Raw genomic sequence first — 72,089 nt, 5'->3', positions numbered from 1 at the left:
TCCAATTGAACCACTTGTTTGAACCACATACTCAATTCCCAAAAATGTACACCTTGTTTTTGCCAAAAATATGCACCCTATTTTTGCTATTTTTTTCTTTTTCAAAAAAAAAAAAAAAAAAAAAAAAAAAAAAAAAAACCGTAAAGTCAAAGTTAATTTGAGTCAAGTCATTAAAACAAAAATGGTTTAATTTACAGCGCGTGGTCAAGAAAGGAAGGGCATTTGATCAAAGACAACCTTTTTATTCAAGTTCAACTTTTCGACAAACCGATCGCTCGTAAAAGGAAAGCTAAGACAATAATGGGCAACTCAAGAGGAAGTTAATGAACTCAGGAACCAATTGATTACTGTGACTGAGGCGTTAAAGGTTTTAACCTTCAAAATCGATGATCCTGTGAAGCAACAACTGTAGGGAATATTTCAAGCATTACCCCTAGCTTGAACCCCACTGTGATCATACACTAAAGTACGGTGGCGTCCAAAGGGAAAGAAGATAGAGCAAAAGAGTCTCCAACAAGTTTTAGGAACTTGTAAACCGTTCACAGGGTGAAGGTTACACCCCTTAACGATCCAGGAGATCGTCAACTCCAATAGGTCTTGAACCATGACTGGTAGTTCGGGGATGAAGGTACAAATCCAACCTAAAAGAGATTGAACCTGCCCTAATAATATGCCTCTACTTTATTCTAATCGTATTCATGTGCGCTTTCTGATTAACATGTAATCAATAGGTTTACCCTAATCCTGTTTATCTATGTTGGTTGAATATTAATGCATAAACAAAACTATTATTGGCGATCACTTGAATTATAATCAAATTAACCCTAATAAGATTATTAATTATCTTATATAAGCGTGATTACAAGTATCAATTCCCTTTAAACATGCATAAAAGGCGTGATCAAACAATAAAAATAAAATATAAAGCAACATATTAATAATAAAAAATAATAATCACCATAATCATAATAACAATAATAATCATGTTAAAGCATAATAATAGCAAGATCCTAGACATGATACTAACAAGTTTAATAACAAACCCTAGCATGTCACTAAACATCAAAGATCAAAGCTTTAGCCCTAACATGATACTAACATAAATATTAGGAAAGACAATAAAAGGCATCATAAAAATCATAATAAGCATATTATATTATAATCCTTACCCTAAACATGATACTAGGAACTTATTGTTGTCATGCTAAACATCAAATTAAGAAAAGCATCCTAACATGATACTAGGAATCAAAATAAGAACCTAGACATGATTTCTATATCATAATATCAATAAAACAATTAAAAGCACTTACTTGGATGCCTCGTATCTCTTTCTAATAACAAAATACACACGTTAGTAACTTTAAGGAAAATAATAATCAAAACAATTAAATTAAATAATAATTGAAATAGAGATTTGAGACCAAACCCTCATAAATTAAAACCTTTCACGTCTAGGGCGAAGACAACTTCGAACTTGGATAGGTGTTTCTAGATCTTGTGAATGCGGAATTTTGTATGCAAAAGCTAGTTTAGAAAAGAGAGAGAGAAAGAGAGTAATCAAGATATTCTTGATGAGATTTGGTGAATGAAAATGGAGTTTTTAGAAGGCTATTTATAGAGAAAATCAGCCAAAAAGATAGAAAATCGAAACAGAGTTCTGACGCGCAAAAACAAGGTTAGCGCCAGACGCTGACATTAGCGCCAGGCGCTAACGCTAGCGCCAGGCGCTAATGACTGGCGTTTGGCGCTGATTAAATTTCTAACGCGTTTTCTGAAATCAGATAGAAATTAACCGTACAGGAGGATAAAATCGTATTTTCCTCAAAAACATTCTTTTATTCTGATTAAAACTCTAAAAAGTCAACAAAAGTCAATTTATCAATGCTAATTGAATTAGGAATGAAAAGAACCTTCTAGAAGAATCTAGAAGACTAAAACCATTCCTAATTGCATTAGGAATGATAAATCCATATTAGGCCCTCCCCTAGATCATTGGGCCGCATATAAGGCTCAAACCAGGCCCAGTTTAGTAATTTGGCCATAACTTCCTCAATATTCATCGGAATTGGGCTTATAATATATCGTTGGAAAGCTCTTTGCAAGACGCACCCAAATACACTACTATTGGACCCATATCATGGACCAACCAAACTGGATTGGCTGTTTTCTTAAAATAGGTTTCAAAAACAGAGAGAAAAGAAAAGAAATTAAAACTATCCACAACACTAGACTTTCCACACTTTCACTTCATTCGATTACGATTCGACGTGAAAGGTACTAATCACCGGGTCTGGTTTTGGGGAGACACAAATGGGTGTCTACAATTTCGGTTCTAGTTGTGAAAGATATTCCTCAAATTTCCTACGTGTAAAAAAAAATCCTATGTTTTTTACTCATTACGGATGGTCTTTCCAATGAGATCCTTTTTTATGCATATGACAATAACGTTAATTTTTTTTTACGCACATAAAATACTTAGAACTTTTCGAGTCTCATCCCTCATTCTAAATCATTCCCAAAATAAATTTCAGGAATTAAAATAGAAATCCTCCCCAGCGGAGTCGCCAAAAACTATAGGGAATATTTCAAGCATTACCCCAAACTTGAACCCCACTATGATCATAAACTAAAGTACGGTGGCGTCCAAAGGGAAGGAAGCTAGAGCAAAAGAGTCGCCAACAAGTTTTAGGAACTTGTAAACCATTCACAGGGTGAAGGTTACACCCCTTAATGATCTAGGAGATCGTTAAATCCAATAGGTCTGGAACCAAGACTGGAAACTCGGGGATGAAGGTACAAATTCAATCTAAAAGAGAAAGAACCTGCCATAATAATAGGCCACTACTTTATTCTTCTCGTATTCGTGTGAGCTTTCTGACTAACATATATACAATCATTATGATTACCCTAAACCTGTTTAATCTATGTTGGTTGAATATTAATGCACAAATAAAACTATTATTGGCGATCACTTGAATTATAATCAAATTAACCCTAAACAAGATTATTAATTATCTTATTAAGCGTGATTACAAGTACCAATTCCCTTTAAACATGCATAAAAGGTGTGATCAAGCAATATATATCAAGCAACATAATAATAATCATAATAATAATAACAATCATCATAATCATAATCATGTTAAAGCATAATAATAGCAAGATCCTAGGCATGATACTAACAAGATTAATAAAAAACTCTAACATGTCACTAAACATCAAAGATCAAAGCTTTAGCCCTAACATGATACTAACATGATATTAGGAAAGAAAATAGGAAGCATCATGTCCCTTCTTCTTGCAGTAAAAGCATTCACTCTCACTTGCAGCCTTGGGTTTTGGAGTCGCCTTAGGCTTTTCAGGAGCCTTGGCAACTTGCTTGCCCTTGCTCTTGGCACTAGCCTTTTGCCCCTTCTTCTTGAACCCCTTTCCCTTTTAGATCATAAGAACTTCCTTCTTAGATTCCTTAGGGATTTGCTTTTTAGTACTAACCAGCATTGCATGCAATTGATTCATAGTCTTTGTAGTGGCATTCATGTTGAAGTTCATGATAAATTAGTTAAAACTTTCTGGAAGTGAGTGGAGAATGATGTCTATTGACATATCATCACTATATGGGTGCCCCAGTTTCTCCATACTTTGAATGAGGCCGATCATTTTGAAAACATGATCATGAACTGTGGCACCCTTCTCCATCCTACAATCCAGAATCTCACGATGGAGCTCGTACCTTTCAACTCTAGCTTGTTTCTTAAACAAAGCTTTGAGTTCTTGCATGATTGTGTACGCATCCTGATCCTTAAAACGCTTTTGAAGATTAGGTTCCATGGTAGCAATCATCAAGGAAGTGATAGGCACAACTCTATTATGAGCTTCCTTGTGCTGCTTGACTTCTGCCACAATTGCAGTTTCAAGCAGCGGTCCTAGCAATGGGGTGTCAATGACATCCTCTCTACCTTCATATTTCAGAACAAGCCTTAGCATTCTTTCCCAAGTGGAAAAGTTTTCTCCTGTCAACCTATCCTTCTCAAGGAATGGTCACAAATTGTAAATGTTGTTATCATTGTGATTACGGCTACCCATCTATGTCAAAATAAGGCAAAATTTAATAATTATGTTTAATTAAAATTTAAAGTACCACAAACGAATTAATTTGGTAACTTTAAAGCACTTTATTCAATTATTAAATGATCTCAATTGAATTTTAAGTGATTCCAAGACCCTTTATTTGTGCAATAATTGACCGGACTTTGGCCCTACCATCAACCATTACATTTTCATGGTGAGTAAACTCTTTACTGATTAAAACTCTTGTAATTCTTGGTTGAATAATTAATCATCACATGTTTAATTATTTCTCTTTGCTTCAAGGTTCTAAACTCTTTAGGTAACCTTGTTAAGCATAACCAATTAAAATTGTAAAATTTGATTTACCCCAACTTCCCAAAGATATAATATGACACCCGGCTTTGGCATGACCCATCACAAATATCGAAGGTTTCATTGGGTTTTTAATTGGAAAAGCAATCTCAATATTTCTAGGACCTAGATTCATTATGTTGTGATTATTTAGTGAACTCTAACGCATCATCAATTAACATAGATAAAATCTAACATGCATAATCAACTAATGTAATCAAACATGACATAGTATGGCCCCTAAGTCCTAAGAAAACTAGAAATGAAAATGTTCCCTCTTAAATCATCATGGATCTCCATCCACCTTGCTCCTTTGGGCCTTCACTTCATTGGTTTCTTTGGACTAACACTATTTAAATAACTAATCTATTTACTTTAAATTAAAGTTACAAAAATACTTAACGATTCGCATACCGTATTTAGATTACAAAAATACATCACGATGTGTAGATCATATTTTAGAATCTGTGGGCCACACTAGTCTATATATAGCAACATAATATCATATATTATAAAAGTGACATATAATAAATCACTTAACATGCTTGTCTAAACTACAACATCGAATGTTCATAATTAAGGCAACGCATTTCCTAAAATATCTTATATTTTAATCATAATTAGATAATATCATATATTATTCATGACGGTTTATAAAATATCATATATTTAATTTAGTCAGGAGATAGAATCAAATCATATTTTAATCTAGAAAGATAAATCATATACAATCTTCCATGATTATCCTAACAAACTTAGGAGCTTCTATCCTAATTATTTGCCAATCAAATAATTTTAAAATCAATTACATCCTAATCTAATTATGGGATAATCACATTATTTAAATCAATTATTATCCATTTGGAATATGCTTAGAATATCCTAATCAATCGTATCAAAATTATCACTTTAATTATGGATAATTACCAATTTAACAACTTTAAATATGGATAATATCAAATATAACAACTTTTAAATATTTGATTTTATCCTAAAATAATAGATTTTATCCAAATAAAACTAATTCTATCTTTCAAAATAAAAGATCATATTTTCAAAATATTATGTTGTAATCCCCCATATTTTTCTAATATAATTATTTATTATTTTTATATTGTTTTAATTTTAATTTTATAATATGAATTATTTTGATGTAAAAGTAATAAGATTTTCATTATTAGTAAGCTAAAACTATTAAGTTTTAATTTAAATCATAAGTTTTTTTGAGTTAGTAGTCCAATGCTTAAATTCTACTCAAGTCCAAACCACACAATTCCTACTCCAAATAAAATTAGGAAACTAAAGCCCAAATAAAAACCCCAAAACCCTCAAACTCTTCCCCTCATTCACATTAATATTCATTCCCCTACTTTGCTTTCCCCTCTTACTGCTCACGAAACTGAAGGAAAAAAAACCCCTTGCTGCTACTGCCCCACCGCACCACCACTCAGACCACCGCCGCGCCGCCCTGCTGCACCGGCGTTCTCCAGCCACCACCGGCAGCCACCAGTTCGCCCCCTCCTCTCTCCTTTCTTCCTCTTGTTTTCTCTTCTTTTATTTTGTTATTTTGATTTAAGGCTTCAATTTTTATTTGATTTCAATTCTAAATTATTGTTATTAGGGCTTGAAAGTATGTTTAATTTATAAAAGATTATAAATTTATGAGTTTTAGCATGTTTAAATTATTATATAAAATTTCAGATTATATATGTTGTATAATTTAGGGTTTAAACCATGATTTTTAATGTTTTAGGGTTTGATAACGTACTAATCAAGTTATCTAATTATTCTATGTTTAAATTACATCAAAGTATGATTATTTTGATTATATATAAATTTTCAAATTATTAAAGTTTTTATTTTTATGAGCAATATGTACTAATTTCTTGTTTTTATGCTTCTAACACTACAACAAAAGGATTAATTAACAACGCTTTTTTTCTATAAAACACAGCGTTTGTAAAGCGCTATTGAATATATACGCTGCTAAAACAATTATTGTGGGTATTTTATGATTAAAAAGCTTTGAACTTTAAATTACAACTTCAAGTACAAATTTTCAGATTTCATACTTTTTATTTTGAAGCCTCTAATTACATTGAATTGATATATTTTTGGGTTTTTAACACACTAACTTGCTATATAACAATAATTTCAAGTAATGATGCTTATGGGGTCATTTTATATACTTAAACTAAATTTTCAGATTTATTTACTTACTTTAAAGCTGCTAGAATTTTTTGTTAAACACTATATTTTCATAATTTTAACATATAAACTTATAGTTGGGATGATATATTATTAACTTTGACTATTGGGGACAATTTATTGGCTTTATTTTGATGATTTAAGAGGTTTTAAAGTAGTTTAGTATTGCTGTAAATTTATTTGCTTGGGTATTGATTTACTTCTCATTGTTTGGTTTAGGAGGGGACTTTGTAGAAGGCGACTTCTAGTTTTAAAGTGGCCAACCGGATCGTTTACACAAGGTACGTACAAGTTACGAAACCTTGCTTGTAGGTGCATGTTTAAGGACTGATCGAGAACTTAGTATCATGTATAGGATTGATTGGGTTAAATTGTTTGGTTATACATTGTGAAGTTCAAATAATGTGCACTATTTTATATTTCAAGTATTATTTGTGCTCTAATTATGCAAGGTGCGCTTAGAGGCAAAGGTATGTGATTGGTGTAAAGATTAATTTATTACTCATTCATGATTATGCAAACAGGATGAGTAAAGGAAGAATTCAAGTCTTATAAGACGAGGTTAAGGTTTTGGGGTGCCTTATGCACTCAAGGTGTTTATACACCGAGGTAGTAAAGGAATAAATAATAAATGTTGTTTGTCACTAATTAATCAAGAATTTAAATTGGAAATTTGCCTTGTTTGATTGAATTGTGTTTGGAATGTTGGTATTGTAATGCATATGAGTCATCACCAAGTCTAAACCTGTAAATCACGTAAAGTGCAAGATGGATGAGCAATAAAACTCTGGATTGGTGCACATCTGGAGTAATGACAATCAGGGGTTGGGGTACATGGGGTATTAGTTGTGTACTTTTATCGAGGCCATCTGATATACGAGTCTCCTATTTCAAATATTTTTTTTAAAACTAGGAGTTAGGTGAGATCTCATACTAACTACGGTCACGGAGTCGCGCCCGTGGTCGTTGGATGTTTATTGATGTTTCCAAAAGGAGGCATGGGGTTTTTCTTTTATTGATGTTCCAAATGGGACATGGGTTGGACAACCTTGTCTATTGCTAAATCCAATGAAATAAATAAATGAGTTAGTTAATATCAACTAGTGAGGTCTTAATAAATTTGATAATTGAGCCATGTGTTGAGTCAGTATTTTAATGATGCTTCTGCTGTATTATTAGTAGCATGTTAGGTATTTCTTAATTTATTTCACAGCTTGTATGTACTCAGCTTTGCTGATTGCGTGCTTTTGTGTGTGTCTTTCTTTGGTCATGGCCTTCGCCTTTCAATTACCCTGTGACGATCCAATTTTTACACTTGTTATATTGGGGAGCAGATTAACCACAGGTTCTTACACATGCAACATCTGTTTTTAGATGGTGGGATCTTGAGTGGAGAGTTGGTTATTTTTCTTATTTTATTGCTATTTACATTTAAAGTTATTTAAACTCAACTTTACTTTCATACTATTTCTATTGGTTTAAGTTTTGAATAAGGGTCTTAAGGGTTCCAAGTTGTAAGATTTAATTTGGTTTTGGTTATTGGTTTTGAAACTTATATATATTTGTTTTAGTTTTTCCGCTGCTATTTTATGAAAAAACCTTAACGTTTGAACACGTGGCGGTAGCACGCCAGTAATTCTCTTGGAATGGTTCAGGTTATTCACAGGTTTTTAATAGAGAATTATTGGGGTGTTACAAAGTAATATCAGAGCTTAGGTTAGATTTAATTACCACTAAAGCCAATTATCTTAGTATGACTTAGGCGCCTATTCAATGGTTGATTGAATTTTAAAGACAATTTTTTTTTATTTAATTGAAATAAACCATTTTATTTAAAACAATTTTGAAGTTTATTTTGTCTACTTGGTGAGCTTTGGGTAGACTTAAGAAGGGAATGCATGCATATTTCATACATATCTTTGCATTTAATCATCACATGAAGTGTTATTTTCTTATTTATTTAACATGTTGTAATTATGTTCTAATTGACTTATTTTGTGACGTGCTTGTGTTATGCTTTTTGAATGTTCGTTGCGTTGGGATAACGTAGAAAAGAGATGAGCGACTCAGTAATCACGTCTGAAATAATTAATAATAATACTAGGAACAACCACATTGTCGTGTTTGAGGATGAGAATGATACTCGAAGAGAAGATACTCTGGAAAGGTTTGAAAGGACTATGACGCCAACTAATCCTGACGAGGAAGACTACCAGTACATACATAAGTTTAAGACAACAAAGAATAAAACGCATAATATTAAAACCTACCAAATAATGTTCCATGAGTATACTCTTATTGAATTTCCAGATGAGGATGAGCTTGAATGGCTACAACCACCACCTGAAGATCCAAATGCTGGGAAGAGAGCTACTAGGAATCCGAATCTGCTCTACAAGGCAATAATTATTGAAGACTCAGATGATGAAAATAATCCTGATTTTGATGTTAATAATTATAATGAGAATAAAGATAAGAACAGCAATGTGACACCTTGAGGATTATTTTTGTTAGGGTGGAGCTGAGTTAGCATGAATAAGGCATTTGCCATTGATAATGGTTATTAGAACCTCATTATATTATGATTTGGATGATTAATTTAATAAGTATCTAGTGTTACAGAGTTATTATTTGGGATTGATACCTTTGTATAAGTTATATAAGAAGTTGATATTTTATTTTAAGAGCTTCATCTTACTTTTATTTGTGAGCAAGAGCAAGTTTAATTTTTGTGATCATATAATTTTGGGAATAATGTCTTTATCTATGATTAAATTTAATAAGAGTGTCGCGGGATGGGGAAATTATTTTCTTAACTTCTTTGATCCTGCGTATGATTCGTGTTTTTATTGTGTGGTTTTGCACAAAGGGGTGTAATCTCAAAGTACACTTTTGAACCAATTTATGTGACAAAATGTAATATTTTGATTCAATGAATATGTGTGAATATTATTTGGGTTTCATTTAAATGTAGTGCATATTTATTTTATTTCAGGCGTAGAGCTAGAATGGCAGAGAACACTGCCTTAGCTGATGCTATTCGTTTGTTGGCTGAAAATCTGAACCAAAACCGGGGAGACCAAGTCGACCCCCAAGCTGAGATGTTTAAGAAGCTGGCCCAGGTTAGGCCACCAGTTTTTAGGGGAGTTACTGACCCTACTTTCCTAGAAAACTAGATTCGAGAGTTTGACAAGCTGTTCGTGGCACTCTACTGTCCTGAGGGTATGAAAGTGGACCAGGTCGCTATGTACCTTAAGGACAAAGCTGATATCTGGTGGAGAGACAATGCTGTGACCGTTAGGGCCAAACCTAACTTTAGGTGGGAAGTGTTTAAGAGCTCCTTGAGGGACAAGTTTTACCCTCCGTTCCTGAAGAAACAGAAGGCTCAGGAGTTTATAAGCCTGGAAATGGGAGACATGTCAATCTCTAAGTACTATATTAAGTTTATGACCCTTTCTAGGTTTGCTCCTGAGGAGGTACCAATTGAAGAACTGAAGGCTCAAAGGTTTGAGCATGGATTGACTGACGAGTTACAGAAGGACCTAGCCGGAAAAGTTTTTAAAACCCTTAACAAGGTTTATGAGAGAGCTGCACATCTGTACCATCTGAATACTATGAGTGCTAGTGAGAGTGCTAAGGCTGGGGAGAAAAGGAAGGACTTTGGGAAATATGAGAACCAGAGTAACTTTAAGAGGCCTAGGAATGGGAACTCATTTGATAGGGGTAACCAAAATGTTAGCAGTTCTTCTAATGCTAACAATGGAGAGAGAACCTCCACTGTAAGAGGTGTAGGAGGAACCACCCTGGAGAGACTGTGATGGGAATTTGGTGACTTGCCGATTTTGCAACAAAAGGGGGCACAGGGAGTATGAGTGTTACACCAAGCGGAAACAACAGGGAAATGGTGGGAATGGTGGGAACACCCAGCATAGGCCTAACAACTTCAACAACTAGGGGAATAAGGGAAATGGTTAGAATGGGAAGTTTGGGAATGGTAGCAACAAAAACAACAGGTCTGGCAACGGCAACAACAACAATGGTTACCAGGCAAGAAACAACACTCCCGGGCGCCTGTCTATGATGAGCAAGGGAGAAGCTGAGAGGTCCTCGGATGTAGTAACTCGTACTTTTTCTATTCATTCTGTCACTGTCAACACTCTGTTTGACTCTGGAGCAGCTTACTCTTTCATTTCTACTTCTGTTGTGCGCCAGTTAAACTTAACTGAATCGAGTCATGTTGATGTGTCAGGTCAGTCTGCCTACGGGAAAACTTGTTCATTGTAATAAAATATTCAAAGGCTTGCCTTTGAAAATAGGAGAAACTATCTTTCCATCAGATCTTATTGAGTTTAACCTAGGGGACTTAGATGTAATTCTGGGGATGGATTGGCTGAGTTTATACAAGGCCAAGATAGAATGTGAAATGCAGAGGGTGCAACTGAGTGATCCTTTGGGTAAGACAGTGTCCTATAGACGGTTAGGGAAGCCTAAGGGTTTTGGGATCATTTATGCTATGAAGGTGAAGAAGCTAGTAAATAAGGGATGTTCATTGTACTTTTGTTTTGTTCAAGATTTGAGGATGAGTGAGAGTAGACGGATAGAGGATGTACCCATTGTGAATGAGTTTTTAGATGTCTTTCTAGAAGAGATTTCGGGAATGCCACCTAAGAGGGAAGTTGAGTTTACCATTGACTTAGTTCTAGGAGCTGCACCTATCTCAAAAGCACCTTATAGAATGGCACCAGCTGAGATGAGTGAGCTAAAGGCTCAGTTGCAAGAGTTGTTAGACAAGGGGTTCATTAGGCCCAGTGCATCACCTTGGGGAGCACCTGTTTTATTTGTGAAAAAGAAGGATGGAAGTTTGAGGCTATGTATTTATTACAGAGAGTTGAATAATGTGACTGTGAAGAATAAGTACCCTCTACCTAGGATAGATGACTTGTTTGACCAGCTGAAGGGGGCAAGTGTGTTTTTGAAGATTGATTTGAGGTCGGGGTACCATCTGTTGAAGGTTGCAGATAAAGACATTCCAAAAACAGCCTTTAGAACTCGGTATGGACATTACGAGTTTACGGTCATGCCTTTTGGGTTAACCAATGCACCAGCCATATTCATGGACTTGATGAACCGAGTGTTTCATGAGTACTTGGACAAGTTTGTAGTCGTGTTCATTGATGACATTTTGGTGTATTCGAGGAATGAGGAAGAACATGCTGAGCACTTGAGAACTACCCTTGAAACTCTTAGGAAGAATAAGTTATATGCTAAGTTTTCTAATTGTGAGTTTTGGTTGGAGAAAGTTGCATTTTTGGGGCATTACATTTCGAAGGAGGGTGTATCTGTGGATCCTGCGAAAATGAAAAAGGTGAGTGAGTGGCCTAAACCTATGAATGTAACTGATGTTCGTAGTTTCTTGGGATTAGCTGGATATTATAGAAGGTTTGTTAAGGATTTTTCGAGGATAGCCAGACCCATGACTACCCTTATGAAGAAGTAGAGCAAGTTTGAGTGGAACGAGAGTTGGGAATCAGCTTTTCAAACCCTCAAAGAGCGATTGACCAATGCACCAGTGCTGGTATTACCTGATGGGAGAGAAGGATTCGAAGTGTATAGTTATGCCTAGAAGCATGGTCTGGGGTGTGTCCTACAGCATAATGGAAAGGTGATCGCGTATGCATCGAGACAACTGAAGAAACATGAAGTCAACTACCCTACCCATGACTTGTAGCTTGCAGCTGTTGTGTTCGCTTTGAAGATTTGGAGGCACTACCTTTATGGTGTTTCTTGTAATATCTTCACGGACCATAAGAGTCTAAAGTACATCTTCACCCAAGATCACTTGAATATGTGGCAACGTCGATGGCTAGAGTTTCTCACAGACTACCATGTCCACATCCAGTATCATGAGGGAAAGGCGAATGTTTTTGCAGATGCCCTTAGTAGAAGGTCAAGTCATGATGTCAATGCTTTAATTGTGGCCAATGAGTTATGTGAGGATATGAGAAGATTAAACCTTGAGGTTGTTAATCAAGGAGAGTTAGAGGGGTTGCTGAGTGCCCTGACAATCCAACCATCCATATTTTAGGAGATTATAGTGAAGCAGTTGGAAGATGAGTCATTGCAAAAAATCAGAGATCGAGTGACTAGTGGTGTAGAGACTGAATTCAAGATTAATGAAGACGGGAGTCAGAGATACAAGGAGAGATGGTGCATACCACAGAAGTGCGAGGAGATAAAAAGAAAAATCATGGAGGAGTTCCACAATACACCATATTCAGTTCACCCTAGGGGAGATAAGTTGTATAAGGATCTGAAAGAGTTCTATTGGTGGCCGAATATGAAGAGAGAGGTTGCTGAGTTTGTATCAAAGTGTCTGACGTGCCAAAAGGTGAAGATAGACCACAAAATACCCATGGGAAAGGTGCAACCATTAGAAATACCAAGTTGGAAGTGGGATTCCATATCCATGGACTTTGTGATAGGCTTACCAAAGACTCGTACTTGGAATGACACGATTTGGGTGATTGTGGACAGACTTACTAAGTCAGCGATGTTCATTCCTATCAAAGAGACCTGGAAAAAGAAGCAGCTAGCAAGTGTCTATGTGAAGAATGTAGTTCGGTTGCACGGAGTTCCCAAGGACATAATGTCAGATAGAGACTCGAGGTTTCTATCAATGTTTTGGAAAAAAGTGCAAGAGAACCTTGGAACATCATTGAAGATGAGTACTGTCTTTCATCCTGCAACAGATGGTCAGACTAAGAGAACAAACCAAACCATGGAAGATATGTTACGAGCTTTTGCTTTAGATTTCCAAGGGAATTGGGAGGATCACCTACCTTTGATCGAATTCTCCTACAATAACAGTTACCATGCAAGCATCAAGATGGCGCCATTTGAAGCATTATATGGAAGGAAGTGCAGAAGCCCAATTTGCTAGAATGACTACAGTGAACGAGCTACCTTGGGAACAGAGTTCATTGAGGATATGGCGAGCAAGGTGAGACTAATCCAGTCGCGTATTAAGGCAGCACAAGATGGACAGAAGAGTTATGCCGACTTGAAGAGGAGGGATGATGAGTTTAGTGTTAGGGACAAGGTCTTTCTAAAGGTATCTCCAACAAAAGGTGTGATGCGATTCGGCAAGAAAGGGAAGCTTAGTGCAAAATATGTGGGTCCGTATGAAATTCTCCAACGTGTGGGGAAAGTGGCTTACAAATTGGCTTTGCCAATGGAGTTCGAGAAAATGCATGATGTGTTCCACATTTCACAATTGAAGAAGTATGTGCCTAGTGAAACCCATGTTTTGCAACCGGAGACTATTCAACTAGATGAGTCTCTAACTTATGAAGAAAGACCGGTCAAGATACTAGATCACAAGGTGCGTAGTACTATAACCAAAGATGTGAAGATAGTCAAAGTCTTTTGGTTGAACCAGGAGTACGAAGAGGCTACTTGGGAGGCCGAGGAAGAGATGAGAAACAAGTATCCCGAGTTGTTTGACGAGGTGAGTTACGAGGGCGTAACTCTTTTCTTTTGAGGGGGGTAGAATGCAATGTAATTTCGCGCTTTTACCTCAACTATACAATTTATTGCTTGAACTTTCATGTTTTTGATTATCATTATGCATTATTATTGCGTTTACATACAATAAAAGTATGTAAACTCTAGCCAAGTATGAGTTCATTAAGTACAAAGTTCATTTTGTTGAGTATACTTGTTAAGGAGCAAGCAATTTATAGCAATACAAACATAAAAGTTCGAACAATTTTGGAGAAATTATAAATTTTGGGGTTAAGTTTCGAGGGCGAAGCTTCTTTTAAGAGGGGTAGATTGTAATCCCCCATATTTTTCTAATATAATTATTTATTATTTTACAATATTTTAATTTTAATTTTATAATATGAATTATTTTGATGTAAAAGTAATAAGATTTTCATTATTAGTAAGCTAAAACTATTAAGTTTTAATTTAAATCATAAGTCTTTTTGAGTTAGTAGTCCAATGCTTAAATTCTACTCAAGCCCAAACCACACAATTCCTACTCCTAATAAAATTAGGAAACTAAAGCCAAAATAAAAACCCTAAAACTCTTCCCCTCATTCACGTTAATATTCATTCCCCTACTTTGCTATCCCCTCTTATAGCTCACGAAACTGAAGAAAAAAAAAAACCCTTGCTGCTACTGCACCACCGCACCACCACTCAGACCACCGCCGCTCTGCCCTGCTGCACCGGCGCTCTCCAGCCACCACCGGCAGCCACCAGTTCGCCCCCTCCTCTCTCCTTTCTTCCTCTTGTTTTCTCTTCTTTTATTTTGTTATTTTGATTTAAAGCTTCAATTTTTATTTGATTTCAATTCTAAATTATTGTTATTAGGGTTTGAAAGTATGTTTAATTTATAAAAGATTATAAATTTATGAGTTTTAGCATGTTTAAATTATTATATAAAATTTCAGATTATATATGTTGTATAATTTAGGGTTTAAACCATGATTTTTCATGTTTTAGGGTTTGATAACGTACTAATCAAGTTATCTAATTATTCTATGTTTAAATTACATCAAAGTATGATTATTTTGATTATATATAAATTTTCATATTATTGAAGTTTTTATTTTTATGAGCAATATGTACTAAATTCATGTTTTTATGCTTCTAAGCCTATACAATAATTATTGTGGGTATTTTATGATTAAAAAGCTTTGAACTTTAAATTACAACTTCAAGTACAAATTTTCAGATTTCATACCTTTTATTTTGAAGCCTCTAATTACATTGAATTGATATATTTTTGGGTTTTTAACACACTAACTTGCTATATAACAATAATTTCAAGTAATGATGCTTATGGGGTCATTTTATATACTTAAACTAAATTTTCAGATTTATTTACTTACTTTAAAGCTGCTGAAATTTCTTGTTATACACTATATTTTCATAATTTTAACATATAAACTTATATTTGGGATGTTATATTATTAACTTTGACTATTGGGGACAATTTAAAGGCTTTATTTTGACGATTTAAGAGGTTTTAAAGTAGTTTACTATTGCTGTAAATTTATTTGCTTGGTATTGATTTATTTCTCATTGTTTGGTTTAGGAGGGGACTTTGTAGAAGGCGACTTCCAGTTTTAAAGTGGCCAACCAGATTGTTTACACAAGGTACGTACAATTTACAAAACCTTGCTTGTAGGAGCATGTTTAAGGACGGATCGAGAACTTAGTATCATGTATAGGATTGACTGGGTTAAATTGTTTGGTTATACATTGTGAATTTCAAATGATGTGCACTATTTTATATTGCAAGTATTATTTGTGCTCTAATTATGCAAGGTGCGCTTAGAGACAAAGGTATGTGATTGGTGTAAAGATTAATTTATTACTCATTTATGATTATGCAAACAGGATGAGTAAAGGAAGAATTCAAGTCTTATAAGACGAGGTTAAGGTTTTGGGGTGCCTTATGCACACAAGGTGTTTATACACCGAGGTAGTAAATGAATAAATAATAAATGTTGTTTGTCACTAATTAATCAAGACTTTAAATTGGAAATTTGCCTTATTTGATTGAATTGTGTTTGGAATGTTGGTGTTGTAATGTATATGAGTCATCACCAAGTCTAAACCTGTAAATCACGTAAAGTGCAAGATGGATGAGCAATAAAACTCTGGATTGGTGCACATTTGGAGTAATGACAATCAGGGGTTGGGGTACATGGGGTATTAGCCGTGTACTTTTATCGAGGTCATCTGATCTACGAGTCTCCTATTTCAAATATTTTTTTAAAACTAGGAGTTAGGTGAGATCTCATACTAACTACGGTCACGGAGTCGCGCCCGTGGTCGTTGGATGTGTATTGATGTTTCCAAAAGGAGACATGGGGTTTTTCTTTTATTGATCTTCCAAATGGGACATGGGTTGGACAACCTTGTCTATTGTTAAATCCAATGAAATAAATAAATGAGTTAGTTAATATCAACTAGTGAGGTCTTAATAAATTTGATAATTGAGCCATGTGTTGAGTCTGTATTTTAATGATGCTTCTGCTTGATTATTAGTAGCATGTTAGGTATTTCTTAATTTATTTCGCAGCTTGTATGTACTCAGCTTTGCTGATTGCGTGCTTTTGTGTGTGTCTTTCTTTGGTCATGGCCTTCACCTTTCAATGACCCTGTGACGATCCAATTTTTACACTTGTAATATTGGGGAGCAGATTAACCACAAGTTCTTACACATGCAGCATCTCTTTCTAGATGGTGGGATCTTGAGTGGAGAGTTTTTTACTTTTCTTATTTTATTGCTATTTACATTTAAAGTTATTAAAACTCAACTTACTTTCATACTATTTCTATTGGTTTAAGTTTGAATAAGGGCCTTAAGGGTTCCAAGTTGTAAGATTTAATTTTGTTTTGGTTATTGGTTTTGAAACTTATATATATTTGTTTTAGTTTTTTCGCTGCTATTTTCTGAAAAAACCTTAACGTTTGAACACATGGCGTTAGCACGCCAGTAATTCTCTTGGAATGGTTCAGGTTATTCACAGGTTTTTAAGAGACAATTATTGGGGTGTTACATTTATCTTATCTAAAATAAATCATATTTATCTTGAAATATTTTTAAAATAAAATAATGATAAAAAAATTGATTTTTTTTTTCTTTTTTGAAAAACCGCCGGCCACCATCGCCGGCCACCGTGGTTGGCTAGCCGAAGCTAGCCACGGTGGCTGATTGCCTTAGATGGCATCCATTGCCATAAGGCAGCAGCGTGGCAGCAGCTTTGGCAGCCACCATGGACCACTTGCCCTCCCTCTCTCCCTCCTTCTCGGACTGCCACCTAGTCGGCAGCCGCCGTGGCTGCGCCACCCTGTCGCGGTTGCCGACCTTAATTTTTTTTTTTGTGTTTTAATTTAATTAAAACAACTTTTATTAAAATTAAATTAAATCAGTCCAAAAATTAAAATTAAATCAACATTCAATCTTAAAGTTAGGGTTCATCATAAAATTATCCCAATTTAATTCTAACTTTTAAAATTAAATCGATGATCATTCATATAACATTTTTACTTATAAATCAATCCGATTAAAATTATGAATCATAAAATAAATCGAATTAAATAAAAAATCAAGCACAAAATCATATTTTAGGCTTTGAATTTTCGAAAAAAATCCGAAATTTAGGGTTAGGGTGTACAAAAAAATCAAATATTATAGGGCTTAATTCGATCCTCTTCATGGCTATTTGAGCATAATTAAATCACATTTAATTAATTCCAAGAGTTTAATCAAATTAAACATAATAATTGAATCATAATTAAATTAATTTCTCCCTCTTAATTGATTATGAAATTAACGTGGACATCAAATAATCGTATTATTATGATCAAGCGCGTTCATGCAAGAGGCTAACTGATACCACTGTAGGAGTTTATAGGTACTTCGCAGCGGAAATAATATGAATCATATTCAATTAAGCACCTAATCCCAAGAATCACATGCATAACACACAAGACACATAAATATACCTTTAAAGCGTGAATTCCACGTAGCTATTCGACAGGCAAATTAGGGAGAGAATAGAGCCCCAAATGTTGCTCCTCTACTTATTATTCCACGAGATTCGAACGAGCCGTCCACCAATACTAGATTGGTCGAGTGATTGAGGAAAACCGCGATCACCACCTTTATGGACAACCGACCACCGCACGAACCACCACCACCACGAGACACCACCGGCGCCGTGGAGGAGGAGAGAGCTGTGAGAGAGAGAGAGGAATATGTGAGGGTTATACTTCGTGTTTGCTAATTAGGGTTTGATAAAAAAAAATGATCATTCAATTGCTTACATGCTAACCTAGGCACCTAGCCTATTTATAATCGCATTATAATTAGACTAGGGCACAAGGTCCAAAACCATCTTAATTCCCCTACATGGCCGGCCACCTAGAGAGATGAGGCCCATGATGGGCCTCGTCCTCTAATGCTCGATCTAGCCCCTTCGTGTGACCTTATAGGATCCGTCCAATTGGGCTTTGGGCTATTTTACTAGCCCAAAGATCGTTAGTACCTCTAGCTATGATAAAACAACGACCCAAATGTATGAACTTAATTATCTCCATAATTTGATCCATTTATATATCTAGTAATTGCACACGATGAAGACATAAATCCTTTATTTAATTTGTTTGTTTGAATTTGTATTACTCATCACTAGTTCATTTAGTAACTCTTTTCATCTCTCCATTATTCGAGTAATTAATTTGCATGTCTAATTTTTTTTTTTTTTTTTTTTTGTAATAGTAATATTATTAATGCTCATTAATCTTGTAACTTCCTTGGTAATTGGGTTATAGAATTATCTTTCTTGTTTATAGTCACGGTCGAGGTTAAAAATTTTTTTGGCGAGTTAAAGTTTCTTAATGATTTGTTTTACGAGCTTAAATATTTATTAACTATGATGGTTACGAAAGACCAAAAGTGTGTTGCTTGAATCCTTGAATTTATCAGTCATATGACCATTGACAATAATGCTCATATAGATTTTGTATGTGGCTGGTTTATACAATTACATTGAAGTTTACTAACTAAAATGGATTGCATGTATGCATGATATATACTTTAGTTGTTCTAATTTGTGGAATTTAGAGCAAAGTGACTAAATTATTTGAAACTGTTGTACCATTATGAGGAAATATATATTTTGACAATTTTTACACGTGGTTAGTTATGTTTTCTTAATTAAGAATATTAATGATCTTATGAAATATAATGTTAATTGAGACACACTAGAGTAATTACTCACCATTTTTGGTTATGAGAAGGTGAAAGTTTTACTAAACTCTATATGAATCCATAGCCCAATATTCGGGTGGTCCTATAGTGAGAGACTTGATGAATTCACCGCTTTAATAGTGTGATGTTTTAAGCAAAGGCGGCCTTAATGATTTCATATCTCAGGGTCTAAGTGACTAAGTGGTCGATGTAATAGACTTGATGAAATCACCTACGTTATGCGAGTATGAAGGTTTAGCCGCCTTCTATGAGAAACTTGGGCGTTTTCTCTAGAGCACTCATGAGACCCAAGGTTGGGCACATGGCCTTAGTAAAAGCGCTAAATATTATCGCGGAGTACACACAATATTTTGAGACATAACATGTGTTGTGGGGGTTTGAACTTAAATCTTAGAGTTCAAGACTTGTTCACTCTTAAGATCAAGAGTTTTGGGAGTTCAAGACTTGCTGATTCCTAGAACTTGTAAGTTGTTGCCTCACTTCCCTAAGCGTTTGATTCAATTATATCGACGTCAAGTGTTTCGTCTCTTCTTTTGCTCAAGTTGGTTTTCCTTCATGTGTATCTTTTTAAAGCCATTTATGGGGGATTGTTAGGGTAATGGCTTTAAAAGCCTTGTTGAAAATTCCGTAAGGATCCTTTCTCTGTTATTACGAGTTGTTTAAAACAACTTTTATAACCCTCTAATTAATGTTGCATTATAAAGGTGTTAAGAGACTTGTAACATCTTTGGGATTACTGGTAGTTTCTATATAAAGCCATTTTTATGGTTGGTAAGAGACACATTACATGATGTTGTGTTCTTCTTCTTGTTTATATTGAGTAAAAGCTTGTGTAACTCCAATCCCTCAACCTTAAGTACATTATTGTATGAGAGTGATGTCAACGTTGGGGAATGAACCTGTCATAACGTTTTGTACCTTGGATGGGCCAAATCTCGTTTTCAAAGCAGTTGTTTTCCCATGACATCACATACCCAAAAATCTTTTAGTCGTATTTTAAATTTATCCTCCCTACTTTATTCATCTCCACTGTCTTTTTTTGTAGCCTTAATATAGCCTTTATTTCCTACAATAGCCCTAGTTATATGCGAGATCATAATAATATATAGCACCAAGTAGAAAATGTATGATTATAATCCTAGAATAAAGAATGAACTAAACAATATGAAAAAGCCCAAAATTTCTCTGTAAAAAGTTTTCTACTTCAAAGTAATAGAATTTGTTATGTAGAATCTTGGACAAACAAATCTTATGTTCTTAGATGCACATGCATTGGTGCATGTCTTGTTACTTATCAAAGGTTTCTATATTATTACGCTATGCGAACAAATATTATTATTCACTCATACCTCTTTTTTCTTCATTTTATAAACATCATTTCTGTGAATCTTTTGGCAGGTTCCTTCTGAAAAACAAGTATCAACGAGTCTGTAACTGATGAAATTTTGGAACTCATATCTTAGTTAGGGATACAGAAGCTGGTTATGGGTGCAGGAGCCAGCATCAGTTTATGAGGCTCTGACAAAAAAATTGCTATGCACTTTCACATTTTGTGCTTCGTTTTGATTTCATATTTTTACATTTACTCCCTCCGTTTTTTAATAAGTGTTACAGTTTGTCCGTCACATAGTTTTAGGCAATTTAATTGACTAAAATAATATTAGAGGTAAGTGGGGTTGATAATTTATTGAAAAGAAAGATAGTGAGGTTGATAGTTTATTATAAAGTAATGAATATTAGAGGAAGTATTTAATAATAAAAAGTAGTAGTGGGTTTGGGTAGGGACCATGTGAGGAGAGAGATATAATATTTAAAGGTAGCTTTTTGTAAAAAAAAAGAAGTGTAACACTTATTAGAACACGACCGAATTTGGTAAGTGTAACACTAATTAAAACACGGAGGGAGTATGCATTATTTTATGATAACTTATGATATTATTGGCCAAATTCAAGGCATAATTATCGAGAAAAGATTCATATTATTCAACATGTTTTTAACATAAATGCAACTCAATCTATAGATTAATAAAAAGTTCTGTTTTGTTATGATGTCATAGAATGAAACCAAAACCATAGCTCTAATCTTTTGGATTTGCATTTCAGGTTAAGTTCAAAATGGAAGCAATAATTATGATTCTATTTGAGCATTGTCGTCTAGATTATGGTTCTTAGTGTGATTTCTAGGATGGGATTTTGCTTTATGTGCAGATTTTTTAATCTATATATTCAATCTGACCACCTTTAGCATGGCCTATTGTGTCTTTTTGAGCTTTGTTGTTCTCTTTGTATCAAACCCATTGAAAAGCAGTATTTTTTCCTTTTTTAATGATAGTTATTCTGTAGCCCAGCTTTAATGATAACATGTTTCAAGCAAGAGTTTACCCAATTTTGAACAGCTTAGGGTAACAAGATATTAGTTTAGTGGCTATTTAACTTGAGAGGTAACTGGAAAGATAAAGTATTGAAATGGAGTAAGCGGGTTTTGTGGTGCCTAAAAAAATGGGTTTTTGTGGCGCTGACTCCTAAATTCTCTGAGTTGGCAGGTGTATATACCACACATCCCATTCTCTCTCCTCTTTTCAAATTTTCACTAATTATATTTTTCCTTAATCATTTCTCACTAAACCGACCCTTTCTGCTTTGCTCGGCGATCCATAGTTGGAATAAGTGCTTTGTTACTCCGAAATTTTTGATAGGCAAATACCGAATCTTAAAAAGGTAATTTTCGCTAAATTTTCTTTGTTTTCCTTCCTTTTTAAGTTTCTCCCCTTTTTACCTCGCCGTCGGGAAATCGATAACGACCCGCAAAAAAAAAGCTGACTCAGCCTAAGGCAGAGGAGGAGGAAGAGGAAGAGGAAGAGTAGCCGCAATTAGTGTAGTGGCGGAGCCAGTCGTAGGCGATGATGCCTACCCTCAGCAACCTAAATCCTAGTTGGCTAGAGGCTAAGGCCGCTGTCAAATCAAGCGGTTCTGTTATAAGTGCTATTAGGTCTCTCTTACCTAGGGCTTCTAATCAAGCCAGTACTTCTGGCACAAATTTGGCTTCTAGATCTATACCGTTGTTCTCAAAGAAAAAGGAAGTGACTAGAGAAGCCCTATAACAACGGTATAGACACCTGATTGTGTCTCCCCAACAACCAAACCTAGTGATGAGTATCTTTCACATCATTGAATATCGATCAAGGTGAAATGTTCGTTAAAGAGTCTCGTGAATTTTCATTTTTCTAACCTTTCTTTAAATGTTTTAAGCCAAAATCATTCATTTCGTGCCTTTAAACCCAAAATCATTCATTTCGTGTCCCTTAAAATCATTCATTTTGTGTCCCTTAAAATCATTTATTTCGTGCTTTTTATATCCTTTTTATAAAAATTTCCAAATTAGTTTATTTTGGTCCATAAACTGGGTTCAATGATTGTATAATTGGATGGAGTTTGAAAAGAGTTTTCCAACGATATATTATAAGCCCAAAATCCGAGTTATAACGAGGAAGTTATGGTCAAAATTCTAAGGTGGGCCTAAGCCCACCTTACCCACGACCCAATGATCATGTGGAGGGTCCAAAGGCGTTAATCCCATTCCTAAACCAATTAGGATTAATCAGAAGCTTCTATGAGTTTATAAAAGATCTTAATTATCCTTTTTGAAAAGATAAGATTACAAAATTTGAAATTGAATAAAACTTCTCTTTTTGAAAGTCCTAATTCTATTCAAAATGAATGACGTTCAAAGATATTAAGATATATTTTTACGCCTCATAATTTTTATCCAAATCTTATATGGTTGGGTAGCTCTTGAACTTATCTTTCCAACGATATATTATAATATCAATTCTTATCTATAACGAAAAAGATATGAAAGAAATACGAAACTCTATCCAAAAGGAAATTTTTTGTAGAACTACTCTAAATATAGGGTCATTTGTGAACAACTACCCATTTTTAAAATGTGTTTACAACTACCCGCAAGTTTGGAAACGTTTGGGTAGCACTACCCAATAACGTTTTCCGTCCAATTAAAATGTTATTTAGGCCCAATTTTTCATTGTTATGAATTTCAATGGCCAATTAATGCTAAAATAAGCAAAAACCCCAATTCAATTAAACCCCCAAACCATAGAAATCAAAATCCCCAAATAATACTAAACTCATGAACCCTAAAGTAAATTATAATTAAAACCCTAATTAGGTTAATTAAGGTAAATTAAATCCTTTAAACAAATTGGGAGAGTTAATTGGGTGGTAGAAGTGAAAAAAGTGGGCTTCGGTAACGTCTTAATCAGACGGAAAATATTAATGGGTAGTGCTACCCACAAGTTCTAAACAAATTTTTTAAAAAATGGGTAGTTGTTCACAAATGACCATATCCTTAGAGTAGTTCTACACAAAATTTCTTATTCAAAACTGACACCGTCTCATTTTTTCATCCTTATATTTTATTCTATATAATATTTTAATCCGATTCTAATTAGGTTAGAAAGTAGACTTCAAGAGCTTCCCAACGACATATTATTTATTTTATTCCGATTTCTAGATCAAAAGTTATGATAAAAACAACAACCACAAAAATTGCTATCCATTGCAAGAGTTCTATTCCGATTCGAATTCGGATCTTTTTTCTAATCTTTCGACCCTCTTTTTTTCTTTATAAATAGAGGTCATATTACCTATTTTTCAATCAACAACAAGCTTTATCATCCACAATCATCATCTATTCTTTCTCTCTCTAAGCTAAAGCTTTTTTTTTTTTTTTTTTTTTTTTTCTTGATTTCTAAGCCAAGTTTTTTCAAAATATATCATTCCTCATTCACAATATTCGAATACACTTAGCCAAATTCGAAATTGTCTTTTCCTTAGATTTTAAAGGTTATTAATTTCTAAGGATTTAGTCCCAAATCTCTATTTCAATTAATTAAATTAACGGATATTTCACCATATGCCCTGAGTTTTTTGTTTACTCATCATATACCCATGAACATTTTTAAATACATCATATACACATGAGTTTTAACAAAAATACACCATATACCCTTGATGACTTATTATTGTTCATTTCGTCAATCATTTGGGTTAATTATGAACCGAAACCATCCTAAATACATTCTTCTACCCCCGAAACCACCCGCATTCCTTTTTTCCATCCTTAAACTACCCTAAATCTCATCCTCAAAATCAATTATACGGTTATGGTTATGGAGATTTGGAGTGGTTTCAAGGACTAGAGAAAAGGAGAAGAGTGGTTTTGGGGATGAATGGAGAGATCTAAGGTTTTTTCGATGTATAATTAACCAAATTCTACTCATCTTATTTTCATTAGGGATATATGGTGAATTTTTGTAACAACTTAAGGGTATATAATGAATTTGAAAATTTTCATGGGTATATGGTGAATAAAGAAAAAACTCAAGGGTATGTGGTGAAAAAACCGTTAAATTAATTGTTTGATTTTATATTTTATGGAAATTTACTAGCGTCTGTATTCTTTTTATAAAAAGAAATACGAGGCTTCAAAGTAAATAATTTAATTACTTAATTGTGATTTTGAAATAGAAATCATGCTTAGAATATTATTTTAATTCCTAGTATCATGTTATGATGTTTTTATTGCTTCTTTGTATCATGTATGATTAGCGTTTTGATTTTTATTAGTTATTAACACGATAGGATTAGTTATTAATCATATTAGTATCATACCTAAGATCTTGCTAATATCATTATGCTTTGATGAGAATATTATTATGATAAGGAAAATTTGTCAGGAACTACACGCTTAATAGTGGTATTTGGAAACAACTACCCACTAAAAAAATTTAGGGAAATTCTCTTTGGTAGACCTCTATTATAAAAAATTCTCAGTGGTAAAAATCCAAAAAATTTATTATCCTTGGTAAACTATGTTTTAAAAAGTTTAATCTATGGTAAAACTAAGCAAGGTTATTAGGTATATTTTAACCATGGTTAAGCATTGTAAGTTAAAAAAAAACCTGTCATGCCTAAAATACCCCCATTTAATTTTACCCAACCACAAATGTCAAATCGTTCATTGACTTTAAACGCTGAGGCTTCTTCATCTTCTTTGTTCTGCACTCGACATTGATGATTGATCAACTCCTCTTCAATTTGCAATTTGATTTTTTCTCTTAAAAAAACTAGGGCTCTTGTAAACAATTAATCTAGGTTTTTAGTTGTGTAGACACCTAAAAATGTCTCCCCAAAACCAAACCCGATGATAAATAATCTTTCACCGCCACTATTGGTCGGGTTTAGTATTTAATCCCGAGAGTGCTTAAAAAATCGTATTTTATTAAATTCATATTTTTGAATGGTCCATGGATTAGTCTTGTTGTTTGGTAAAAGCATAGTTTTAATTTCAGCCCAACTTATTTTAAGTCCAAACCTTTTTATTTTATTGTTTTATTATTTATTTTTGGCCCAAACCTTTTATTTATTTTTATTTAATTATTTACTTATTTTAGCCCGAATAATAAAAGTCAGAAAAAGCCCGAAATTATCAATCGGCACTTAAAAAGCCGAAAGAAATTAGGGTTAAAAATGAATTTAGACGGAAAATGGACTGAAAAATTCCCGCGCCACGGCAGACTGCCACCGTGTTAGGGAATGCTTCCCGTCTGACGGTGGGACTTCCCGTGACACGGGAGGTCTGCCGTGACACGGGACGTTCCGTGTCCTTTCCGCGTAAACCCTTAACGCGTTTTTCATCCCGTTTTCTGAAAATTTCCCGCGTTACTCCAAAACTGTACCGTGTCACGGGAAAGTGTACCGTCTGACGGTACAGTCTGACCGTGTCACGGTACAGTCTGACCGTGTCACGGTACAGTCTGACCGTGTCACGGGATACTTTTTTAGGGTTTTTATCATTTTAGGGTTCCGTGTGCTCCCTCAGCACATTTTTCCTATAAATACCCCCTCATTTCTGATGAACGGGGCACCGAGAATTTTATTATTTTTACTTTCTCTCTTCTATGCTATTAACCTAAACACTAGCCTACCCTTTTCACTTCAAAATTCCTTCTTCAAGCACTCAAAGGAGTCCATATTTTACTCGAGGTTCTGTCCTTAAACCAAGGCGTGAAAGTTGCAAACAAACAGAATCAAAGTAAGAGTCATGCTCATTTTATTTTTATTATTTTTCTAACGATTTTATGTTGTTGGAATTGTGATTAAATTGGTTTTAATATTAATGTTATTCTATTATTGATCACCATATTGCATGTTTAAAGGGAATATGTAATTGAAAGTCACGACTAATAAGATAATTTGGACAACCGGTTTAGGATCCTTTTAATCTTATTATTAATTGAAGTGATCACCAAATTTTAGAATTATGTGTGCATTAATCTTGAACCAATTTAGTTAAATAATAGTTTGGAGCAAATTGAATCTTTGTTTGTATGCCTTTGAGATCACAAGAATGCTTTTCAATATAAGAATCGAGTAGAGGCCAATACGGGCGAATGTGACTCCATGACTCACTTCGTACCATCATCCCCGATCCTCCTTTCGTGGTCCCGAACCATATGGAGTTAGTAATCTCATGGATTATGAATGGGGTGTAACCTTCACGGGTCAATCGTTGTTGCCTTCGTTGTCCCTTATTCGTGGTTGCCTTTTATGATCCGTGAACGGTTTACAAGTTCCTTAAAAACTTGTTGGCGGCTCCCTACTTTCCTTGTCCCTAATCGTGTCCCTTATCGTATATGTCAATTCCCACTTCCTATGAGTGCCAAGCATATTCACACATGCTTTTAACGTAGGCGCACTTCGAGCGACGCCTACAATTTGGCGACTCCACTGGGGAGGATTCTTAATTATTTATCGATTTAAGTGATCGGTATTTAATTAAGATGAGTGGATGAGACTTGAAAGATTCTTGAAAAAATATTCGTGTGATTAATTTGGCATTTTTGCATCTGCATAGACGTTTTAACATCGCGTTCAGGTCTGTCCCGTAGGAAAAATTGGATAACTTGGTTGCGCGCGAAGGAAAACAGGGCACCAGTCAGATTTTCTGACTGCCGTGACACGGGAATTTCTGCCGTGTCACGGCAATCCTAAAATCAGCCCGGTGGCTTATTTTCTTTCCTCACAGTCGACTTCCTTCGATTTTTCTGAGAAAACGTATGTGTTCTACATGCGTCTTAGCCCCGGGGGATTTAAGCTCTATCGACCCAAAAACGCTCATGGCAATAAGGGTTCATCCGAGTTATTAAATCCACCAAAACCATGGAGTCGAGTTCGATTTCATCACGAACTCGCGGAGCCGCCCGTTGGCATACACCCTCAAGGGAGGCTGCCTTGCTAACGCGTCTAAACTCTTAACCATGGTACCCTTTTGACACCCAAAGCTTGACCAATAGTTGAACATAGATCTCGACTCTAGGTTGTGAACTTTTTTTTACATCATCGTGCCTAAATGCTATGTTGTTGTTTGGTGCTAACCTTTATGTGTTTGCTCTTTTGTTTAACCCATGACCGAGGGTTTTTTATTCTCACATAGTAATTAGTACGGACCTAAAATCGGTTAAAATCTGGAAAAATCACAAAACTGACCTGGAACTGCACACCGTGTCACGACATTTTCTGCCGTGCCACGGTGAACAGTGCCGTGACACGGGGCTGCCTGTCGTCTAACGGTAGACTGCATCGTGTCACGACAATCTGTACCGTGACACGGTGCCCAGGAAAGTGTCCTGACAGTCTTTTTCTCGATTTTTGTGTGAATGCTGTGTCGTGTCTAGCTATACGGTCAAAACACGCGTCTATAACCTCACCTAATCACTCACATATCGTGTTCACACACTTTTTTTTTTAGTCATGCACTACTTTTTGACCGTATTTTAGGGAAGTCTCGTTTTTGTGTCGTTTTTTTTTTCGGAGTAAGTCGGATGGTATCCTCCCATGTTTTAAAAAAAAAAAAAATAATAAGTAGAGTTTCAAAATTATAGATTTTTAATAAAAAAAAAATTTCTTTTTAAATCCGGATAGGTTAAGGTTAAGTTTGGTCATTAAAGGTGTGTTTGTTTCGGTGTCACAGCACTTGGACAAGAAGCAGGGGTAGATTGTTACGGTTCGATTCCATACCTCAACAACCTCTTATACCAAAGAGGCGTACAAGGAAACCACCTCAATCATCTCTACAAGATCCATCTCCAGTCTACTTTCAACCAATGGCCACTAAGGAAGACATTGAGAACCTCAACAGGACAATCGAAAGATTGTCTGACATGATGCAGACACCCACCACTAGAGTCAGCACTGTAGAGCAAGACAATCAAAACAATGTCACTACTGCTGCAATGGACAAGATCAAGGAACATATGAGCAAGATCTCTGAAGAGTTCACTTATGTGGAACAGCCTGTCGCCTCTTCGTCCATAAGAGAGAAGCTTCCTGAGAAGTTTCCCACTTCTGACATTCCTAAATTCAAGCCTACTGATAATCCGCTTTTCCACTTGAAGGCTTTTTCTGCAACTATGGCTCTTAAGGGAGTAGATGTGACACTCTTCCCTATGGTGTTTCCTCTTTCCTTAGAGCATGCCTGTCAACAGTGGTTGTATTATTTGGAATCCAAGCATGTCGCGACCTGGGAGGATGTTGCTGAAAGCTTTATGAATCGGTACAAGTGTAACATCCAGGCCAAGACTTCTGAACGTGAACTCTCCATTCTCAAACAGAAAGAGAATGAAGGCTTCACCACTTACTTAAGAAGGTGGAGAGAAACAGCTGCGCTCTTGGTGGATCCTCCCAAGGAGAAGGAAATGGTTCGCTTGTTCATTGCCAATCTGACTCATAAGTACAAGCAACACTTAAAGTTTCTGCCTCTAAGTACCTTTGAAGCTGTATACGATATTGGAATCAATATCGAAGATGAACTGATGAAGTCTGTTGGTAGTAACAATAACAACAGCACTTGGAAAAACAAGAAGAACGACACTCCTTCTTCTTCGTCTTCTAAGCCCAATAATGCTACAAACAATATCAACATCAATGATGTGCTGGCCCTTAATGCTCCTCCTCAAAGATTCCAAAGGCAAAGGAGGGTTTATACGCCTTTGGGAATGACTTATGATGCTGCTTATGACCGTTTGCATGGTCAGGGACTGATTATGCCAATCGGACCATTTCCAGAACCTCGACCTGAGAATAGGACCGCTAGCTATGACCCCAATGCTTATTGCAAGTATCATCAAGGAAAGGGTCATAACACTGAGAAGTGTTGGAGGCTGAAAGATGCAATCCAAGACCTGATTGATGCTAACCAACTTCCTGTCCCTCCAGGGGGCAAGAAGCCTAACATTCAAACAGGTCCTCTTTCTGATGCTTTGGCTATCATGGGAGATGAAGTCTCCTTTGATCCGTCAATACTCATTCAACCTGTGAATGAACCTCTGCCGGAAGTTGTATTTATCTCAAGTACTGAAGAAGTGAATGGGATCTGGGATAGTGATGATGAAGACGTTTATCTCAAAGACATAGCCTGTTCATCTCTCGGCACCAGTGAAGATGTTTGGGGGGACTTTGAGGTCAAGGTTCTCACCAGAAGTGGACGGTTGCAACAACCTAACCCACCTCCACCTCCACCACAATCACATCCGATAATTGATCCCATCGACCCTGTGAATAGCGATATGGTCAAACAACTGCAAAAGACCAAGGTGGAGATGAATGTATGGAAGCTTTTGGCCACTTCCCACGAGCATCGAAAGGCTGTGATGAATGCTCTGGTGAAAATAGGAGTCGATGATGACATGACTCCTCAAGGATTGGTCAACTTTCTCACTACTGAGCTGCCGAGTACTAGCAATCTGATTTCCTTTTCTGATAAGGATTTACCCCCGGAAGGGGACCAACATAATAAGGCCTTACACCTCACTGTAGTGTGTAGGCAGATGAATGTTCCTATGAGCCTGGTTGATAATGGCTCTGCAATCAATGTGTGCCCACTCCGTATTGCAAAGAAGTTGGGTATAAAGAATGAAGAATTGACTCCCTCCACTCAAGGGATTCGAGCTTACGATAATACTCGCCGTCAAGCCGTGGGTACTATCATATTGAATATAACTACTGGGGCCATTGAACGTCGCACCAAATTTCAGGTGGTGGACATTAAGGCCTCTTTCAATTTGTTGTTAGGACGCCCTTGGCTTCATGAGCTAAAGGCGATTCCGTCATCGCTTCACCAGAAAGTGAAAGCCATAGTTGGAGGGGTTCCGATTACTATCGATGCTTCTCCTATGCGCATTCAAGTTATTGATACTCCTATCGTCCATGTTGAACATGACGAAGAAGATGAAGATCTTTGGGGGTTTTCACTAGATGATGTTATTGTGATCGAAGAAGAGGAAAAGTGCCATCTCGACTTCGATCCCTATTCAAACACCAGTATCAACGCCATTCTGAAGAAGCAAGGTCACTTCCCTGGAATGACCCTTGGGCTCAAGAAGAAAATGGCTAAATCTTGGGGCCATCCTGGTGCGCTCAAGAAGGATACTTTCGGCTTGGGATTCGAGCCAACAAAGGAAGATCTGAAACAAGCTTCATTGAAAAAGAAGGCTCGCAACAACGCGCGAATAACGAAGACGGAAATGGCCATGGATCCATATCCGTTCACCCTCAATGGCCAGTACATCAAAGAAGGGGAAGACTTCCCATGCTATGAATTCCCTGAACCATTTGTCCATAATGGGATCCGTGAACCGGGATTCGAGGTTCCTCGATTGTGACTTCATCGATGAAGAGCTCTCCACAGCCGAGAAGCCAGCTAGCTTGAACTCTGATGATCTGGGAATCAACCTTCTTTTTGGAATGGAGAAAAATGAATCCAAGCCGGTCTGCAATGATAACTCCGAGCTCGTTCAAGCCGTCATAGCGAACAAGGATTTTGACCCCTCCGAGTTAATCGTCCAAGCTGACAACATTTCAAGGGGATGGCGCAAGACATTGAGGATCACTACGCCGAGTGGAGAGAAGTTGGAAATAACCGCTGGCGAGGGTCCTATGTTTGATGAGTCTGAGTCGTCTGGGTCCGAGTCCGAGTCTGAGTCTAAGTCTGTAGACGAGTCCTTAGAGTCTGAGGCCGACCCTCTTTCTGCTATAGAGTTCAACCCTGAGTCTTTTGTTGAGTCCTCTCTTTCTAGTCCTAATAATTCTGGTGAGGTCGCAGCCGACCTTGCCTCTCTTGATGTATTAGCCAGTGAATTCAATAAAATGAGTACCTTTGCTTACGATGCGTGTCATTCCCCTAGCCCTGATCAATATTGCTTTGCTAATGATAAAAATGACAAAGAAATAATAAAAGCAATGGAAGAACACGAAAATAAAACAGCAGTTATTGAAGATACAGAAACAGTTAACATTTCCAATGATACGACTGTTAAAGAAGTAAAAATTGGATTAACACTAAGTCAAGATGAACGCAAAGAGCTAATTAACTTGCTTAGTGAATTTGTTGATGTATTTGCTTGGTCATACCAAGATATGCCAGGAATTGACAGGGATATAGCTCAGCATACGATACCACTCATTCCAGGTATGAAGCCTGTCAAACAAAAGCTGCGCCGAATGAAACCAGATGTGGCTCTCAAAATCAAGGAAGAAATCAGGAAGCAATTGGCCGCAGGTTTCATCAGAGTATCCAAGTATCCGGAATGGATAGCAAATGTGGTTCCAGTTCCAAAGACGGATGGAAGGGTCAGAATGTGTGTTGATTACAGGGATCTCAATAAAGCAAGCCCAAAAGATGGGTTCCCTCTACCTCACATTGACATTATGGTCGATAATACAGCAAACCATGCACTCCTGTCATTCATGGATGGTTACGCCGGATATAATCAGGTATTCATGGCCGAAGAAGACATGGAGAAAACCACATTCATCACGCAATGGGGTACATATTGCTATACGGTAATGCCATTCGGGTTAAAAAACGCGGGTGCCACCTACCAAAGAGCAGCTACAGCATTGTTACATGACATGATGCACAAAGAGGTAGAGGTCTATGTCGATGATATGATTGTCAAGTCTAAAGATCGCCCAGGCCATATTGTTGCACTTCGCAAGTTTTTTGAAAGACTCCGTAAGTACAACATGAGATTAAATCCAGCAAAATGTGCATTCGGAGTCACGTCAGGCAAATTACTTGGATATGTGATCAGTTCTCGAAGGATTGAAATAGATCCTTCAAAAGTAAAAGCGATCATGGCCATGCCACCACCCAAAAATGAGAAGGAGATTCGAGGCTTCATTGGAAGGTTGCAGTATATAAGTAGGTTCATATCAAAGCTCACACTAATATGTGAACCTATATTCAAGAAGCTTAAGAAGAATGTCCCAGTCACATGGGATGATGATTGCCAAAAGGCTTTCGACAAAATCAAAGAGTATTTGGCAAACCCACCCGTGCTAGCGCCAGCAATACCTGACTTTCCTCTTCGACTCTACCTTACAGTCACAAGAGAAACGATGGGGGCAATGCTAGCACAAGAGATCGAAAGCAAGGAGAATGCAATCTATTACTTGAGCAAGAAACTTCAAGGATATGAGACGCGATACACACCACTCGAGAAGTTGTGTCTCGCACTTGTATGGGCCGCACAGAAACTAAGACATTACATGCTCACTCATACAGTGCATGTCGTGTCCAAGATGGATCCTCTCAAATACTTGTTCGAGAAAGCAACACTCAACGGCAGATTATCAAGGTGGATAGTCAATCTGGCTCAGTTTGACTTGAGATTTGTGCCACAAAAAGCCATCAAAGGTTCTGCAGTTTCTGACTTCTTAGCAGACTTTCCGCTAGAAGAAGCTGAAAAAGAAGAAGATGAGTACGATTTCCCTGAAGAAGATTTACTCATGACCGAAGATGATAGCTGGACGCTCTATTTCGATGGAGCTTCAAACCAAAAGGGATGTGGTGTAGGAGTCTTGCTCGTATCACCCAATGAAGAGCACATCCCAATTTCCATGAAGCTCGACTTTGATGTCACCAACAATGCCGCAGAATATGAAGCATGCATTTTGGGGTTAGAAGCAGCAGTCGCCTTGGGAATTAAGAAACTCAGAATCTACGGTGATTCTTCACTAATCATTAACCAAATCTCCAAGAGATGGAAAGTGAGAAGTGAAAGTCTCACTACGTATCAAGCTCATTTAGAAACTCTCACGGAGCAACTAGATGGAGTGGAATATACGTATTTGCCAAGAGAAGAAAACCAGTTTGCCGACGCACTAGCTAAATTAGCATCAATGGTGCGAATTCCAGCCGACACAATCAGAATGCCACTGACCATAGAGAGAAGATATGAACCAGCTTATGTTCATGCACTTGACGATGAACAAGAACCACAACAAGAAGATGAAGAGCCATGGTATACGGACATCCTTAATTATGTGACAAGAGGAGAATACCCTCCTAATACTGATAAAAGGGCACGCCGTGTTTTGAGGCTCCTGGCCTCACAGTATGTGCTCATCAGAGGAGAACTCCACAAGAGAACTGCAATGGGAAGGAATCTCTTATGTATAGCCAAGAAAGAAGCACATAAAAACATGGAAAACCTTCATGCTGGTATATGTGGAACTCACATGAATGCAAAGATGTTAGTCCAAAAGATTCAACGACAAGGTTACTATTGGACTACTATGGAGAGAGATTGTCACGAATACGTCAAGAAATGTATGAAGTGTCAAATCTACGCAAACTTACAGCACGTTCCACCTTCGCTTCTCTACACGTATACTTCTCCATGGCCTTTCTCCACTTGGGGCATTGACATCATTGGAAAAATAACACCACCAGGACAAGGGGGGCATGAATTCATTCTCGTAGCAATCGACTACTTCACCAAATGGGTCGAGGCTGCCTCATATGCCAAGTTGACGGCAAAACACGTAGCTCAATTCATTGAGAAAAATATCATATGCCGCTATGGGGTACCACATGAGATGATCAGTGATAATGGAACACATTTCCAAGCCGAATGCGCGGAAATATTACAGAAATATCATATCAAACATCACCGATCATCACCTTACAGACCACAAACAAACGGAGCAGTCGAATCGGCCAACAAAAATGTGAAAACTATCATCGAAAAGATGACAGAAAATTATAAAGATTGGCCAAGTAAGCTACATTTCGCCCTTTGGGGTTATCGAACCTCTGTTCGTACATCGACAGGGGCTACCCCTTTCTCTTTGGTCTATGGAGTTGAAGCTGTACAACCAATCGAGCTCGAAATACCTTCTCTTCGAATCGCATTGGAAAGCCAACTAGATGAAGTCGACTGGATTAGAGCAAGATACGACGAACTGGTCTTGCTTGATGAAAAACGCTTGGCAGCTTTGCATCATGTCCAAACCTACCAACAGCGTATGGCACGACATTTTAATAAAAAAGTCAAGAACAGAAATATCAAAGAGGGTGACCTAGTGCTTAAGGCACTTCGTAAAAATGTGTTAGATCCAAGAGGAAAATTCAGACCGAACTGGTCAGGCCCGTACATTGTTAAAGCCATCCTGTCTGGCGGAGCGGCACAATTGGTAGACATGGATGGTAACGGCTTCCATAATTTAACCAACTTGGATCAACTCAAGATATTCTATGCCTAGTCACATGGGTTCATGACCCAATAGAGCTACGTTTGGCCTGATTCCTTTTTAGGATACGTAGGCAACCCCTCAAGGGGGCCCGACCACTTTAAAATAAAAAATCCGCCCTCTGTTGATCAAATACGCGCGTCGGTTCAGCACTGCGTCACGGAAAAAAAAAGGGGAATTGCCGCGACACGGGACATCCTACCGTGTCACGGTACTGTTCACCGTGACACGGTGGGCCTGAACGAAAAAAAAAAAGGAAAGAAGAACTCCCGTGACACGGGAATTTATCCCGTCTGACGGGAGAAGTTCCCGTGCCACGTCACCCTCTGTCAGCAAAAAAAAAAAAAAAAAAAAAAAAGAAAAAAAAATAATATTGCCGTGACGCGGGAATTTGTACCGTGTCACGGGACCATTTCACCGTGACACGGTGGAATTTCAGTTTTTCCGTTTTATTTTTGGAATATTGGCGCATTCGTTGCGAATTAATTGTTCGAGTTTTTATTTTCGTTCTTCCATTGCGTCCGACTCCTTGACTCGGATAACTAAATAATAAATAAAAGTCATTGTAATTTTTATTTTTAAGGCTGAAATAAAGGTGCTATTATTAAAATAAATGTGACTACAAGTATTGGCATCATATGCCTTATTTTAAATAATAATTATAAATCATAAAATGCAAAGCACTATTGATCTAATCTCTTTTCTCTTTAGGAACATCCTTCTCTTGCTCAATTAGGTCGGCCTTCACCATTAATGTGTCTTTTGTAGCCCGAACCGTCACACCCCTAGTCGAACTTTCACCCCTTTCACCTCTCTTGAACTTTTTCGGTTGTTTCTCCCTATACACCATTTTTTCTTTACCCTTCCCTTTCACATAGTTCTTCTTTCTTGGCATCATAGGAGTCTTAAACTCAATTCCTTGTGTTCTCGGACCTAGACGATCTTTAGGAGGAGCTTTCTTATTTCCAAGACGACTCTTCACATCAGACTTGCGTGATCCGAATCGTTCCCTCCTACTTCTAGGGTTCAACCATGCCTTGTATGCACTAGATAAAGGAGGAGGAGCTTGGTCACTTGCAGAAACGGTCCACAAAGGTCTTCCAATCCAATAAGCCTCGTACTTGTGAACGTTACTCTCATGCAACGATACTTCACGAGGACTATCGTTATAGTGTGGGATTACTTGTTCAAGTCGTCCATACTACCGCATCAGTCGAGAAGGACAGTAAAAGGTCACTTTGGAGATACTTGGAACACGGCAATATGGAGTTTCATTCGCGCCAACCATCCTAGTAAGCCTCCACCAAGGCACCACCCAACGAATGGAAAATTCCCTCTTTGCAAAGAAATTTTTCCAATCTTCATACGACATGTTCGCAGAGTAATTCTTTTTCCTACGGACTAGGTCGTTAGGGCCATATTTTTCAATATCGTCGGGGGCTTCAAATAATTCCAAACGCTCCATCAACCAAATCTGCAAAAAAAAAAAAAAAAAAAAAAAATTTGCAGATTCCCGTGACACGGCAGTTTTAACCGTGTCACGGCAGACACCCACCGTGACACGGTGCCTGTTTTGTGTCACGGGGGCTATTCGGAGCGTGTTTTTACCTGCAGTAGTACCAGAGAGCCCTTTCTGATGGCTTTCCGGTCAGCTTTTGCCTCGTCAAGACCACGAAATGTTTCTCCAAGGCACGTCGGCATAGGAGATCTTCCGGATTCAACATGCTCAAGCACAGACGCTAGACAAGCATGTCCTACCCTACCGTTTGCAAATAGTAGCTTGCTAAACATGCAAAAAATATATGCCCTTCTACGATATACATGATAAGACTCAGAGATAGGGTGATTAAAATATAAATTAGCGAGTTTTTCTAAGTCGATCTACTTCATTACCACAAACAATTCTATTTAAATCTGGATCTGTTAGATTCAGATGGCGTTCAAAATCTTGGTAATAATATTCACGTAGGGTAGGCATGGCAATAAGATTTCTAGCAGGAAATCCAAAGATTGCACCAAATTCCTCCGGCAGAGGACAAATTTCATCATAATCAAATTTGAAACAGTATGTTTCTGGACTCCAATAATCTAATGCTGCCCTAAGAAAATCATGTTCAATAGCTACGTGTCGCAGGGCTAGCAAACCCCTGACATGAAATAATTCTAACTCTCTTTTTTCAGCATTGGTCAAAGAATAAGACCAGTCGCGCAATGTATTATCAAAATTATGAGACATGATTATTGAAATATGAAATTCTAAATTATTTTGTGTTTCGTAATTATGCATATCATGAATAATCTGGTCTCATTTTATAGCAGAAGCGCTCGAAACTGCCCAGAATTTATCTTTTCATACGCGTAAAACAAACCGCTGACTAATACGCGTCCCATGACACGGGAAATTCCACCGTGTCACGGGAACTTTTGCCGTGACACGGCAAGTTTTGCCGTGACACGGTGTACAGTGTCGTGTCACTGCAATTCACGCGTCTCTTTTTTTTATCTTTTCCCGTATTTATCCGGATTTTTTTTATAGTTTTTTATCTTCACCGTTTATTTTCCAGTTTTATTCGAGAGTTTTATTGCTAATAAACTTCTCACCTTTTTTATCTATATTATTATTGTTATCTTTATTTTATTTTATTTTTTTTTATTTTATTTATTCATCACTTTATTTCTTCTTTCTTTTGGGGGAGGGTAATTTCATTTATTTATTTTATTTCCTTTATTTCCTTTTCTGGTGGAGAAGATATTTTTATTTTTATTTCTTTTTCTTTTTGTTCTTCTTTTTATTTCTTTTCTTTTGGGGAAGGTCGGTACCCTCCATTACTCCACTTATGTTTTTTCGTCGTACCATTAATAATAAATACACAATCACACACAAGGAGTCTCAAACACACACTAACACACAATAATAAATACATAAACTGTAAATAATGTACAAAGAGTCATAATACATAAATATGTCAAGTGTCTAGTATGTACAAACAAAAACCCTCGGTCAAAAGTCCCTAGAGCCAGAATCAGTCTCGTCTCCACCCTGTGCATGTGGTCCACCCTGTGCATATGGTCCACCCTGTGCATATGGGAACGGCGAACCGAAGAGTCCCTCCACCATCCTAGTACGGGGAGTAGCGTCCCTACTAGTCCCTGTAGCCCCAGCAGTAGCCAAGCTCAAGGTAGGACCCGTCCAGCCGGAAATGGAGTAGACTGGCCAAGAGACACGGGAATCGTCGGTGAAGGCATCGTCCCATACATCGGAACCGAGAACAAGCCTGACAGCGGTGGAGGAATCCCGGATAATGGAGCTGAAAATGAACCAGGATCCAAAGGAGTCAGAACAGACCCAAACTCAGGCTGTGGAGGCTGTGAAAACAATTGTCGCTGCCCCTGACTCTGGCCCGGAAAGCGCTGGGAAGACTGACCCTACTGCCACTGAGCCTCCTGAAATGGCTGAGTAGTCTGAGGCTTTCGCTGAAAATGAGAACGTCAGTGAGCCTCAGGAGATCGTCTACCACGACCAAGCTCCTCCTCGTCCGAGCCTCTGGGCCTCGAGCGCGAGCGGGACCTCCGTCGCTCCTGAAAGATACAAAATCAAAAGGTGTCAACAATGCAAAATAAAACAAATGGTAGAAATGAAAAAAAATAAGTGATACCTCAAGAACGTCGCTAGAGCTCCGACAACTCGCACCACGCCGAAGCTTGATGATGCAATACTTCAGGGCGTCCACCAGCTTCATGAATCCCATCATCTCCGGGCGGTTAGGCTGAGGATAAAACAAAGAAAGTCATTAACAAGCAGTATTAAAAGGATAGATAAAGCGTCGAAGAAAACTCACCGGCTCAAAGACCTCAGGCAGAGACTCCTGCGCCTGTCTATAACCCTCTGGCGCGTCAGTAATATGGTCCTCCGTGATACCAATCGGCCCTGGATAGCGGATAGAATGAGGAGGAATCTCGATCCTCCCCACAGGACGGATGGTCGTATGAAAATATGATCGAATAATCAAGTTATTCGACTATTTAAAACATAGACTAGTAAAGAAGATCCTCAAAATAAATCATACCTCAAGAAGACGGGGTGGAGGAGCCAGAGAGGGAAGCAAGTCCCGCGCGTAGTCACTCTCCATGTGAACAAGCTCCTGCCATGGAAGAGTATAGCGCTCCCCCCTGTTGATCAACTCTCTGATCAAGCGGGAGTCCAACATCGACTCTGGTGGAGATGAGGGCACCACAAAGCGATCGCCGCTATGCTGACGGACGACTCGCTCCCCCAAATACCAGACAAAGTGTCCGGTACCAACCAAAATGGTACGGTACGCTGAAAGACGCAGGGCCTCAGGTAGATCAGTCATCCCGGCCCAAGGACGATACTGGACTTCGATGGGAACCTGGAAACCATAAAAAGTTAGGCGTGAAACAATGGAAACAACATCAGAAGGAAAGAACGCAACAAAACTAATCCTTACTCCAACGGAATAGGTGCCTCGGCGTAGTAGCCCACGAAGTGCCGGAACGGACTCCACCCGCGACTTTCCTCGGTCACGCCAGCTGGCCCCGACAGGGAAATCATGGACCGCTTCGCGACGCCGGCGAGGAGCCAAGCCTGGGAAGTACTCGTAGAACCATAGCTGCGATAAAAGTCATCTTTAGCACATGAGTCGAACAAGCTAAAGTGAAACAAAAAGGGAAAAGATCATCACCTTTATGACTCTCCACAGGCCAAAAACGGTGATAGGGGACTCGTCATTCAGCTGCCGGCAGGCATGACGTAGAGACAAAAGAAGATCCGCGTACCCAAGACTGGCCCAGCTATAGGATCCTATCTCAGGGATCCTGGCCAAAGAGGGGAGGTAGCAAAGGAGCACGCGTGAACTCCTGTCGGGAGAAAGGGTCATAGAGATCAGGATCAAGATGAAGATCTGCACCCGCTGCTCAGCCGTCGTATCCTCCATCTCGAAGCCGCGAGCTAGAACTGAAGCCAACTCCGATCGTCCACTCCTAGGACCACCTCGAGACACTGGTCGGGTCCTGATGTGCTGAACAATCGGACCCAACAAATCAGCTACCTCAGCCGATCCCCAAGATAGATCGGACATCTGACCTACAGCCTTGTCGGTGAAGCGCAGCCCGCTGATCATGCTGAAGTCTAGAGGGGTCACCGTCATCTCCCCCCAAGCAAAATGAAAGGTGTTGGTAGTATCCCAGAAATACTCCAACAATGCGCGAACAACTGTCGCGCCGCAACCCCGGGGGCTGCGAAACCCTACAACCGCCGTGTAGAAATCTACCAAACCAGCCGATTCCCATAAGGCGCTCGTAGCAGGATCCCTCGTAATGACCTGGTGAAGTCGAGGGATCAAATCGCCGGCTCCGGAACCATGTTGGCGAAGCGTGCCATCGACTATGCTGGAGAGTGCGCGATAAGAGACATGGTTTTCACGGCAGAAAACCAACTGGTCTGGAATCCACGGAGGTGGAACCCACCTACCCCTACTCGTAGAAGTCCGAGGCTCGGACTCTAAGACATCGTCGTCCATGCCCTCAGGGACAGTGGGAGTGTCCTCCCGAAAAGCCCGACGCCGGCCACGGGTAGAAAGATCACAATCTCGTCGTCTAGGCATGCTATTGTCAAAATCTAAATGTTTAGCATCATTTCCTAAACATTTAATTCAAGTTGCATATTTATAAAAATAAAAGTACTTAGCATCATTTCCTAAGTTATTACCTCAAGGCTAAAAAATTGGCAAAATTATGGTATTTAGTTACTCCATGACAAACTAATACTACAGTTCTCCTAGTCGCATGATACTATGTTCTCCATGACAATATAGTACATACGCAAAATATGAATCAACACATCATTCACAAGATTCACCACCATTTTTTCACCATTTCAAGAGCAAAACATGAACATTATTTCACAAAGTAGCACCCAAAAATGGTGATTTGCTCAATTCTCCATCAAATCATGCAATTTTTGTCTTAAATTTCTCACAAACACACATACATACATATACAAGTAAAATCATGGCAAGAATTTCAACATAAAACTTCAAAATAAAAAACCCCCAAATTGATTTTTAAGGGTTTGTCATGAGATTATTTACGTGAAGCAAATTCAAGACAAAAATCAAGGGAAACTTACATGGATGCTTTTAGAGGGTCGAAAATGAGGAAAATAGCAAGAAATTACAGCAAATCGGTGAAAATTTGAACTCCAAAAGCTCGAAAAACTTCCGGCCACCAGCAGGACCGCCGCGACACGGTCAACAAAATCCATGACACTGAAAAGCTCTCCCGTGTCACGGTGAGCTTCATAAGCGACGGAGCTCCGGCGACTCAGACGGTAGCTCCGGTGACTCTGTCAGCGACTTCGAACAACAGCAACAGCAGTAGGCAGCACGAAATGACAGCAGCAGCGGGTCGCAGAAAAATAAAAATAAAAAGGAAAGAGAAAAGGAAAACCGCCGTGACACGGTGGTGAACTCCGGCCGACGGGAAACAAAACCGGACCCCGGTGAGAACTTGACGAGGCACGGCAACCCAGGAAATTTTTGAGGTTTTTGGAGTGAAAATCAGATGAATAATGAAATGGAAATGGTGAAGCAAAATGTGAATTTAAAGAAAAAATAACCGTTGCAACGGACCCCGTTAACCGTGCCACGGTTACCGTTATTGTGTAACGGCACAATTTGACGTGGCGCGTTGACCAATTCAAACAGCAAAATAAAAAAAAAGGGGGGGAAAAAGTTCCCGTGACACGGGATTCTATCCCGTCTGACGGGAGTTATTCCCGTGTCACGGCGATCCTGTGACGTGGCGCGGCAATCCTGCACACTGTCAACGAATATTCCTGGCGTTTTTGACTAGTTTGACTGATTTTCCGAGCTTATTGGGCGATTATTTTTTCGCTAGAATTACGCGAAAAATTCTAACTGATATTTAAGGGGGATTAAAATTGCCATTTTACCCCTAGTAAGTATCAAAGTCTATTTTTCGGCATTTTAAGCACTTAATATGGTTGGATAATCGGCTTAAAATTGTGAAACATCTGCGGCCCACGTTCGGGGATAATCGAACTATCATACGCTTACCAATTTCAGCAATCATCGGCTTTCCTCAGGCATGGAAAGCATTATCGGTGGATTTTTCTTCAAGTATAGAAAACCGCCAAGTCGGCTTTCCTCAAGCATGGAAAGTATTATCGGTGGATTTTTCTTCAAGTATAGAAAACCGCCAAATTCTTTTGTCGGCTTTCCTCAAGCATGGAAGGAATTATCGGTGGAATTCTTCAAGCATAGAATGACACCAAATTCATACGTCGACTTTCCTCAAGCATGGAAAGTGTCATCCGGTAGGTTTCTTTAGGCTTAGAAAGCTACCAAACTCATATGTCGGATTTCCTCAAGCATGGAAAGCATTTCAACAAATGTCGCTCGGTGGATCCCTTCAAGCTTAGGAAGCTGCCAAATTCGTTTGTCACCAATACACTGGTGCCAGATATGTATTCTATCCCTTTACTCTTTTATCTGTGGAATTAACATTTTTCTGCAGGTATCGGCGTATACAGAATGATTTGGGATCGCAGAACGTCTCAAATCATTCTCCGTCCCTATCGGCTACTTTGACTATCGTTTTCGAAACTGACGTTTCTACAAACTCAGTTAAAGTGGGGGCTTCTGTAGACACCTAAAAATGTCTCCCCAAAACCAAACCCGATGATAAATAACTTTTCACCGCCACTATTGGTCAGGTTTAGTATTTAATCCCGAGAGTGCTTAAAAAATCGTATTTTATTAAATTCAAATTTTTGAATGGTCCATGGATTAGTCTTGTTGTTTGGTAAAAGCATAGTTTTAATTTCAGCCCAACTTATTTTAAGTCCAAACCTTTTTATTTTATTGTTTTATTATTTATTTTTGGCCCAAACCTTTTATGTATTTTTATTTAATTATTTTCTTATTTTAGCCCGAATAATAAAAGTCAGGAAAAGCCCGAAATTATCAATCGACACTTAAAAAGCCGAAAGAAATTAGGGTTAAAAATGAATTTAGACGGAAAATGGACTGAAAAATTCCCGCGCCACGGCAGACTGCCACTGTGTCACGGGAATGCTTCCCGTCTGACGGTGGGACTTCCCGTGACACGGGAGGTCTGCCGTGACACGGGACGTTCCGTGTCCTTTCCGCGTAAACCCTTAACGCGTTTTTCATCCCGTTTTCTGAAAATTTCCCGCGTCACTCCAAAATTGTACCGTGTCACGGGAAAGTGTACCGTCTGACGGTACAGTCTGACCGTGTCACGGGATAATTTTTTAGGGTTTTTATCATTTTAGGGTTCCGTGTGCTCCCTCATCACATTTTTCCTATAAATACCCCATCATTTCTGATGAACGGGGCACCGAGAATTTTATTATTTTTACTTTCTCTCTTCTATGCTATTAACCTAAACACTAGCCTACCCTTTTCACTTCAAAATTCCTTCTTCAAGCACTCAAAGGAGTCCATATTTTACTCGAGGTTCTGTCCTTAAACCAAGGCGTGAAAGTTGCAAACAAACAGAATCAAAGTAAGAGTCATGCTCCTTTTATTTTTATTATTTTTCTAACGATTTTATGTTGTTGGAATTGTGATTAAATTGGTTTTAATATTAATGTTATTCTATTATTGATCACCATATTGCATGTTTAAAGGGAATATGTAATTGAAAGTCACGGCTAATAAGATAATTTGGACAACCGGTTTAGGATCCTTTTAATCTTATTATTAATTGAAGTGATCACCAAATTTTTAGAATTATGTGTGCATTAATCTTGAACCAATTTAGTTAAATAATAGTTTGGAGCAAATTGAATCTTTGTTTGTATGCCTTTGAGATCACAGGAATGCTTTTCAATATAAGAATCGAGTAGAGGCCAATACGGGCGAATGTGACTCCATGACTCACTTCGTACCATCATCCCCGATCCTCCTTTCGTAGTTCCGAACCATATGGAGTTAGTAATCTCATGGATTATGAATGGGGTGTAACCTTCACGGGTCAATCGTTGTTGCCTTCGTTGTCCCTTATTCGTGGTTGCCTTTTATGATCCGTGAACGGTTTACAAGTTCCTTAAAAACTTGTTGGCGGCTCCCTACTTTCCTTGTCCCTAATCGTGTCCCTTATCGTATATGTCAATTCCCACTTCCTATGAGTGCCAAGCATATTCACACATGCTTTTAACGTAGGCGCACTTCGAGCGACGCCTACAAGTTGTAGTTAGTAGTGGTGATTAAACAGATTCTGAGTGATAATTGAAGAAGGTGTGAGGGTTTTTGTGTTCGAAAAAGTTCGCGGGTTGTGGAAATCGATTCTGGGTAAGAGGATCTGCATCAAAAGTTCGAACTTTCTGGGGGAATTCCACAATTTAGACTACATTGAAGGCAGGTATGTGTTTTTTTTTCATATATGGTTTAGCTATGCTCTGTTTTATGGTTAATGGGGTTGAAAGTGAAATGTGATTGATGGTATTGGTTATATTTGTTTCAATTGATTATGTTAATTGCTAAAGTTCAGTTTTTAATTTGTTTAGGGTTCTGATTAAGTGGTAATTTGTTGTTTATTGTTGGATTGGTATGCAATTTAGGGCACATTCTTATACAATTATTTGTTGGATGTTGTTTGGTTTGATTGATGCAGAATGGTTGATAAAGTTGTGCTACAATTTCAGTATAGGGGTTTTGATGTGACTGTTGTGGTTGATGATGTTGATAAGGTTAATTTGATAGATCTGATTGTAGAGTACTGGGAAAAAGCTAAGGAGAATAATATTGAATCACCAAAAAACCCCACTTTTCAGTATGTGTATAAAATGAAACATGTAGCTCTTCTAAGTGATGCTGACTTGATGAAGATGTTTGGTAATTTGCCTGAAAAAACTGAGATATACATATGGGTTGGGGATGGTCTAAAAGACACTAAGGTTGTTGCAGCTGCAAGATCATTAATGAGTGGAAAGGGAAAGCAACAAGTAGTTGAACCAGTAGGTGAGTTAGAAGTGGAACCAGTAGCTAACCCAGTACTAGAACCAGTAGGTAAGGTAGTGGCTGAACCATCAAATAAAAATACTAAAAAAGTCACACCTAGGAAGAATAAGCAACCTAAGAATTTGGAAGCTTTAGTAGTTAGCAAGGCTGACTTTGATAGACATGTGAAGGCTATAGGATAGTCAAACAAGGTGACTGGTCCTGTGCATTTAAATTATGATCCAGATCAAACATGGGTTGAGTTAGAAGCTGAGTTAGAAGCAGAGAGGGAAGCAAACCCTCAAACTAAGGGTAGTGGGAGGGGGAGAGGGAATCAAAGAGGGAGAGGGAGAGGGAGAACATCTGAGAGAGGGAGAGGCAGGGGTAGGAGTAGAGGGAGAGGTAGATCTTCAGGGAGGGGAAGAGGGAATACCTTGGAGAATTGGTTCAACATTTCACCAACACCATGGCAAACTGACCATCAAAATCAACCTCATGAAGAGGATCAAACTGCTGACCCAAATGAAACTCAATACCAAGTGCCCCATGATATCATTACACAAAACACCCAAGCCTAACCATCTACACAGTCATTGATACCTCCTTTGCAAAATATTGGTGAGTTTGGACCTAGGGGTAACTCAGGTGAGAAGCAGTCATCTAATTCATCAAGAGTGTCTGCCTTTTTTCAAAAGAGAGTGCCTAGAACTACTGCTAAGAGAAAAGGGATTGTGATTAGCACAAGTACAAGTGGGGGGGATAGTGAACAACAAAATTGGGATCAGAATAGGAGAAGGGAGGTTGCTGTTAGCTTAGGTGAAGACAATGATTCTGATGTTCTGCCTTTAGTTGGTGATGAGGGTGACAGTGAAGATGATGGCTATAGTCCTAGTAGAGGGGTTTCTGATGAAGACATGAGTGATGGGTCAGAAAATGTGAGTTTAGATGCTGAAGATGACTTGGCTAGGGATGAGTATGGGCCAATTATTGAAGACAGTTATGATCCCTTTGAGGATAAAATTTTTTAGTGTGACAATGAACAGGATAACTACTTAACAAAGTTATATAACAATGGAGAGGTGTATAAGGATGAGGGCTTTGGGAAAATAGTTCTCAAGCCATGGCAACTGTTCATGGACAAGCAACATCTCAGGGATGTTGTGAGGATTACTGCATCCAGTGTGGATTTGCAGTAGTTGTTGAGTGGGCTAGCAACAAGAGGTATTGTTGTAGATGCTCTGATGTGAACTGTGGTTGGAGATTACATGCATCTGTTCTTCCAGATCAGTGCACTTGGGCAATAAAAAGTATGCAAAGCCCAGAGCATACATGTGCAGGACTGGAGACAAGAAATAGTATGGTTAATGTGAAGTGGGCTAAGGGATTCTTACTTGAAGATATAAGGGCAAACAATGATGTTCCTGCCAAGGCATTGAATGAGTTACTTTGGAAAAGGTATGGTGTCAATATGGCACAAAGCACATTGTACAGGGTCAGGACTAAGGCATTAGTTGAGATTCATGGTGGCCATGATGTCTCTTACAAGGATTTACCTATGTACTGTGATGTAATCAAGCAGCTGAATCCTAATTCATTAGCACACTGTGCATGGAAGAATGTAGGACCTGACAGGCCCATGGTGTTCAGTAGCATATTCATTGCATTTAAGGCTTCCATAGATGGGTTGAGTGCTGGATGCAGAAGCTTAATTGGAGTGGATGGAGCTCATCTCAAGGGTAACTATGGTGGGGTCTTATTGTCTGCAGTAGCTCTTGATGGAAATAATGAGATATTTCCTATAGCATGGGCAATAGTAGGAGCTGAAGATGCTGACAGCTGAAAGTTCTTTCTGTATCACTTGAAGAATGCTTTACAACCAAGTGGCAGGGGTGATAATTGGTGCATAATAAGTGACAGGCAAAAGGTATATTCATATGCCCCTAATATGCTTGTTATTGCTTCTGTATGTTTGTTTAACTTAGGCACTAATACATTTGTTGATTTCTGAAGGGTATTGATCCTGCCATTAGTGAATTATGGCCAAAAGTAGGCAGAAGATACTGTTGCAAGCACTTGGTGAAGAACTACAAAGTGGAATTTCCTGGTCTATTGATGTTCCAATTATTCTGGAAGGCTGCTGGAGCATTCAATCCCTTCACTTTTAAAAAAGCAATGGAAGCATTGAAGAAAGCCAATCCCCTAGCTCTTGTTTGGCTGTCAAAACTTGGACCACAATCAAGATGGTCAAAGCATGCTTTCAATCCAGATGTGAAGTGTGATACAAACAAATCAAACTTTGTAGAAAGCTTTAATTCTACCTTAGGCATTGATAGATGCAGACCAGTCCTTACTCTGCTTGAAGGTATTCCCTTTACTTATTTATTAGTGTTAATTTGTTAACTGTGAGTGCTTATCTATTTACCATTGTTGTCAATGCAGGTATTAGGAGAGTCACCATGGTTAGAATAGCCACCAGAAGAGAGGCATGTGAGAACTGGAGAGATGATGTGTGTCCTAATATCATGAAAAGGATGCAAGTTATTAGCCAAGAATCTAGGACATGCAAAAGTTTGAAGTCTGGAGATGGAGAATTTGAAATACTTGATGGAAGATCTGTGCTTCTAGTCAACCTAAGAGAGAAGACATGTGTATGTAATGCTTGGCAACTTACTGGATTGCCTTGCAAACATGCTATGAGGGCCATTTTGCACTCAAATGAAGACCCTAGGTTGTACATCAGTGAGTGGTTTTCTGTGACAAGGTATAAACTGGCTTATGGCAACTCAATCAAGTCCATACCAGATGTGGAGCAATGGCCTGATAGTCCTTATCCAGAGATTGCCCCACCAGCTATGAAAAGAGGAATAGGCAGACCTGCAAGGAATAGGAGGAGGGAAGAGGGTGAGCAAGCCAAAGGGAAGAGGTCCAGGACTGTCAAGTGCAGCAAATGCCAACAATTTGGGCATAATGCACAAACCTGCCAAGGTGGCTTGACTGGTAAACAAAAGATGGCCCTAAGTGAAAGCTCTGCAGGTCAGACCAACAAAAACCCACCAAGCAAGAAGGGTAAAGGGGCATCTATGAGCCAACCAGAACCAGCAACAGTGGCATCACAGACACTAAGAGTGTCACCAAGGAACAACAGAGCTAAGGGACCTATCTCAGCATCACAGCCACTAAGAGTCTCACCAAGGTCAAAGAGATCTAAGGGAGGGATCTCAACATCACAGCCTGCATCATAGTGTCTTAGGAGTAGTTGTTCAGAATAGTGCATGATTTTTTGCTTCTTAGTTGACTGTATGTGTCAAACTTCAATAGTATGTATTTAAATTGTCAAATGCTGTTTTTTTTTTTTGACAAATCATTGAGCTTATGGGTTGATGTAATGTTTTTCTTTTGGCAAATCAATGAAATATCAGCATTATTAGTAAGTAAAAAAATTGCAAACACTTATATGATCTGCCAAACAAAAGAAGTACCAATTTTATTCATTCATAAGTCATTAAACAAACTAAAGTACATTAGTTTTCACTCATTAAACTAAGGCATCTCCAACATCTACATTGCAATAATTCATCAATCTAATTCATCACTTAGAAACAACAAACAGCAAAATAAAATACATAATCAAAGCCATCTTCACAATTACTTTGATGAAATTCACCAAATCATCCAGCCTTGAAGTAACAGCAGCAATACCACCTTGTTCAACTTCCAATTCATCACCAACCCTTATTATATCCTCCTCCTTCAACCAAGCAAAAAAATCGCATTGTCTGCACTTGAAAAATAGTCTTCTAGGGTTCTTCATGGTATCTGAAATCTTCACCGCAGCCACTTGGAGGGGAACACAGCCGCAACGCATATGCTTAACCCAAGCAATCCTATCATCCATGGTTATTGGCTTCACTGAAGAAGATGAACGACTGTTCTTCATTGCCTAAAGATCGAGAATTTGGGGAAATCGTGAAACTTAGGGTTCATAAGATTTGGGGAAATCGATTTGGGGAAATCGTGAAACTTAGGGTTCATAAGATTTGGGGAAATCGATTTGGGGAAATCGATTTCATAAATAGGGGAAAGGGAAATCGATTTTGGAGGGAAATCGATTAGGAGGGAAATTCTGTCATTAGGGTCAAATTAGTAATTACATCTTTAGTTAACCATAGTTACACCCAATATACCTAATAACCTTGCTTAGTGTTACCATAGATTAAACTTTTTAAAACATAGTTTACCAAGGATAATAAGTTTTTTGGCTTTTTACCACTGAGAATTTTTGATAATAGAGGTCTACCAAAGAGAATTTCCCAAAAATTTATCAAAAAAACTACCCCCTAAATTTAAAAAGTTAGAGTAGCACTACCCATTTGCATTTTCCGGCGAGAATGTCCGACGCATGGGCCCACTTTTTCAATTTTTCTCTGAAAAGACACGATGCAATGAAAAATTGAACCTTAATTCGTAACCCTAAGATAACCAATTTGAATTCAAAGCAACAAATTCAACCAATTTCAAATTATCCCCAATTTCTAAGAACCCGAATTTTTCTAATCATTACACCCTTACATCAAAATTCATAATTAATTGATTAAAAGAAAAGAATTACCTAGGAATTGCATACCCTACTTGTTTTCACTTCTTCAATTAGGAATTTTCAGAAGAATATTTGAAAAAGTGGGCCCCACACGTAGGACTTTCTCGCCGGAAAATGCAAATGGGTAGTGCTAATCTAAATTTTTAAATTTAGGGGGTAGTTTTTTTGATAAAATTTTTTGGTGGGTAGTTGTTTCCAAAAACCCCTATTAACCATGTAGTTCCTGACAATTTTTTCTTATGATAATGATGATTTGTTATATCAAATTGTATATATTATTTAACAAAATTTATTAATTAAAGAATTGTTTCACATTATTTGTTAATTAATGAATTATTTCACGTTATTTGTTAATATACAAATTGTTTCACATAATACATTCATATGGTGTCGAGAACTTTTAATTTTTTATTTTCACTTGTGCCTTTTTTTCATTACTAACTACTGTCTCGTTTCTTTTTCTATTTTCTAAGAGGTGGTAGAAGGAAATTTTAGTATCATATACGGCAAGCTAGGACTAGTCAGAGAGGAAGCCGACCAAGAATACACCTTCAATCACCGGCCCGAAATATTGATCACTCAAAATAACAAGGTGTTTGAGATTGGTAGCGAAACAAATATCGGCAACATCCAATGTAGTAGTTAAAGAGTGATCCTTTTGACGGATATGGGGCATATAGTGCTTTTGCCGAATCTCTACTACCCTTATTGTTGCTAAGCCCATTGCTGAACCAGATTTAAGGAGTCTAGAAGATGATGAACGTCTTCTTAAAACTTTGGTAATCCTAAATCCTTTACTTGATTTTTTTTTTTTACACCTTCACCTAGATTTTTCCCCCTCTCTATTTTGCACTTTTACGAGAAGCAAAATGAAGAAAGAGATAAAGGAGATGGAAAAGAAGGTGGTTATTTTGCTTTCCCTACCACCGTTTCCCAAGATACTCCCCCAAATAAGCCTCGCAATGAGGCCGAGGTTCAAATGTAGACTCTTCTTGTTGATCCACAAGTGGAACTCGAGATATTCAATGCGAAGATAAAACTCCCACCTTTCCGATGCTGAATCCTGATATGTCTTTCACTAAGGAAATTCAGCGCGAGCACGACATCTTGGAGCTCGATGGGATGCAAGAAGCACCTGATCATCCTGGTGATGATAAGCTAAATGAAATGTGTATGTCTTCGTCAAGATCAATTACTAGATATATAATGGATAGAATTATAGAGATAATTAAGTTCGTTCTTTTAGGTCGTTATTATCAGTTGCTAGACATGATCAATGATCTTTGGGCTAGTCAAATAATCTAAAACCCAATAGAATGGATCCTATAAGGTCACACAAAAAGGTGATGGATTGAACAAAAAAAAAGAATCCCATTATTGGGCCTCATGGAGTGGCCAACCATTTGCTTTTAAAGGGAGAGTATTGTGGGCTTGGTTTGGACTCTAATTATACATATGATCTATAAATAGAGGCCTTTCCTAGGGTTTGATATAACACACTTAACCGGTCAATTTAGAATTGACTAGTTAGCAACGAAACCCTAGCCTTATACAATCTCTCTCCTTACTACCTTCCTCCCATCCGTACAACCGTACGGCCTCCTTGTGCAAGGTAGTGCACGGTGGTGGTGTGGTGGTGTTCGTGGTTGGTTTTATCCTGCCCTGTACATAGAAGGTGGTTTGAAGTGTTCGTACCCAACTACCTAGCAGTAGTTGAGGTTCAATCCTATCCCGTGGACTAAGTAGATAAGCAACGTTTGGGGCTTTATTATCTCTGTAATTGACAGTCAATCGCGTGCGGAATCACGCGTCAAATGTATGTATTATGTGATTCTTTATGTGTTATGCTTGTAGATCTTGTTTAGGTGCGAACGAATATGATTCATGAAATTCCGCATTATAGTTCCAAAAACCCTACATTGATATCAGTTAGCCTCTTGCATTTATGCATATTGATCATAAATTCTGTAAGTCCACAAATTTTAATTCAATTAAGAGGGAGAATAATTTAATTATGGTTCAATCTTTATTTTAAATAGAGATTTAATTTTTAGAATTTGTTTAAATGTGATTTAATTCTGCTCAAAATAGCCTACAATGGACCAAGTTTTGCCCTATTATGCTCGAAAATTTCAAAACCCCTAGCCCTAGATTCGAACTTTTCAAAACCCTAAACCACAAAATTTTTATTTTTCTGTTTTGGTTTTTGAATAATTTCGATTGTGTTTTGGTTTTTGAAACCCTAAACCCCAAAATTTCAAAACCCTAAACCCTAAGCCCGTCTACCCTCAACATCGCTTGAAAAGGTGGGGTCAGACGGTTAATAAGGAGAGTCAAAAGCTTTAAAAAGACGAGTTTCTAAGTAATAAACTACCTCAGCCAGCAGGCCCTGGATTCGGTCAAAGTCCACGGCCTGCACATCCGGCACAAAGTGTTTCTCTGTCCGGGTAAGAGTCCTCACCATCCTCTTAGCAAACACTTGCTTGTCAGGCGGAGCTGAGGGAGTATCTGCACCAAAAGAAGTACTTGGTGAGAAAGCAGCACAGGCGGCACCCGACTCATGCCGACTGCTCATCGAACCTTCAAGAAGATTGACCCGAGTCTTGACTCGCATATATTCAACCGACCAAGGGAGTTCAACTCGTGTCTTATCTTGGACGCGGGGCTGAGGAGACTCCCCTTCAGCCGCTATAGTGTCGTCTGCAGCAATGAGTGGCTCGCCACCCTTCGATGCCGTTGAGGCATCCGGCTGTTTCCCAGCAGATCGCCCTGATCTTTCACTCAAAGCTCTCATTACAGCCAGGCCTTTACCCTCGGTTGTAGGACGATATGGGTTGGCTGAAGAGGAAGTACAAGGGTTTCTTCTCCCCGTCTTAGACGGAGTTTTGGCCAGTTCTTCCCCCGGCCGCTTGAACAGCTTGGAGATTGAGCGGGGGATTGATTTGCTTCCGCCCTACAAACAACAAAAAACGGAGTTAAAACATAAATTCATAAGTTAAATGAAGGGGGTACAGCCGGAAGTTTGAGTTTAGCTGGCGGCTTACCCCTCCCTTCTTGGCTTCCTTGGCATCCAAGGCCGCCTTCTTCTCCAGAAGTTGCTCCTTCCTCAGAATAGCAGCCGACTTGGCAGGAGTCATCTCTGGAGGTACCATGTTCTTCCCTTCTTCTGCAAAGACAAAGAAAACAGTTGGTCAAAAGATGAACAAAAAACAAATAAGGCATTAATACAGACGGCAAATTGTCGGGTGTGTTATAAGTCTACCCTGCTTGAACATAGGGCTAAGCCCACAAGAGGAGAGGAAGGCCTCATTCTTAAAGAAGTCCGGATGAGGTATCCAGTTCCTAGGAACAATTATTTGAGTCTCATCCTCTAAGGGCATAGTTGTTGTCTTAAAAAAGCCCGGCTCCATGATCTGCTCGTAACCCCTAAAAGACATCCGGGGCAGGGCACACTTCTTTCAGAGAAGCTCCGGATCTTGATTGTACCGGCGAAGGAATCGGTTGTGCCCCAGAGTTTGAGAGCAGATCAAAGATCAAATAGAATTTGTCCTTCCAACCGGACCATTTGGACGGCTTATCCAAGGTCATTAAGTATTGCGGGTGTGTGGTGAGAGTGTACCACGCACCATACCCGCCTGGGGCCCGACTCATATAATGCATATGAGCAAATGCAGCAAAACTAGGCTTGATGTTTTGATACTCGCAGGCGACAATATAGCCCAGAATGTTAATATACGAGTTTGGGGTAAATTGTCAGATGCCCACGTCATACCCCTTCAAAATCCTTTTAATCCCTTTGTGAAGGGGGAAGCGGAGGCCGGCTTTAATCACGGCCTCATAACAACCGAAACAGTTGTTAGCGTTCTCAATATCGTCCTCCCAGGCAATCGTTGCCTCAGGCGGAGGAACCTCTATTCTCCATCCCTCTCCTACTAGATGTGCATCTACAAAAGCTCTAAAGCTGCTTTGCATAATAGCTAAGTCCCTAGGAAGCATTTTATTTGTTAAGGGATTTGGCTGATTCGGCCTTTTAGTCGGCTGCTAATACTCATCCGCTATATCTTCTTGGTCAGAGACCGACGCCTCTGAGCCGGATCTCTCGGCGGCTTCCTCATCGCCTGACCCCTCTTCATCAAACCCTAAGGACGAGGCATTGTCCTCGCCGTCTGCCCCATTAAATATTGTGTCACTGGGGGTTGAAGGGGTGCCACCCGGAGAAGAGCCCGCCTGCTCTTGCTCTTCCTCCGAATCCTCATATTCCTCCTCAGGAATAACTTCATCAGCAGGCACTCTTCTAACGCGCCGCTTGCTACGCTTGATACCTGTTTGTTTGACTCTGGCCATGGTGTCCTGACACAGAGACGGAGGTGTTCGGGGATGAGCAAAGCAGGTCCGAATTTCCAAAAAAGGCATCTCCGGTTCTAGATTTAGCCGTGTTAGTTGAGACGATTAATACAAGAGGGGGGTGAATTGTATTAAGTTCCTAATGACTACTTTTTGCGGATTAATAAACAATGCATATAGGAACTTGCTAGAACACACAGATTTTACGAGGAAACCTTCCAAGGCCCAACTGGAAGTAAAACCTCAACCCTACCTTAGGGATTTCAAACACACAAACTCCACTATAATAGGGCAAACACCAAGTTACAACCTATTAGACACAGACCTTTATTTTCACAAGATCCTCACTGGACTTGCTACTTGATAGGACCCTATCCTACCCAACCTAAGTACCACACTTAGATTCACTCGTACCACCAAAGTACTACACGTACTGCCAAAGTACAAACTACTTGCACCACATAAGTACAGAACTCTCAGCCTCACCTAGAAGCTTACAAAACTGTATGTAAAGAAAACAATAAACTCACCCAAATAACCCAACCCAATACAAGTGTACGACACCTAGTATGATGGGTAAGCAATGCACGAAATCCGAAACTAATATGACAAGTTAGAAGCTTGGTAAACTTACACAATTATAGCACAGTGATTTCTCCATGCATAAACTCACAAAAACCTAAAACCATTTTGCTCTCTACTATTTATACAAGTATCACTCGTATAGAAAGTAGGTTTTCTAAAAGATAAATAAGTTAACTTAACTTATCTTTAAACACGGTTTTATGTAAATCAAGTGGAATAAAATCTTTTCCGGAAAATAAGATTAAAAAGATATTTGTTAAAAAGATTTATCTTTTTAACAAACTGATTTAAAGAAAATAATCTTTTTAGAAAATCTTTTCTTAAAATCTATCTTTTATATTTTCCATATTATTTTATTTACCAAGCCAACTTGTCACGCTTCTAATAAATTTCGTGTAATAACCTACTTATCATATTAACAATAATCTAGAAGATAAAAACCTTAACTAAATATAATTGCTGCGCTGCACTTTTATTCAGGTAGATTACTTGGGCTCCAAGCTTATTAAGTTCCACCAAAGAACTTAAGCTTGCTGTCTTCAAGTTCTTGTTAGGGAACTTAGTTCTTGTTAGAGAACTCTTCCTCTGATTTGTTTAGCTCCTTCAATAAAGATCTCTTCATGTCTTCTTAGTTCCAGTTACTTCTTCCATCACCAAGATCAACTTCACCTAAACTAATCACACACTTGAAAACCTTTATTAGTTGAGTTTGCTTTAGTTCAAGTTCCTCATCATCAAAACCTTTATGCTTCAACAATTTCCCCCTTTTTGATGATGACAAACTTAAGCAAACTCTAGAAAAAAGTTAAACAAAATAGAGGGTCGTATTTTTGAGGCTTTGGTTTATTGACAGAAAGTAAACACACACTAAAATAAAACAAAAAGCAAAAATAAACAAAGCAAACAAAACAGAAATAAAACTAAACTACTACAGCATCATATCAGAGAAATTTCTGATACTTTCTCAACTAGAACCCAGAACAACTTTAGCCTCCAAGTTTGCTTCTTCTTTTCCCCCTTTTGGCATTATCAAAAAGTCTTGTTTTTCAAGTTATTGAGCATCTAGCCACAGCCCCACAAGCAATTCATCGAGTGTGGGAAACTGAAGGCAGCGCTGCTAAGTTACCTTAAGCAAGTTCAACTTTCCTGCATAAGTGTTCATTACATACATATACACACAAGTATAAGCAAAGTTCCAACTATTCATTAAACCAAAATATTTATCATCCTGTTGAACAATTTTAGAAAATTTACAACCAAAATCAATTGTTCAAACACTAAAATAGAAATTAAAATTGTTTATGACTGAAATAGAGAAGCAGAAAATAGGCTAGGCTTGGATATAGGCTTGAAAAGGGTATGATAGGCTAGGTTTCAAGGAACTCCAGAATTTTCTTGTAGTCCTCCTTTGTTTGTTGTGAAGAAGCTTCCAGATTATCTTCAAGACTCTTGAGTTTTAGAAGAAACTCCTCCTTTTGTTCCTGTAGAGCCTTGTCCAGTTCTTGCTGAAACTTCTTTTGCTCTTGAAGTTCCTTATCCTGTTTCAGCACCAGCTTCTTGATCTCTTTTAACTCCTTTCCATGCTCCTGCACTAGCTTTTCCAGAGTTAACAACTGAAGTTTTCCAGCAGAATTCTTTATTTGCTTCTCAACCCTTTCCATCCTGTCCACCAATTCTGCAACTTGCCCATCAAGGATACCCTCCTCAACATCCAACTCTAGAGGTTGTTCCATGCTTGTCTGAGGAACAGAATTGGCAGATATCCTCCTGCTCTTCCTTATAGGTTGCTCAGACACCTCTTTCTCTTTTCTCTTCCCTGTCACCTTTTCTTTCTTTTTCTCTCCCTTCTCTATTCTTTGAATTTTTCCTTTTACTACCTCCAAACTCAGTCCAGCTAGTGTTTCCTCATTTAGCACATTCTCTGGCTTCTCATCCAAATCACTATACCTACCCTTCAGAACCACTCCAGCATTTTCACAGTTGACAAAATGGCTCCATAGCCCACTTTTGTCCTACTTGGAACACAATGTGCTAAATGCTGATACAGCAACGCAGGGAAATTAACTTTAATTTTCTTAGAAAGACAGAAAATTACAGCCATATCCATCAAGCATGTCTCTCCCTTCTTTGCAGTTCTTGGCAAGATGGTTTTCTTAACTAAGTTGAACAACAACTTGTTCAACGGGTTCAAATCATTGTGACTCATGATCTTCTTCCCCCTTTGACCACCTAGGGCTTCAACAATGTCACCAGTCAAGTAATTTCCTACTTTGACACTAGTTTTTCCCTTAATGTATGTTTCATACCCCTCAGTCGGAGTTTTCAGAATTTTACCTAGGGTTTCAACATTTAATTCAATTTTTACACCATCAACTACACTAGAAATTACCCCCAATTTTGCTTGAAAATTTTGAGAAAACTCGGTCATAGCAATTGGATACAAATAGTTTGCTGAAACTTTTGACAACAAGTATTCCCAGCCTTGGAACTTAATCAAATCAAGAAACTCTAGGAATCTAGCTTTCCTACACCAATCTAGATCAATACGATGTCCTACAACATACCTCCCTGCCTGTGACTCAAGTTCGGCTTGATCATTACCTCCTCTTCTTCATCTTCCTTTTCTGATTCTTCCTTTTCTGAAATGTTGGGATCTTCTTTGTCTTCCTCTCCCTCATTCATCTCTTCTCCTTCTTCGTCATCTTCTTTGGTCTCTTCTGAATGTTTCTCTTGAGCAAACTCGTCAACTTCTTCAATTTGCTCCTCAAGAGACTTCTCTCTTTGTTTCTTTTCTTTCCACTCCTTCAGCCTTTGAAGGACACTTGAAATAGATGACTCTTCTTGATCACTCTTACTTTCCACTTCTTTAAGTTTTGGAGATGAGGTTTTAGGATTCTCAGGGGTTTTAGTTGAAGTTGAAGAAGGTTTGTAGTTCACCATGGCTAAAGGAGATGTTTCCTCTTGAATGATGTTTTCGAAGCTTTGAGAGTTTTCTGATAAGACGATTTCAACAATGATGACCATTGTTGTTCTAGAGATGGTTTTAAAATTCAAGAGGGTTTTTACTGGAAAGGGGTTAATTGATTTGACAGTGATGTGAAAGAGGTAGGTGAAATCAGCTTTTATAATTAATGAAGCGGTGTGAGGGATCTTAAAAGATTTCCCTATTCAGTCATTAATTGAACAAATTCAATTAATTTTTCCAATTTTAAATTCACAGGATGAATTTGCCAAAATACTTTTCTTTCCAAATTCATTTAATTTAAAAGAAACTTTCTATAAACACACATTTGGAACACGCTTTTTACATATGTGCAATGTACATATTTAATAACTTACACAGTTAAGCAATTTAATGAACTTACCTTTAGTTATTAACAACGGTGACACTTTAGCTATGTTTAGCACACCATAATTGTGCTAAATGCTCTTTTTGCTCTATTTCCATTATTTTCGACTTTGCCATATCTTGGAACTTTAGAAGCAATCAATTCAGCTTGATCATTCCAACTTCCAGTCTTAATTTCTCAAATCTTTCTCTGTTCAAGGGTTTGGTCAAAATATCTGCAAGTTGATATTCTGTATTACAAATTTCCAATTTAATATTCCCTTGCTTCACATTATCTTTTAGAAAGTGATGCCTAATGTGGATGTGTTTTACCTTAGAGTGCTGAACTGGATCTTTAGAAATACATACAGCACTTGTGTTATCGCAGTAAATAGGCACACATTAAAAAATAAGACCAAAATCTCTAACCTGTTGCTTTATCCAGAGTACCTGTGAACAACATGCTGCGACTTCCACGTACTCAGCTTCAACTGTAGATAATGCAACTGTGTTTTGCTTCTTGGAACCCCAAGAAACTAAACAAGGTCCTAAAAACTATACCATACCTGAAGTGCTTTTCCTATTAACCAAATCACCTGCATAGTCAGCATCAGTAAAGCCATTTAAATCAAATGAGTCACTTCTAGGATAGAAGAGACACAAGTCATCAGTTCCTTTCAAGTATCTAAGGATTCTCTTCATTGCTTTCAGGTGAGACTCCTTTGGGTTTGCTTGGAACCTGGCACACAAACCTACACTAAAAGATATGTTAGGTCTACTAACTGTTAGGTAAAGTAAGGATCCTATCATACCTCAATACATAGGTTGATCAACACACATTCCAAATGGATCTCATCCAATCTGATTGTTGTACCCATTGGAGTATCATTGGTCTTAGCATTTTCAAGCTTGTATTTCTTGATTAGTTCCTTGATATACTTTTGTTGATGGATCATGATTCCTTTTTCCGATTGTTTGATTTGCAATCCGAGGAAGAAATTTAATTCTCCCATCATGCTCATTTCACACTCTCCACTCGTAAGGTCAGCAAAATACTTGCACAAAGATTCATTAGTTGCACCAAATTAAATAAAATATCATCAACATAAATTTGTACAACTAGGATATCAGTTCCATTTTATTTCAAAAACAAAGTTTTATCAATTTTGCCTCGTTTAAAATCATTTTTCAAAAGGAACTTTGATAACCTTTCATACCATGCTCTAGGAGCTTGCTTCAACCCATAAAGAGCTTTGTCAAGCTTATAGACATGGTTTGGGAACTCCTGACTTTCAAATCCAGGAGGTTGTTCCGCATAGACCTCTTCATTTAGAAATCCATTTAAAAATGCACATTTATCATCCATCTGGAACAACGTGAATCCCATATAAGCAGCAAAAGCAATAAGTAAACGAATAGCCTCTAACCTGGCTACTGCAGCAAATGTTTCTTCATAGTCTATTCCTTCTTGTTGATTGAAACCTTGTACAACAAGTCTTGCTTTGTTTCTGACAATAATCTTATGCTCATCTAGCTTATTTCTGAACAACCACTTTAAACCTATAGCCTTCTTATTCTTGGGTCTAGGTTCCAGATGCCAGACTTTATTTCTTTCAAACTCATTTAGTTCAGCTTGCATAGCATTAATCCAGTCTGCGTCAGTTAAGGCTTCAACATAGTTCTTAGGTTCCATAGAAGAGAGGAATGCATAGAATGCACAGAAGTTTCTAAGCTGAGATCTGGTCTGAGTTCCTATTGAGATATCACTCATAATTGTATCTACAGGATGGGACTTCTGATATTTCCATCGCTTAGGTGTAAAGTCCTTTACTGGATACAATCTTTCCTGATCATTTTTGACTGGTTCTTTTGTAACACTCCATATTTTTGAGCTGATATTTTGCATGGGTAATTCTCCTGCCGATTATTTTCCGATAAAATGTTTTCTTTAATTTAAAAAAAAATATATATTTCTCTAAATTAGTCTTAATCTTATTTTTGTATTTAATTGGTAAAAGGTATATATTATTTTAAATATTAATCGCTATAGCAGTTTTAAGTTGTGCGCGCAAAATAGTTTATCAGGACCGACCAGATGCTAATGCTCTATATGCTGACCAATTCTATTAAGTGTCTTAAGTGGGGGAGTGAATGGTTTTTCCTGCTCATTAATCCTAGTAACTCCCACTTAAATTAGCCATAATGATGATTATAATTCCCAACCCTTGAATTTTGCCTAACTCTTAAACTCCTCTCTTTCCCCTCTATTTACTCTCACGTTCTCAACCTTCTTCTCTCAATTTGCTGCTACTGTATATGTATGTTTTTAATATCTAAACACACAAAAATCTCACAAAAATCTACTAATCAACGGGTTTCCATTGGAGGGCTTTTTGGAGCTTTGATCCTTGTTCGTTGGGCTCGTTTGTACTCGTTCTTGCACTCTACTTTCAAGGTAACTAGTACTATCCCTGGACAAGGTTTCACTTAGTTTAGAATGCATGACTTAGGCTTAGAACGATTGAGAAAGTCGTATGACGAAAATTAGTACAATCTCTAGTTTCTTGGTACATACTATTTTATAATTTGACGGAATTGTGAACTGTTTTCCCCTATTGATTTTGTCCGAATTATATGCATCGTGAGCCTACTGTCTTTCGGTTTTCAAGGATTAAAATCCATGTATAAATTATACAGTATAATAACGATTATTGTAGTAGATATCTATTTGTGTGGACTTGATGGCCTGGTTTATTTCTCCATCATGTTTGGTTCATTATATCATATTGGACCTGCAAGTGCCTTTGAATCTATGTATATTACGGAGTTGACTTTCATGGATAATGATGATTAAGTTTCTTGAATTTCTAGTTTGGTTGGTAATAATTTTAACTAGCATAATTGTTAATCCGTGAGGTTGTATCTTCGGTTTTGTGGCATGAGGTGGAGCAAACTACTGTATGCTATTCTTATAAAAATAAGTGTGAGTTTAGATTTCTAATTGTCACTTAGAAACCATGTTAGGAGGCCTTGTTATATGATGTATTTCATGTATTTAATTTGTACTATGACTAATAGTGATTAAAATATGTTAGTTTTTGGCTTGGTTATGTCGTACTAAAATCTAAACTTTCATGTAAGCTGCTGGTTAGACTTAATTTAAGGTATATAATCATGTTTGACACCTTGTCTTGGCTCAAATTATACTATATAATACTTGTGTCAATGTGAGGGTCAATATGTACAAGTTTGGTAATTTTTAGAGCAATAATCTAATTATTTTGATTTTTTAGAAGTATGTATTTGCAATTTGTATAAGTTGGACAGCATGTATATGAATGCGTATAGTGTGCATATTTTCTAATTAAAAGACTTCTCATGAAGTTGGTAACACACTATTTAACCTATGCATATTGCGGTGTTTGATTTGATAATATTTGAGTATAAGACCATATGTGGCATCTCTGCTGATCATTGATAATTTTTGTTTTAAAATTATATTATTTTATCGATTTTTATATTGACTATAAGTTAGGAGCCATTGGACTGCGGGATTCCAATGGTTAGAACATGCCAACTACTTGGTTGTGGGATTCAAGTAGTATAACCTGGGTTAATTGTTGTCGTCCGGGAGGTTCGGAGGTGTAAGTCCGTATCTGGCTTCTATCCGGCACCGGGAGTTTGGCCATTCTTAGACACACTCTCCTGTGAGTTGACTGTAGGTTCGCCTGACAAACCTTAGGAAGTGGACTGCGGGCTTCCACTAGCGTTCGATCCTACTTTAGTCAAATTGTTTTTCTATGATATAAATATTATTACTACACTGTTTAACCTGTCTTGCTTGTTTGAAGTATTATATGAACTTTAACAATTATTTTATTCTGTTCAAGTTTAATTTACTAAGCTACCCTATTTTTCATTGAATAGTTTCTTTCTAATATCTTTATTTTCTTTTAGTTAATGTCTTGTGACTTTATTTTCATATTCCTTTTTCTTTGTTCTTAGCTTGTCTTGATTCTTGCTATGTGATCTCCTTGTCTTTGGGAGAACTGCTAGTTACTCCCCACTGATTCTGGAACCTAAATGTTATTTGCGGGTGAAAAGTAGCTTCTGTTGAGTCTGGGCTGAGAGCAAAGTGTTTAGTTTGTTTCTTAACAGTTTATAGACTTCCCTATGTTATCTTTAGACCATCTTTTTTTGGGACAATTGGATTTGAGGTTGTTCTGCCTCGTTTGAAGCTTTCTATGTTTAATGAGTTTTCTTTCACTTAAATAATTTTATATCACCTTTTCAGTTGTTTCCTTTATTTTTTTTAGTAACCTTTAGAGTGACATTACCGTCTCGACGTTATTTCCGCTAACGTCTCGCCATCTGTTTTAGACGGGGTGTTACATCTTCTGTAGGAACTCGCTCTTGAGTCTCAGTTGGAACTTCAACAGGATCTTCCTCATTCTGATTTTAATTCTGTTCTTGAGGAGGAGTTCTTGGTGCATTCTCCATTTCTTGATCTTCATTTGCTTCAGGATTCGTTTGCTCAGCAATTTTAACTTGTTGCTTCTACAATGATGTTGATTTTTCTTCTGGATTTGTCTTGCGTACAAGTCCAATTTCAAAATCATCATCACAATCCTGTACATCATTCAATTGTTCAGTTTCATCAAATATGATATGTACAGATTCCTCAACACACATTGTCCTTTTATTATAAACTTTATATGCTTTACTAATAGAGGCATATCCTAAGAATACTGCCTCATCACTACATTCATCAAACTTTCCTAAGTTCCTTTTACCATTGTTATGAACAAAGCATTTACAACCAAAAGATCTAAAGTAAGAAATATTAGGCTTTCTCCCTTTGATTAGCTCATAAGGAGTTTTGTTGGTGATGGCTCTAACTGATACTCTATTAAGAATATAGCATGATGTATTCACTGCTTCTGCCCAGAAGTTCCTAGGCAGACCACTTGAGATCGACATTGTTCTAGCCATGTCTTCAAGGCTTCTATTCTTGCGTTCCACCACTCCATTTTGTTGTGGATTTCTTAGGGCAGAGAAGTTGTGATCCATTCCATGCCGAGTGTAAAATTCATCGAACTTTGAGTTTTCAAATTCAGTTCCACGGTCTGATCTGAGGTGAATCAATGGATTACCTGTTTTTCTCTGTTCTTTCTTTACAAAGGATACAATTTCATCAAATGTTTCATCTTTACTAACAAGAAAGAAAACCCAAGTAAACCTTGAAAAGTCATCAACAATGACCATAACATATCTCTTACCACTTCTACTTTGGATTCTCATAGGACCACATAGATCCATATGAATAAGTTCCAAAGGTTTTATGGTACTTACCATTTTCTTGGACTTAAAAGAAACTCGAGTCTGTTTTCCTCTATCACAAGCATCACACACTTTGTCATACAGGAACTTAATGCAAGGAAGTCCTTCCACTAGTTCCTTAGATCTCAATTTATCAAGTAAAGTAAAGCTTGCATGGCCAAATCTCTTGTGCCATAATAGAGGATCATCCTCAATGACACTAAGACAAGTTAAACTGCTATTAGGAACCTCGTTAAGATCCACAACATATGTGTTCCCTTTAAGAGTTCCTTCTAAAATAATATTCCCAGTGTCATTGTGAATGATTCTGCACTTATTGGAAGTAAAGCTTACAGAGTTACCTTTGTCACAAAATTGTGAAATACTTAACAAGTTGTGCTTGAGGCCCTCGACCAAAAATACATTATCAATAGCATGAGAACTTGACCTTCCTACTTTTCCAATAGCAACTATATCTCTTGTCATGTTATCACCAAAGGTCACAGTTCCCCCATAAGAGGCATCCAGTGAGAGAAATATAGATTTGTCTCCAGTCATGTGCTTAGAACAACCACTGTCGAGGTACCAAGTGTTGTTTCCCCTCACTGGAACCTGCATGAGAAATCAAACATTAGTGTCAGGAACCCAGGTTTCCTTGGGTTCCTATGTAATAGCAGCAGGTTCATTCTTCTTTATCCAAATCTGTTCTACATGTTTTTCATTTTTCTGTGTACTCTTTGCTTTCTTAGGACACTTAACCTGTTTGTGTCCAGTATTTCCACAAAAATAACAAACAATACTGCTAGGCAGGTCAACATACTTCTTTTCCTTTTGGAACTTCTTTTTGAAACCCAAACCTTCTGTTCTTTTGGTTTGAGCTTTGGTGATCCAATCTGGAACTCTGTATTCTACAGGTTGTTTGCCTTTCCTGGCTTTCTCAAGTTTCCCATCAAGTCTTGCCTTATCCGCTTTTATATCTTCCAAATCAGATTTTAGTTTTTCAAAATTCGGATATTGAGCAAGTGGAGGGACTTCATAATCAGGAGTATCAAGACAGAGTTTCATCAAGGATAGTTCCACATTTAACATTATGTTATCATGTTTCAACCTGTCTACAGTTTCTTTCAAATAATTATTATCATCAAACAGACTAAAGAATCTATATTGAATATCAAATTTCATATTATCAACCCACTTACTGTTTTCTTTAAAAGTTACCAAAGCTTTATCACTTTGCTGTTTAGCTCTATGCAACTCTTTCAATTCTTCTTGAATTTCTAAAACAGCAAATATTAAGTTTTCTTTAGAGAAATGTCTAAGTTCTTTTTGAGAAAACCATACCTCAGATTCTAGTTCCTTCAATTTTGCTTTTTCATCAGTTTTTGCCATTAAGCATAGATGCGCAGTTTCCTCTGAAGGTTGATCTTCCTCTTCTTCTGAATCCGAATCTCCCCAAGCAGCCAGCATGGCTTTCTTCACATTGTCCTTGGTGAAGTAAGGCTTATAGACTCTTGACTCTTTGGATTGCTCCTTGCCCTTTGTCTTTCCTTTCTCACCATCTGGTAGTGGACAATCTTTGATGAAGTGATCTTTAGACCCACATTTGAAACAAGTTGTGTTTCTGGAACTTGCATACTTCTTGTTCCTATCAAACTTCTTGTAGTTCATCTTCCTTTTGAACTTTCTAACTAGCATTGCCATTTCTTCCTCATCAGCTTTCGATTCCTCTGAGTCTTGAGCCTTAAGAGCAAGACTCTTGTTCTTGGAACTTTTAGTATTGGAACTCGGGTGAAGTTCATAAGTCATCAATGATCCAGCTAGTTGTTCCGTGTTAAACTTTGTGAAGTCCTTGGCTTCTTGCATGGCAGTAACCTTGGATCTCCATCGCTCATCTTGTGGTATGCTCCTTAAGATCTTTCTTGCCTGTTCATCAATAGGAATGTGTCTACCAAGGGAATTCAATTCATTAATAATATCATTGAACCTAGTAAACATTTCCTCTATAGATTCCTTTGATTGCATTTCAAACCTTTCATATCTAGACATTAATAAATCAATCTTAGAACATTTTACCTCATTAGTACCTTCATGAGTTACCTATAGTAGATCCCAAATCTGTTTAGCAGACTTGCATCCCATGATACGATTATGTTCATGAGGTCCAAGTCCGCAGTGCAAATACTTTATAGCTAAAGCATTTATTTCAAGTTTCTGATAATCTTCCTTATCACAATCAGAAATAAGTTTAGGATTTACCTCGTTCTTATCATTGGTTGCAGTTATTTCAAAATCACCAGTTTCAATAACACGCCAAATCTGGTAATTTTCAGCCTTGATAAAGATCTCCATCCTGTTCTTCTAGTAGGTGTAAAACTTACCATTGAACATGGGTGGACGTTGGGTGGAATAACCTTCTTCAAGTTTCTCCTTGTAATTCATCTCTCTAGCAACTTACTCAGCAAAGTTATCTTCTTACACGTGAGAACCTTACTCTGATACTAATTGTTAGTTGAGACGATTAATACAAGAGGGGGGTGAATTGTATTAAGTTCCTAATGACTACTTTTTGCGGATTAATAAACAATGCATATAGGAACTTGCTAGAACACATAGATTTTACGAGGAAACATTTTAGGGCCCAACTGGAAGTAAAACCTCGACCCTGCCTTAGGGATTTCAAACACACAAACTCCACTATAATAGGGCAAACACCAAGTTACTACCTATTAGACACGGACCTTTATTTTCACAAGATCCTCACTGGACTTGCTACTTGATAGGACCCTATCCTACCCAACCTAAGTACCACACTTAGATTCACTCATACCACCAAAGTACTACACGTACTGCCAAAGTACAAACTACTTGCACCACCCAAGTACATAACTCTCAGCCTCACCTAGAAGCTTACAAAACTGTATGTAAAGCAAACAATAAACTCACCCAAATAACCCAACCCAATACAAGTGTACGACACCTAGTATGATGGGTAAGCAATGCACGAAATCTGAAACTAATATGACAAGTTAGAAGCTTGGTAAACTTACACAATTATAGCACAGTGATTTCTCCAAGCATAAACTCACAAAAACCTAAAACCATTTTGCTCTCTACTATTTATACAAGTATCACTCGTATAGAAAGTAGGTTTTCCAAAAGATAAATAATTTAACGTAACTTATTTTTAAACACGGTTTTATGTAGTAAATCAAGTGGAATAAAATCTTTTCCGGAAAATAAGATTAAAAAGATATTTGTTAAAAAGATTTATCTTTTTAACAAACTGATTTAAAGAAAATAATCTTTTTAGAAAATCTTTTCTTAAAATCTATCTTTTATATTTTCCATATTATTTTATTTACCAAGCCAACTTGTCACGCTTCTAATAAATTTCGTGCATTAACCTACTTATTATATTAACAATAATCTAGAAGATAAAAACCTTAACTAAATATAATTGTTGCGCTGCGCTTTTATTCAGGTAGATTACTTGGGCTCCAAGCTTATTAAGTTCCACCAAAGAACTTAAGCTTGCTGTCTTCGAGTTCCTGTTAGGGACCGTTCCTGTTAGGGAACTTAGTTCTTGTTAGAGAACTCTTCCTCTAATTTGTTTAACTCCTTCAATAAAGATATCTTCATGTCTTCTTAGTTCCAGTTACTGAAGGAGTTGTGTCTTCGATAAGTGCAATTACTAGATATATCAAGGATCACTATTATGGAGATAATAAGTTCGTTCTTTTGGGTCGTCATTATCTGTTGCTAGACTATGATCATTGATCTTTGGCCTAGTCAAATAGTCCAAAGCCCACTAGAATGGATCCTATGAGGTCACACAACAAAGGTATTGGGTTAAGCAAGTTAGAGGCCCATTTATGGGCCTCATGAACAAGTAACCAATCATGAATTGGATTGGGCTAGTATAGTTAGATTAGAGTAAGGATTTGAGCTTTGTCATGGACTCTTATTTAGAGATGAGATCTATAAATAAAGTTCATGCCTAGGGTTGTATGATACAACACAATTAACAGTTAATTGTGCACCAAGCAACCAGTAATCCAAACCTCTATCTATCTCTCTTTACCACACGCCTATCCCCTCCCTTCGTGGTGTTTTTGTTCGTTGCTCGTTCTACTCCATAGAAGGTCAATTGAAGTGTTCGATTGCAACTAACTAGCATTAGTGGAGGACTTAATCTGTGCCTGTGGACCAAGTAGAGGAATCATGACGCTTGAGGTTCTTTATCTCCCTTGTTCTTGTTCGATCGCACGTGGAATCACGCTTTAAAGGTATTAATTCTAATTCTCTATGTGTTATGCATGATCTTGGGATTAGGTGCTATATGAATATGATTCATGTTTTCCGCATTCGTACCTATAAACTCCTACAGTGGTATCAGTTAGCCTATTGCAATTACGCATATTGAATTTTAATTCTTTGATAATCCACAATTTTAATTCAATTAAGAGGGAGAATAACTTAATCATGGTTCAATCTTTATATTAAATGAGATTAATTTTTGGAATTGTTTAAATATGATTTAAATTGCTCAATTTTTCTAGCAAAATCCGATTTAAATTTAGCCCTAGAATTTTCGAAAATTGTGATTGAAATAAAGCCCTAAATTTTGATTTTGTGCTTAATTTTGATGCTTTTCGAATATTTATGCTTCATAAGTTTAATTAGATTGATTTGATACATAAAATAAGATTTTTGTATAATCAATTATTTGATTTAAGAGTTAAATTAAATTTGAATGAATTTTGTGAAGAACCCTAATATTGAAATTGGATTGTGAATTTAATTTCAAAGTTGAATTAGGCATAAATGTTGTGTTTTAATTCAATAGACTCAATCTAATTTAATTGTACAAATGTTGTATGATTAAATTAAAACTCTCAAAAATAAAAAAAAAATTATTTTTTTTGAGAGGGGCAGCCGTGGCTGGGTGGACGAACCACTACCAGGTGGGCCACGGTGGCTGCCCAGGTGGTCAAAGAGAAGGGCGTATTCGGGAGGTCGGCTGAGCGGAGGGAATCGATTTTGGTCAGGTGGTTTCCTCAGGCTGCCGATCTCAGGCATTTTTTTTTCGGTCAGGTTGCTGGCCGTGGCTGGGTTATTCCTAGCTATGGTTGCGGGGTTCCTGTTGCTGAGTTGGTTGGGTTTCTCCCCTGACTGACGTGGCAGCAGAATTTAAAAAAAAATGTTTTTATTCAAATTATTTTGTTTTAAAATATTTTCAAAATAAAATCTGATTATATTTTGAGGATAATATCAAATTTCAAAAGTTGGTTTTTGATAATTATCCTTAATTAAAGTTGTTAATTTTGGATAAAATTTGTTAAGATAATTTCAAATCTTAAAATTTGTTTTAATCTTTGAAAATTTTAAGGATTGTTGAGCAACATTCCAAAAAGATAAAAAGATTGATTTAAATAATGTGATTATCCCATAATTATTTTGGATAATAATTGATTTAAAATTATGTGATTGGCTAGCAATTAGGGTAGAATCTCCTAAATTAGTTAGGATAATCATGGAAAATAAATATGATTTATCTTCCATAATTAAAATATGATTTGATTCTATCTCTTACCTAAAATAAAATATATGATATTTTATGGTTGGTTAGAAATAATATATGATATTATCTAATTGCATTAATTAAAATATGAGATATTTTGTGACATGTTTCCTTAATTATGATCATTCTATGTTGTAGTTTAGGAAAGCATGATGAGTGATTTAATATGTGAAACTTTATAATATATGTTATTATTTATTGCTATATATAAAGACTAGTATGGCCCATAGATTCTAAATACGATCTGCACATCGTTTCGTATTTTTGTAATCTAAATACGGTATGCGTACCGTTAAGTATTTTTGTAATTTATTTTATTTTATTTAAGTAGTAGATAGAATAGAATAGTATTACAGGTTGTAGTTAATCCAAGAAATCCATGGAGTGAAGGCCCAAAGGAGCAAGATGGATGAGATCGATCCATGAAGGTTCAAGTGGGAGCCTTTTGCTTTATTAGTTTTCTTAGGATTAAGGGGTCATACTATGTCATGTTTTATTTGTGCATTAGTAGATTATGCATGTTAGATTTTATTTATGTTGATTGATGATGCGTTAGAGTTCACTAAATAATCACAACATAATAAATTTAGGTCCCGGTAATATTGAGGTAGCTTTTCCAATCAAAAACCCGATGAAACCTTCGATATTTATGATGGGTCATGCTAAAGCTGGGTGTCATATTATATCTTAGGGGAGTGGGGGTAAAACAAATTTTACACTTTTGATTGGTTATACTCAACAAGGTTACCTAAAGAGTTTAGAAACTTGAAGCTAAGGGTAATAATTAAACATGTGATGGGTATTTATTCAACCAAGAATTACAAAGAGTTGTAATCAGTAAAGAGTTTACTCACCTCGAAAATGTAATGGTTGATGGTAGGGCCAAAGTCCGGTCAATTATTGCACAAATAAAGGGTCGTGGAATCATTTAATTCAATAGGGATCAATTAAAATTGAATAAATGCTTTAAAGTTGCCAATTAATTTGCTTATGGCACTTTAAATTTTTATTAAAAATAATTGAATTTTGCGTTTACTTACATGTAACATGTTGTTCTAATTTTATTATTATATATAATCTCCTCGATTGAAAATAAAGTTGAGAAACGTTCTCAAAAGGTTAAAAGATAATCCATAAACCTATATTCCAATTTTGCTAAGATGGTTCTTAAAAGCAAGTTTTAAAAACCAATGTCAAATGTCTAAGGTTGGTTTTATTCAAAATGTTTGAGTAAAATGCCAACACATCTTCATTTTGAAAAGTGTTTCAAGGGATATAATGAGATGGGAGGTACAAAACCTCTAAAAGACAAGTATAGAAGTCTAATAAAATCTCTTATGTTCAATATGATTGAATATAAGAAAGTGATTGGAAATCTCTATGATCAAAAGTTGATCAAATGACGCTATTCTTCATCTACTTTATATAAGAGTTAAATAGTTGATTAAACTCTATTATAAATAATGATTGAATAGACATAGCAAAATCATGAAATGTGCTTAAAGTAGTTAAGCAAAGCATCATTTTGAACTTAAGAGAAGTGTTCTAAGTGGCTCAAATGGGAAAGGTTTAAGAATATATGAGGATTGCATTAAGAAGTTATAGGCCAAGAAATGCAAACAAGTTGCTACTTCTCAAACCTAGACTGCTTACATGCTAAAAGTTTTCATGAACAACATATGTTTCCAATTAAATGGACCAATTCCAATTGATTAGAAACTACCTCATATAGTTGGAAGGTAAAAGAATGGAAATGTTCCAATTTAAGAAGTATATTATAGAAATTGATTTAGCATATTGCTACTTCTTGGACATATTATGTCTTGTTTAGTTCTCTCTCATTGAGAATGAGGTTGATCTAAATGAAGAAGTATGGCTAAAGGAGAAATAAATCTACAAATTTAGAAGCAAATGTTGCTACTTCACAAGTAGAATCTACGAGTCTGGAAGCAAAAGTTGCAACTTTACAAGTAGAACTTATATTTCACCTTACCTAGTTATTGACTAGAATTAAATAAATGTTATTCATTCTTGTCACTATCAAAACACCATTCAATGACTAAGCATCGAAGATTCAAAAGATGGAATAAATGTTATTCTAAGCTTCATTGAGTCATAATATGTTGCTAAATAGGTTTAAAGTTCTATATGTTAGAAATAATTAAACCATATATATATATATATATATATATATATATATATATATATATATATATATATATATATATATATATATATATATATATATATATATATAAGTTGTCTCTAATATGTCAATTAATTTGAATGAAAATGAAAATTGCATGCGGAGGATCCAAGGGATGGACTTTCAATATCATTGGATTATGAATCCATTGATATATGTAATTATCATTCTAATTTGAAATTTTGACAAAGTCACCATTTAGAGAAATGATGATGCAAACTCGAGGTCGAATACATATCGATGTAAGAAAACCAAAGGTTCAAAGACTATAGACGGACAATGAAACTTCATTTGTGATACGATCACTACTTATGCTTAGTTGAAGCATAAGTATGAAAATATTGAAAAGTTCAAAAGGTTCGATATGAAATTCAAAATTAACTTGACAAGATAATGATTACATTACAATATGATTGTAATTGTGAAAATTTAAGTCAAGACATCTACTTGGCAATATATTCAAAGTATTGCGATATGATCATAATAATGAGAATTAAGCCAAGACCTTGATAAACATCCAAGAGTTGTGAAATCGTTTTACAACAAACTCCGAAACAAAACCTTATGAAATGTTCATGAAATGGAGATATCAATCTATATGAGATGTATTTTGATAATGGATGTAAATTACCTATCTTCCAACCATTGTTCAAGGGATATACTTTTAAGATTAGCTACAAAATTAAACTAAACTACATACGTCAAATAAAAAATGTAGCGGGCTTCATATGTGATATGGATAAGAAACGTTCTTATAAAGTCTTTCTACAAAGCAAGGAATAAAAGTTGTATTAAATCGTTTAATGCACGATCAATTCCTATACAAAGCACGGGGTACTACTACACAAATCGTACTTAGCACAAAAGGTTTGTTGCTCAAGTAGGTGCCCTTATGGAAATTGTTCCAAAAGGTCAAGTGGGAGTAGTATAAATCTCGAAAGAGTTCGAGAAAAGCAACAAACAAACGTGGTTCAAACCATGATTAGTTCACCCTATGCTAAATATGCCTCCTCAAAAGCCAAGTGGGAGTATAAGAATCTCGAAAAGTTTGAGAACTTTGAAAGAGTTCAAGAAAAGTGATT

General features: G+C 37.3%; 2 protein-coding genes across 2 annotated transcripts; both read left to right on the top strand.

The window, feature by feature from the left end:
- The first annotated feature begins 46,167 nt into the window (after nucleotides 1-46,167).
- LOC145640303 (uncharacterized) lies at nucleotides 46,168-46,887 on the top strand. The gene has a single exon (XM_081691603.1). It carries the CDS (start codon nucleotides 46,168-46,170, stop codon nucleotides 46,885-46,887), a length of 720 nt encoding a protein of 239 aa, XP_081547729.1.
- A 105-nt stretch (nucleotides 46,888-46,992) lies between these two features.
- LOC145640302 (uncharacterized) lies at nucleotides 46,993-48,289 on the top strand. The gene is made up of 3 exons (XM_081691602.1): nucleotides 46,993-47,010; nucleotides 47,058-47,409; nucleotides 47,487-48,289. The coding sequence occupies exons 1-3, from the start codon at nucleotides 46,993-46,995 to the stop codon at nucleotides 48,287-48,289; spliced, it is 1,173 nt and encodes a 390-aa protein (XP_081547728.1).
- The last annotated feature ends 23,800 nt before the right edge of the window (nucleotides 48,290-72,089 follow it).

The sequence above is a fragment of the Chenopodium album genome, chromosome 7 (assembly GCF_948465745.1).
Source record: "Chenopodium album chromosome 7, dcCheAlbu1.1, whole genome shotgun sequence".
NCBI lineage: Eukaryota > Viridiplantae > Streptophyta > Magnoliopsida > Caryophyllales > Amaranthaceae > Chenopodium > Chenopodium album.
Note: the sequence above shows the minus strand (reverse complement) of the source record. Positions and strands in the feature narration are given on the sequence as shown.

What these genes read in the sequence shown, in the direction of transcription:
- LOC145640302 (XM_081691602.1), top strand. An exon ending in AGTCCTTACTCTGCTTGAAG is followed by an intron (nt 47,410 to 47,486) that starts GTATTCCCTTTA and finishes TTGTCAATGCAG; the next exon opens with GTATTAGGAGAGTCACCATG.
- LOC145640303 (XM_081691603.1), top strand. Translation starts at nt 46,168, where the DNA reads ATGGCAACTGTTCATGGACAAGCAACATCTCAGGGATGTTGTGAGGAT.